Below are 54,404 nucleotides of genomic sequence, written 5' to 3' on the forward strand. Positions count from 1 at the left end.
TCTTGACTCTTCTTCATCTCTTCAAAGTTGCCTTGAGTCATCTTCATGAAGTTCATCATAGTTTCCTCAAGAGCTGATGGCTTCCTTTGTTGTTGTTGAGGAGGAGTGAGCATCTGAGAGTTCAAAGCATTGTTATTTGAGTAGCTTAGATTGGGATGCTTGTTGATGCCTGAATTGTAGTATTGATTCTGCCTTTGATAACCTCCCATGAAGTTAGCTTCTTCATTTGATCCTTCCGGAACACATTCACCGTTGGGATGTTCTTCACCACATAAGTCACATTTGATTGCAGCCACTTGTTGTTGCTTTTGAGCCAAAGTGAAGCCTTGAAACTCCTTAGTTAGAGCTTCGATTTGTTTATTCATAGCTGCTTGGTTAGCAAGGATAGCAGTTTGTTCACTCACCCCAAACACTCCTCTTTCTTTCTTTTTAGCTTGATCACGATACTCATTGCCAGCCATGTTTTCAATTAGAGCTTGAACTTCATGATCAGTTTTGCTCTTGAGACTACCTCCCGCGGAAGCATCTAAGAACATTCGAGTGTTTGGTGTTACCCCCTCAGTGAAGATTTGGAGGTATTGCTTCTCGGTGAACTCATGATTAGGGCATCTCTTGAGAAGCAAATTGAATCGCTCCCAAGCATCATACAATGATTCACCTTCTCCTTGCTTGAAGTTAGAGATCTCCATCTTCTTTTCCCAATATTTAGACATAGGAAAATATTTCTCCAAAAACTTCAGCTCTAACTCTTCCCATGTTTGGACAGTCCCGTTCGGTATTGTTAGCAACCAATCTTTTGCTCTTCCCGTCAAGGTGAAAGGAAATAGCCTTAGCTTCTTTTGTGCTTCAGTAACGGTGGCAGGTTGCACACAAAACTCGCAGGTTTCAGCAAAGCGGCTCAAGTGTTCATGAGGACTCATAGCTTCAGTCCCATCGAATTGCTTGTCCCTCAAACCGTTGAGGACAGTTGTCTTGATGTCGAAGGCTACGGGGTTAGCTGGTTGAAAAGTGTGGGTCAGTTGACCGCGATGAGTGGCTAACCCGTAGTCTCCTAGCTTAGGTCTCGGTGGTACAACTCCTTCTCCTTCCATAGTTGCAGATTTAGGAGAAGAGACTGTTTCAGATTCACTTGAGAGTTGTTCCGGTATTTGTTCTCGAACACCCGGTGGAACGGACTGAGCTAACCTTTGCGATCGGACAGCTTTCCGAAGTGCTCTAGCAGTTCTTTCAATTTCCGGATCGTACTCTAGGTCGTCAGAGCTCTGTTTACCTCGCATAAACAGCAAAATACCTTAGTAGCACTGCACAACGCAAAATAATCAAGTGAATATGAAAACAGAAAAATAAAAATAAAAAAAAACAGAAAAGTAAATTGCAAAAACCCTAAATTATAACGTAATTGCCTTGTTGAAATAATTCAACAGTCCCCGGCAGCGGCGCCAAAAACTTGATAGATCTCTGGCAAGTGCACCAAATACTATCGAAGTAGTAAAAATATCGATCCCACGAGGACTGTTTTTAACTTCAATAATTCAATTTCGTTATATAATTAGGATGTGTAAAGTTTATTTTTAGTTTGCCACTAGGCAGAAGATTTGGTTTGATTTTATGAAATCAAATAAAAGAGAATAAAGATTTGATTAAGAAAATATGAGAGAAAGATGAGATCAGATCCGTCGAATCCTCTAAGTTCCCCTAATTGGTCTACTGCACCTATTTGTTATGAACCCTCTTCTAGTTTACGATGATTAACAAATTAGCCCTAATCAATCCCTTGAGTTAGGACCCTCTTCTTAAACTACAGCCCCTAATTCCTTAGGTGGTCTAATAATTCTTGAAGGTTTTACCGAACGTTAACCTATTATCACTAACAAACGATTATCTATTCCTAGACTAACCCTGTTTATTAGAACAATTCAATTAGGTCTAAGTCGAAAGCCATGGTCAGTGGTCATTCGTTCTCACAAAATCAAGTTATATGTGATCAAGATATAAAAAGCATTAAGAACAATTGAATTGAATAAACTAGAATTGAATTCATAAACAAAATAGAGTTTCACAGCAACATGTGTCAATTAGGGTTACAAAGATTCATCTCGGATCTAATCTCTAAGAGATTTAGCTACTCATAATCGAGTTTACAAATAGCATAATCAATGAAATAATTAAAACATACATGAATTGGTAAAAGGTTGAAGAAATCGCCCTTCTAGCCGTCTCCGATGTCTCAAAATCGCACTTTGCTCTCCAAAATCGTAACCCCCTTGTTCTTCAGCTTGAGTGCAGTATTTATAGAAGTCATGGGCCTGACCCATCAAAATCGCGCCGCGCCTTGTTAATTGGCGTGCCGCGATTTCCTCTTTACAGGAAGTGTGTATTTTTGCTTCAAAAATCGCAGCACGGCTTGAAATTGGCGTGGCGCGATTTCCTTCGAACAGACTTCAACATTTAAGCTTTTTGCACTCCAGAACAGTAGAAATTGCATAAGAACTCTATCAAAATGTCACAATAAGTCCCTAATATTACGTAATGACAGAATGTCATCAACTACTAGCTGAGATGAGATATAAATTGAAATTCAAAAAGATTGGAACAAGGTGGTGAGTGCTAAGCTCTTACATGAAGACAATGGCTCTCTGGATTTAATTGACATTCTCCTGCCAAGTCACCACTCATCACTCTTTGCCTTACTCAAATGTGGGACTGGGAAGTTTTGGCAGAAATTAAGACAAGAAAGTATTATGTACACAAAAAAAAGTTTAGAGAAAAAGATTTCTCTAATTCTTCATCTTAATACTTTTTTATTTTTGACAAGGATATTACCTAGGAGTTCTGAATTCAAGACTGACTTAAAACACAGAAGCATTTCTACTCCTAGTTTATACCAATTCAATTAATGATATCGCAATTTCGAATCGAAGACTGGATTTGAACACATAAGTAAGTCTTTATACCTTTTTTTTTCTTTCTTAGAAAGCAAGCAAAATTTTATTAATCACAGCTCATTGCACAGGAAGCAAAGTCTTTCTACCCTTATTGTTTGTTGTGTAAAATCAATTACCTGAAATAAATCTTAGTTTTCAAGAAATGAAAGACAGAAACTGAACATGCAGAATGCTTTATAAGAATTTTGAATAAATCTTCTTGATCGAGCATTCATTTCCAGCCCATCTTTCTTCTTCCGCCGCTTAGCAGAACCTTTCAATGATTTCACGCGTCCAGAGTCACTAGAATCCTATGAGAAGGAAACAACCATCTAAAACTCTCATGCTTACACGACAGACTCGATGATCTATAAACAGAGCACCTCACTGCAAAACCTGGTACATACTCTCAATCTGAGAAAAACCTCAAAGCACCTTGAAAATGAAACCCCACTAGTTTGAATGTTGGAGTGTCTTTGCAGGTACACTACCCGATCCGGTGAAGATCCACCGTGTTCCAGCAAGAAACCACCAGTTCATCGTGTTGTACCTACTCCGACTATCACTTCTAATCTCCCCCAAAACAAGAACCAATAAACCATACATTGCTACTGGCTTTAACAGAATAAAACCCTAAATTAAACCAACACTTAGGAAGAAAAAAAATCTCAAATGAAATTAGTCAAAGGCATAAAATAAGGAACTTTATGCTACATTGATCTCCCTTTTCTTTTTCAGCTTCCCTCTCTCCCCCGTCTTACAATATCTTGTCTAACATCACATAACAATGGACCAGGCACCTCTCTCATTTTCAATTTTCATCGTTTGTCACTTTGATTGACAAATTTTATTTTTCGACTTTTGAGATTCTAATTTATATAAGGTTTCTAGTATGCACAGTTTTGTCGAACGGAAATGAACTCTGGAGTTTGATTTTACAATTGATAAACAAGTAATATGCTAAATCCTAAATTGCATGAATGTCATTGGTCTTCTAAGTTCTAACTTCCAAAGAACTTCTTCTGCAAGTTTCTTCTTTGAATTTGAATCGTTAACATTGAAGAACAAATAAGTGCTTGCTTGAATCATGAAGAACTTGATTGTATTACAATGGAGAATTTTTCAGCAAAAGGATGTTTTGAGATATTTGGAAATTCATATTTTGTGCATTTATTTATACTTGAAAGATTTTTGTTTTTGTGTCTGAACTTGTAAGGTCTCATTTTAAGGTTTGTGGGATTTTTTAAGTGGGATTTGGGATTTTGGTGTATTTTTTACTTATTCTTTAATAAAGTTTTGCTTGGCTTCTTAAAAAAAAAAAGACTAAATTAAGTAAAAAGAAATAGTAGAATTAACATATATATACTTCCTCCGTCTCAAAATAATAGTCGAGGTTTGTATGTGATTTTTAATAGGCTTAAATACAATTTTGATCCCTCTATTTTCAATGTTGTTAACTTTTGATACTCATACTTCTAAAACCAACTTTTTGACCACCTATTTAGAAAGTCAACGAATTTTTTGATCCCCCTCCTCTTTGGATGATGTGGTGCATTCACTAATGACGTGAATCATACATAACATTGCTTACGTGGTATATCATTAGACACCTCATTCTCAAGTCATTAAATTTAACTCAAAAAATTAAATAATTATAATTTAAAATCTTAAAATAAAATATCTATATAATTGAAGAACCCTAATTTTTAAAATCTCCAAATTGATTTTCCTCCCCAATTGAATCAGCCTCTAATCCTTCTTCCTCTCTAAATTAAATCATCACACGCTGGTTCCATCCTTGTTCCATCGCTCCTTCATCATCATTTAAATAGCACTTTCACATATGGAGATGAGGTACACAAACATTTGTTCTTCTCGTTGCGGTACTCCATGCTTGTGGAAGCACGTGTAGGATTTTGAAATTTTGCATCAAGAATCTTATTTTATTTTTTTTGTATTTTGACTATCCTGAATTATTTATTTTGCTTCTTAAGCTTATAGATTTTGCACTTACACCCCTAAAATCCTTCACATCAGCTGACGCAGACAAACTTTCAGCAGAATGACTAATTTTGCGTAGAAAAGCCTCAAGGATCTTACTTAAAATCTCTTGCAGAAATCAATCAATGTATGTATGAAACCTTTTGCTTGTTGGTTTCTTCATTTTTCCTTTATGTTGTTTTTTAGAATAGTTGTTTACATGTATAACCTTTCTCTCATATTTAAGTTAACTTTGAGATCAAATCCTACATTTATAATTTCAAGATATTTTTTATCTCAAAAAAGTAGTGGAGGAGAAAACAAAGAAGTATGGGCCTAAAAAGGGAGGCCATTGTATTACCACTTTAAAAAATGAGGCTTACACTGTGTTTGGTAGAGGTGATTTATGAGAGAGAGAAATAGGCCAGAGAGAGATACAAGAGAAATGCTACATCCACCGCGTTTGGTTGAGGAGAGAAATAGAGAAGAGAGAGACCAAATAGGTGGGTCCCACCACTTTTAGCTCTCTTCTCTCATATGCGAAGAAAGAGTGAAGAAAGTGATTTTTTTTCTTGCTTTTCCATTTTTACCCTTGTCACTCTCGGTGGTTTCCTTTCTCATAGCTTCTGTTTTTGTTCCATAACTGGCTTTCACCTCTAGATCTATCATCTCTACTTCCCCTAAGAAACCATTTTTTTACCCATTGTAAGTGTCTTTTATACTTGTGGAGTGGGTCAAAACATAGAAATGTGGTGACTTGAGATTTGAGAAGAATTGGGAAAGTAGTGAGATAGAGAGTTATGGGAAAACAAGCTCTCAGTCTGGAAAGGATTTGGGTCTGTGTGTTTGTATTTGTTTCATTTTATTTTGTTAAGATCTAATCAATTTGGTTGAATTGAGATCGTGTTTTACCGATTGATTTTTTTATAAAATTCGAATAATGTTATGAAATTTACGTACATTTTAGTTGAGAAAATTAAGTGCATTTAGCTAATTAAAAATAAAAGATTAAATCAAATTTGATAGAAAAAATGGGAAATTTTTTACGGTAATAAAAAGGGAACATAAACAGTATAAAATCATATAATAATATTCTTAAAAGATTGTACTTTGTGTAAATATATTAATTTTTAACAAAAGGATATTTTTGTCTTTTTACAAATTAAACACACTTCTCTCTCTTCTATTTCTCTTCTCTTTATATTAATCTAAACAATACCTCAAATCTACTCTATTTCTCTCTTCTTATACTCTCTCACACCTATTTCTCTCTTTTCACTTTCTTTTCGCAACCAAACACACCCTTATAGAAATTATGGGAGTTGAAGGTTGTCATTCATGGGATGAATTAGGCCATTGTAGCCCGGATACGATAATAATGTGGATATGCAAGAAAAATTACAATTTAGAATATGATACAGTTAAGATACATTAACAATGGAAGAAGTGAATTATGGATTTAAACATTATTTCAGGATCAAATTGAACATTCACTCCTTTTTACAAGGATCGTCAATTATGGATTTCTTGAAGGTTCTTTAAAAACCAGCTCGTAATTTTTGTTAGGGTTAGGTTGTTGTTACTCGCAAAACCATCTTAAGATTATATTAACAATGGAAGAAGGAATAACGTCAAAAAAAAAACAATGGAAGAAGGAATGAGGAGGATCACTTTTTCTATTTTTCAATATTTTATAATCCATATATTTATTATATATTGAATTTGAAGAAGAAAAAAAAAACATATGAAATATAATTATGAACTTATGAAATATATAGGTAACAAACCGCGTCCCTAATCTTTTTTGAGGATAAAATCAATCCTCCTGATAACAATATAGATTAACTTATGAAGATGAATGTTAACAAGACACATTTTTCAACACAATCTCTTTGATTGGTTACATGGGTTCCACCAAATTTAGATGGGTCCTATGATTAGATGAGACTCTTGTGAATTTAACCGATCAAAAAAAGTGCGTTGAAAAGAGTGTGTTTTCCGACTTACTCCCTCCGTCCCAAATTATAAGAAAAAAAATTCATTTTCTTTGTCCCAAATTATAAGTAAAAAATACCAACTTTTATCAAAAATTAAATGCAAAGAACATTCAATTTGTTCTCTCCTTCATTTTCTCAATAACCAATAACAAATTAAAATTGTAATTCGCGAGCATTTCTTGAGATAATATCTTGGGAGATATAACACTCCTCTTTGATACTAAAAGACATCAAGTTTTATATCCATGTGCCAGGGATATTTAGAACTGGAAAAGTTAGTTTAATATTCAAAATTTGAAATAATCCGATTAATTATTTGGTCAAAAAAATCCAAAACATTCTTCTATTCAAGAAAGACGATCACACCAATCCTATACAAGTACAATTATTGCAAGCAGACAAACACAAACCACACCATTGCGACCATGGTTTCCTTAACCAATAACCATAATTAAAATCAAAACAAACACGATTAACTAACGCGTAAACCATATCCATCCAAATCGTACCATCGTACGGCTAGGATGGCATCTGCGTACTTATCTATCTGCATGCAGTCCAAAATAACTCCCATGTAGACCCCACATTAGCCTCTTAAAATTGGAAGATGCTTTCGAATATTCCCTTTAACCGCGCAACCGCAAAATCATTTCTTTTTCATTTATTTTTTCCTCCAATTACTTTCCCTCTTTCTTCCTTTTTCGTTATCTTAATCTCAAATTAATTTTCTGTTTTATTTAATTAACCCATTCATTACGTTAATTCTATATCCCCTTATAAATTATAATCCCTATCCATCCAAATTCACCATCACAATCATAATCATCACGATTCGATTTACAATCACACCTTTTTCTTCTATCACTACGCAAAAAAAAAAAAAAAATGAGCACCACCATAACTGAGCTTGAACAAGAAGAACTGCTTGAGAAATTGGAAGTCTTCAAAATCAAAGGCAAAGATAAGCATGGCCGCAAGATTCTCCGCATTATCGGAAAATTCTTCCCTGGTAAAAATTATTTCAGTTTTTTTCTTCCGTTATATATGTGATTTTTGTTATTTGTTATTGATTTCGATTTTGTTGATTTTTTGATTCAGCGCGATTGGTTAGCGTTGAGGTTCTGAAGAAGTTTTTGGAGGAGAGGATTTTCCCGAAGCTAGGGAAGAAGAAATTCGCGGTGTTGTATATTCACACCGGCGTTCAGAGGAGCGAGAATTTTGCCGGAATTTCTTCTCTCCGATCGGTTTACGATGCGATTCCGGCGAACGTGAAGGAGAATCTAGAAGCTGTTTATTTTATTCATCCTGGTTTACAAGCTCGCCTTTTTCTCGCTACGTTTGGCCGTTTTCTCTTCAACGCTGGGTAAGAAACGATGAATTTTTTCACGTTAATTTTTTTTTAATTATATTAAATTTAATCCTAAATCAGCTTTAAATTAATCTTAGTTACAATAGTTTGAATTCAATTTAACGTCACTTGAGAATTAGTCTTATATTTGACGCGTTAGAAAAATTAAAAGCAGCGTTAAAAATCATTAATATAAATTAATGAAGTTGTTTGTAGGTTTCGTTATTAATCGGAAGTTTTAATTGGCTAATGTTGGGTTTTGATTGGGTGTGATAGGTTGTACAGGAAGCTGAGGTACATCAGCAGAGTTGGTTATCTATGGGAGAATGTTAGGAGGAACGAAGTGGAGATTCCGGAGTTCGTATACGATCATGATGAAGATTTGGAGTATCGTCCAATGATGGATTATGGATTAGAGAGTGATCATGCTAGGGTTTATGGTACTGCTCCTGCACTAGATTCGCCTGTGACTACTTACTCCATGAGGTGTATCTCATAGGGTTTAGGATTTGGGTTCACTGTAGTCGTTGGATTGGAATCATTAGATTAAGATGAAATGATTTGTATCTTAAAGTTCAGCAATTTGAACTACAGTGAAATCATATCTTTGTGTTTAATTCAAAATCTTAGTGTTTAGTAAAACAGAGCTTTCAAATAGTTATGGAGGGCATAGTTATTGAGATATAATGTGCAGAAAGAAAAAGATGAAATCAATTGTTGCCTTTTGTTTTCTTTAGGTCTTGTCATGTTTTTTGTTTTCTTTTTTTATGTGCTGTCAACATCTTGATATTAATAGTTATGGAAGGATATTTTCATTTTTTTTGTTGGATAATTCAATGGTATAGAGTAATTTTATCGATAATTTTTGCATCCATTTTTGGTCCAACAAGAGCTTTTTCTTACATAAACCATTTCAACCACAACCACACACTAACAATAGATCTATAAGAAATACATCTAGTTTAGAAAAAATTATAAGTTGAGATTCTCAACACAACAATTAAGTTTTGTCTTACATTGTCCACATGTCTTAGTTTAATTAGTAAAAGTATATTAAAAATGTTAGATTGAATGTTATGACCAAAATTTAAACTCGGACTCTTTCACTTATGTAAATGAGTTTTCAATAATTATTGATATATCATTTAACTAAAGTTGTCTCGGATTTAATCCCCTAATGTTAGATTCTCACCATAATCCATTCAGAGAACTTGATGTAGCACCAAGCTACAAAAGACGAAAGAGTATAGAGGATAACACATTACAAAATCAACATTTAATCCCCTACAAAAGACATTAGGGAATCTCAAGCAAGGAGAGAGGCCCCTACTTATAGCACACCAAACTCAACTAAAAATTGAGAGCAACATTTAGTTCCCAAAAACTCTTCAATTGGAACGAATCAATATTTTGGTTAACAAGTTCCAAAACGTAAACATTCAAAGATTCTTCAACAAGCTGAACTGCATGCAGGAATTCAATAAGCAAATAACACGTTGGATGGCCAAAGACCAACCGAAGAGCATGCCCCAAAAAGCAAGAATTAGGCATAGGTGATATAAAGAATAGTGTTGGCAAAAACCCATGAAGAAAAGACTCATTATGGTCTCTAATGACGCCATGAAAGCCAACATAATTGAAATCAATAAACACGCTTACATCCACATTCAAAACAAATAGAGCCAAACGGAAAAAAAAATGCTTCAACAATGCATGAACAAATCCAAATGCAAAAAGAACATGCTTCACCAAGGTATTACTTGTTCTATTTAAAACAATTAGTTGATAAGTTCATTATGTATCTTGGTTGTTAAGAAACAAGTTACTTTGCTAATCAGGTTACTTGTAAAACAAGTAAGGGTTAGTTTTGAAGTTAGCCGTAAACTCCATTTGTATAAGTAACAAGTATACACAGTGTAACAATATGTGATCATAATCAAAAGAAAATTTTGATTTCTTATCATTCACTCTCTCAATTCTCTACAATCCCTAAACCCAATTTCTCAAAGTAACAAAGTGTTCTATCAAACTGGCGTTGAGAGCCTGGTTCAATTGATCAAACCTATAACAAAGGCGTGTGCATCTGTGAAAGACGACGTCTTCAAGCACAAACAATGGAGGGTTTCCGACATATTTACCAGTTCTCGACGTGAGTGACTTCAATTAGTGGATCGTAAAGATGAAAGTGATCTTTCAATGAAGACATTCTTGATATGGTTAAAGATGATGTTCCCGTGTTTGAAAGAGGCGCAACTGATGCGCGAACCATTACACATGAAGATACAAAGAAGAAATACGGGAAAACCCTATTCTTGATACATTAATGTGCTTATGTCGATATCATTGAGAATATAATGCATGGTGAAAGTGTAAAAGAGGCATGGGATGTTTTAGAGAAGTGTATGCTGGAGATGAAAAGTTGAAAAAGGTGAAGCTACATGCATTAATTAAGAAGGCAATATGAAAAGAATATGCGAGTCAATACTTAAATAAATTGTTTACCCTGACACACCAGATGCAAAGAAATGGTAACTAAGTTTTGAGGACATTAACTTTACTATTTGATCTTATGCAACAGTCATTGTGGAATCCAAAAATCTTAATGAGTTAAAGGTTAAAGAATTACAGACCTCACTCGAAGCTCATTAACTGAGGTTGACATAAAGAGGTAAAAATAAGGAGGAATTAAGTGATAATGCAGTAGGCTCTGCAAAAGTTAATGTAGACTTTATAACACATCACATATAGCTTTGTCAATCATTAAACACATAATTATTTCCCGCATTTAAAAAAATAAGGTTCTCCTGTCAAAATTGCAAAAATGAAAGTACCACGATGGAGAGAATAAGGGTGCCACCGAGAATAAGTACCACAATGGAGCTATGGATATCAAAGAAAAACAGAACCAAAATTTAGAACAAACACTATAAAAAGTAAAAAAGTACACATATCTAAAAACATACTATAGCTAACCCATAAAGTTGTTCAAATACTGTCATGACCATTAAGCGTCAAATCTGCTCATGCTTACATGAAACACCTTAGATGTTTGATTGCAACAACATTATTACATTCTCTTGACTTTTTACTTCACAGGAATTGAAAAACATAAATAGGAAAATAACGATTAATATTGATATAGTAAAATGATCCTTGGTGAATGTACTCTACTCTACTACTACTCCCCTTAATGAATTTGGAGACTTTGTGATTCAATGTAAAAATATCTTGTCAAGTAATCACGACTTTGTGGTGTTGTTTGTTAGGAGGCAAGTAAATAAGGTTGTTTATAGTATTGCTAGAGCCGCCTTATCTCATCCTCGCCCCTTTGTTTTCCATGTTGTTCCCACTATTGTGTACTCTTATTACGAATGAAATGCAGTAATTTTGTCTTTGCTCAAAAAAATAATTAATAACATATATAATTTAGGACAAAACGGCTAATGTTATATTCGCTACATTAGGACTCATAACTTTTTTCGGATTTAGATTAATTATGTTTCAATTAACTCCTTGAATAAGACATAAAGTGATAGTTTGAGACAAAAGGAAAATCTAAAACTAAATAATTTTTTTTTTTAAACTTTTGGTCGGAAAGCACAAGATATTCTTTAATCCTTTAATTTATTTTATTGGGTAGGTAAAGAGTAAATTGATATTTTAGTTGTCCATAAGTCATATCTCAACTGATACAAATATTAAAATTGTTAGATTGAACGTGATGATCGAAATTCAAACATCTCTTTCACTTATGTATGAGTTTTCAATGACATTTGCCATGCCATCGTCAACTAAAAAAATTGATATTTTGGCTCTTAAAATTGAAAGGTTCATTGATTTAATTCTTCAAATTTGTGAAATAACAATTTAATTTTGTCAAAAATATTTTAATTTTTTAATTTGTATAATGTCAATCAATTCATTCTCTCGATCAAACTATTTATTTGATAAATTTTCATCAAAACCTATAAAAGACATGCCTAAATTGTTTTTTCTTGCATCACACAAACTTAATTCATACACAATTGTGATGCAAAATTTAAGAAAAATACTAAATTAATCAATGTTCTACATGTTTGGATTTATTTTATAAGACATGTTTTTGAATTTATAACTTATGTCTTACATCCTCATTTGACTAAAATGACTCGTTTGGTTAGTATCACTTTCTTATAAGCTTAGAACTTATTTTTACTAGTTTACAATGTTTTTGATAAGCTCATTCTAATAGCTTATAACTTATCATTATTTTTGCTCAAAAAAAAATAAAACTTATCATTATTTATCTCAATTTTATCTTACAATCTTAAACGAACATAATTAAATATATCATTTTTACGTCATTTCATATTTATTAGTTAATTCAACTGTCAATTTTATCAAACAATATAAACTTAATATACTAACTTATCTGCTATCAGCTATTAGTTGGTCTATCAAATGTACACAATAATGCTATAAACTAGTTTATTAACTATTCACTATTTTTTTCAAAACAAAACCTAAAACTTATTTACTAGTATTCTAATAATATAAGAACTAATTTATCCAAATTTACAATTTAAAAAGTTAAAATACCTATTTTTTAAATACTTTTTAATTAAAAAATGCCTATTTAGTATTTATTGATGGATTGATTAGGCAAATAAAATAAGTTAACAACTAACAGTCCCTCAAAAAAAAAGAAAAAAAACTAACAGTCTTACCAGCTTCATCTTAATCTCATCAATCATCATCATCCTGGAAACAAGACCGATAGCTTAAATCACTCGTTCACGATGCGCACTACGCACCCTTTCCAATAAACAGTTAAATTAACAGATTCATATAAAAAAGAATCACTCTCTATCACCTTCACTCATTCATTTTCCCGAGAAAATTCATTTCAACTCAGAAAATTACATTTTCCCGGGAAATCTCCGATGCGAATCTTTTCCTCCTTCCTTCGATGATGACAATCGTCGATATATGCCGCCCTTCATCAACTCCCTTTCCGAATCAACCGATGGATCTATGCTTCCGTATTTCTCCTTGCCTCGCTGATCCTGGTTCGCCCACGCTTAATTGATTTATTGTTTTTAAGCTTAATTATTATTCTGTTTAATTCGATTTCGCATGCTGAATTGTGAATGTTGTGTGTGATTACTGTGAGTTTCGATTTTCTGCAATTTTTTTGGTGTAATTGTTTATTTGTTTGATGAATTTTAGCTCGAAGGTCTTCGTCGTGCTTGAAGCTGCTCTTGCTGGTGGTTCATCTGATTTACGCCGGTGTTCTTTTCTTATTTGATGGAGATTTAATTGAGAAGACTAAGAAAGAACCGTGGTACGTTTTTTCTTGCCTCATTGTGTGTTCTGGAAATGCTTGTGAAAAAGGAGATGAGAAATAATAACTATAGTTTTTTTAGTATCAGTTTAGGAAATTTTTCTTCAGAAACACATTTAGGCTCTGTTTGATATAAAATATTCCTTATTGTATAGCGGATAGTTGATAAGCTAGCTTATAGTGGATAGCTGATAAGCTAAAAATCAGCTGATTGAATATCGATAAGCTTACAAGTCATAAATTAACTTAAAAGTTCTTGTACACAAGAAATCCAAAACTGTCCTCTTAGTTTAGCTGACTAGTACTTGTGCTAGTTCAAAACACACCTTAAACTGACATGCAGTGAATTCTTAAATAAGATCAAATTATATATATACTACACAAGGGATTAAATGAAGATTATTTGTATAATGGGTCTGTCAGTTGTTTTATTGCGTCGCCAGAAGAAATTAGCAACAATTGATTCTTACCAGAAGGACATATTGCAACCTATTCTTTCCTTGCTTCTGTCAAGTAATATGAGGAATGTGCTGAAGTTTGAATAAAATCTATCATTTGAGGATCAATGTGTGGAAACTAAGGAAAATTCTAGTTTAAATATTATGAATGTGTGATTTAGTGTTTCCAATCAGTTTTAGATAATTGCTTAATTTTCTTACTTTCTTTTTTTAACTTGATTTTGTTTCAGGTACACTGCTTTATACTTGCTGCTGTTTGTTGTTACTTTAGTACAATACTTTGCTACATCTGTTTCTAATCCAGGGTAATAAAACAATTTATTTACTTTCAGTAAAAGCAATACTGATTGCAATGAGGAACAATGTTTTTTAAAATCCCTACTGTGAAATAAATTTATATTTTCTCTTCCCGGCGTGATTTATTTTCCTTTGCTGTTTTCTAATGTACAGTTATGTCCTTGATGCGATGATGGAGGTTAATAAGAAAAATGTAGCACACACAAAGACACCAGAAACATCAAAGTAAGAAACCATCCTTTCCCCATTTTAAAATTTATCATTAAAAATAAGAATCTGATAACACGTGAAGTAAAGGGTTTCATCTAACTATTTATATTCAATTTCTGAATGCTTAAGCAAAGTCAACCAGCTTTAGGCAAAAATGGGAGCTTTGTAATTTCGATGGAGGGAAATCAGACTGGAAAATGTGTTGCCGGAAGTAATACAACATATTGGTCAAAGTTGGTGGCAGAATTGTATCCTCCTGCATCAACAATCAGGTAGATATCCATCCATAAGATCTTTGATTCCATACACCTCGATCGATTTCATACGAATTATTATTTCCTTGCAGAACATGGACGTGCACCTACTGCAATGTGGAGCAGGTATTACGAACAGCGATATGTAATTTAATTGGTATTATGTCATGATATCGACAAGTCATGTATTTTTTATTGATTCTTCAATGCATATTTCAGTGATAGTGCGGCATTTGTTTGATGGTTTCAGTACTCAATTTCATTATGTACAGCATTGTATTAAATGCAGTACCATAAATCAATTATATAACACATGCTTAATAAGTAAGTAGCAGTTACTAAAAATTAGGGATTTGGTGGATTCTTATGAAATTGTGATTGATCCCTGTATACCCTAGTATGTGATTATAAATAAGAGCCATACATGCACTTGTACTCAGTGAAACCATTGTTTATGTATTGGTCGTTTGATTTAAATTTATCATGCCTTGTAAGAGAAAGAATGCAGCTTGATGTCAATACTTAGTTTTGTGTTATTAGTTTCGACTTTTGACCTAAAGTGATTGTTTAATTTCAGTAAAAATTCTAGAATGAATTTGTCATGCTGGATTGTGTGCTTGTAACATAAGCATTATAAAACAATATTTCCATCGAATTCTAAGTGATGTATTGTGCTTCACTTTACGAATTACCTTTACCTTATGTTCTAATATTACTTTCAGCACATTAGGAGTTCTTTCTTTGTACCACAAATACTCGACACATCCCCTTTCGCTGCTATATTTTGTGCTCTAGTAATTTATCCTCTTGATTTTGTTCTCATTTATTTTGTTGATGACCATTGTGCAGCCTCCACGGGCAAAGCATTGTCATGATTGTGACAAATGTGTTCTTCAGTTTGATCACCACTGTGTTTGGCTGGGAAATTGCATTGGCCAGGGTAATCATTGTCAATTTTGGTGAGTTGATAATGTTGAAATATGGAGTTTCATTTTTACCAAATATGTAATATTAGCTTGATGCTATTATTTTAACGACTACTATCGATATTTAGCTGAAGTATAAGTGGCCTGGAAATGCAATTGTTCACCACAAATATCAGTAATGCCTTTGTTTGTTTGTTGCATGATTCATAATTTTCTTGTTGCAATATGCATCATGGTAGTCAAATCGGGATACGTATCGTGTATCGTTCGACCATTTTTTTGAATCGTGTATTGTGTATCATAAGATACATGAACAAAAAAAAAGACTTAAAATATCATATATAAACTCCAAAATACTTCACAAATATCATATATAAACTTCAAGATACTTCAAAACTCAAGTCATAAACAAAAGTAAATAACATAAAGCACCTTTAATTCAATCAAAATCAAACATATTGAGCGTAGAGAAACAGAGAGTGTATGTGTTGGAAGCCATAAAGGAAGAGAAGATGAGTGGCTTTTGGGAATAGCTCCAAATTAATTGGTAGGTTACAAAACAGAACTCTTGAATACAAAATGGTTCACCTGCAATATCTGATGGGTCACATAAACCTGGCCCAAGAAAACCTGGTAAATTTGGGATTTTTTGACGTGTGCAAAACCCACCCTGTTCCAGAACTGATCCATAAAAAAAAGGAAAAATTTAGAATTTTTTTCCAGGTCGTGCAACCCGATCTGGTTTCTGCAACTGAAACACAAATGTCACAGTATCGTAGGATACTAGATTGAATCGGGATACATGGGATACACCCGGGATACACGACGCATGGGATACAATGTCGTTTGGGATGAGGACCCCGATACGTATCACCCATGGCTGTTTTCGTATCATATCTGGATACATATTGTGGGATACTAACTACACTGATATGCATCACTATTCATTTTCTTAAAAATAGAAATGAGTTTGATTAACTTAGAAACGTACTTAGAAACATGACTTAAGCATGTTATCCTTGCACTAATTTATTTATTTTTACAGCATATGTGCTTTTATTTTCCTATTGAGTCATATGTCCTACTAAGTACTATTTGGATTAATAATTATAGACGGTTCTAAGCTACATTTATATGTATGTGTATGAAAGCACCTTAATGTATTACTTTACAGCTTTACTTGAACACTTGTAGAAATGATGAATGGAAATATTAGCTATGTTCTCCATCTAACAATAATTTGCCAGATTTGGGCAATGATGTTACTAATTTTATCAGTTCCTTTGTATCTTCATATAAATATATTTTTGTCACTAAATATTTTCCTCCTTTCTGTCAAAATACTTTAGGTGGTACCTCTGTGAAGAGACGGCAGTGTGCATCTGGACTGGCTTCATGTATATTTCACACCTGAAGGCTCACATTACAAGTGTTTGGTATGATTTCTTTTGAATGATTTGGGATGAATGTTGAAACTCGTAGACTCGCTTAAGATTAAAATGCTGGAAAATCATTATTAGTCAAATCCCCCCTTCGTAAATTGACATGTACATCAGGGGTTTGGGTGGGGGGCATCTATAGTCATATCCTCATGAGTGTAGAGGATGATTCTGTGTTTAGAACCTGGTAAGTCAATAACCTTACCTTTTTGCCTAGGCTTACCTTCTCTTGACACCAATGTAATGTTACTGGCTGCAGATGGTGGTAATTAGGTATAAAAATCAGATAAATTAATATTGTTGATGATTGTATCCCTTTTTTGTTCAAATAGGATCTTGCTCTTTGTATCATCTTTTTTACTATCATATTTGTTGTTATTGGTTGGTTTATAATGGAACATTATGACATAATGTGATCCATGTAGCAGACCCCACTTAGTGGGATAAGGCTTGGTTGGTGTTGTACTTGTTGTTATTGGTTGAGTTTCGTGTTGGTGTACTAGATATCCGGGGATTTTTATTTAGTGAGACTCACACGGAATTCACCTAATGATATTTTGATGGAGAATATGTTTCTCACACCCCTCTTGTACTTTATATGAATTATGAATTCTGCCATAATCCAAAGGAAAAAAGTCCATTCCTCCTTCTATCTGTATATTTTGTAATCTGAAGTTGGATGCTCAATTTTTTGGCTGTCAGGTGGCAGGATGCGATCATGATACTACTGTTGATCACTCTGTCAATTTGCCTTATATTTCTGCTTCTCCTACTGATATTTCATAGGTAATACTTGCAATTATTTATGCTATCAGACTGCATTTATGTGTCTGCTTCTGTTTCTTACCTGTTAGATGCTTATACAATTTGTGTACAATTCTAATAGAATATGAATGTGAAATTAAAAAGAATGAATAAATATTTTATTGAATTAACCCTAATTCCAATTCACGGCAGTGGGGTCAGAACCATCTTTCGTCAGAATTTTAATGAATGAAAGAATGCCAGCATTTTTCAGGAGACCTGGACTATTCCCAAACTAAAATCAATAATCTGATTATCTGAGTACTCTATCTATCACCTTACTTGTCTTATAATTCCTTCTATTTCTGTTTCGCGTTTTTATTGGGGGAGGATTCTATGTCGGAGAGTATTACCATTATTTGATTTTGATCCTTGCAAGTGAAATTTTATCTGACAGCTGTAAGATCGGTGATGTTATGCGGAACAGAGTGTTGGATGGTAAAAAACTAACACGAGAATAAAATAAGCTGAGCAGAGATGAGGATGTTGCATTGGATGTGTGGTAAGACTAGATGGGATATGATTATAAATGACAACATTAGAGAGTTGGAGAAGCATCTATAGTAGAAAAGATGATGAGAACTCGACTTAGGTGTTTTGAGCATGTAGAGAGAAGACTTATAGATTCCGTAGTAACGAGAGTAGATCAGATGGAGGGAAGTCAGATCAAGAGGCAGAGGAAGACCTAGAAAAACTAAGAGAAACTATTAAGAAAGATATAGAGATTAATGAGCTGGATCAAAATATGGTTTATAATAGAACATTATGGCATAATTTGATCCATGTAGCTGACCTACTTAGTGGGATAAGACTTAGTTTCTACATATTATGGCGTAATTTTACCCTTGCATGTGAAATGGAATGTGCTCCTTCTGTTCCTGCTTTTGTGTTCTACACATTTTAGTTTATATATTTGAATGTTTTCATTCCATCATCTTGATGCTGCACGATCAATAAACCGTGTATTTTATCTAATGAAGACTAAATGGATCCATCTTGATCCATCTAATGAAGACTATTTGTTTCAAGGAGTTTAACTTAAATTCAGTTATCCTGATTTTCAGAATCCAATTTATGATACTTGGGAGGTTTTGAGAGTCGAAGTTTAGAAGAAATGGCTAGAAAAAATGTACCAAGTGTTCGAAAAAAGGATGTATAACAGAATTACCTTTTGGCTTATAAGTTGTTGAATGAGTTTGCTACCATTTGCATTTAATCTAAATATTAGGAGTTTATTCTGTCAATATAACCATATGCGAAATAAAATATCAATGCTGTTCGTCCTCTCTTATACTCTGGCGCTTTATCTCCACCATGTTGACTTTATAGTTGAATATCCTGGTTCAACACAGTAAGAGTATCACTGTTTGTCTTTTTGCAGTTACCTAATTCTGACAAATCAGACTACCTATGAACTTGTAAGGAGAAGACGGATTCCTTATCTAAGGTTAGATAAGTAGTCCCCTGATGTTTTTGTATTTATTTCATATTTTTAACTTAATGATCTAAAGATAACATTTTGGTGGAACGCGGTTCTGTTTTGTTGTTGCACTGCTTTTAATATTTCAGCTATAACTGTATGTTGATGGTAAATGGTTAGATGTCTGTTTTTTCGGGATATCTATGTTAAGCACGTTATATTAATCTGCAGGGCGGTTCCAGAAAGAGTACATCCTTTCAGTAAAGGAGTTTGTAGAAATATATACAACTTCTGCTGCTCATTCGGTTTAGAACGAATACCTACCCCACAAGAGATAGAGGAAAATTCAAGGCCATACACATGCTCGGATGTTGCAACTTGTCGGTGTTGCTGATGGTTTACATTTTGTATAAGTAGAAGTCTTTTCCTCCAACAACAGCATATTTGTGAGTGCATAGAGTATGTCAATGCATCTGTTTGATTAGATAATTAGATGTTCATTTTAGGCCATTAACGATGCGATTTCTCTTCTATCATTCATTCTTTGCTAATTTTTGAAGATGACGTTTCAAGTTTATTTGTATAGGTGCAGTGCCAGTATGTTCTTTTTGCTTTACACTTATTATTTTTTAGACCAAGATATTTAGCTAATATCAAATTGACTGTTGTAATGAAATGCAAGGGATAAAATAATATTTAAGCTGCATATTTGGGAGAAGTTGAAGTGGCAACCTTTGTGATCATGCTAGTGTTAACATGCCGAGTGGCAAAAGAAAGACTTGGCATATATCAGAATACCCTATTTATGTTTCCATAAGTGATTAGCAAATCAAATTTTAGAACTTGCAATATTTGAGATTATACTTCGGCTTAGTTCTTTCCAAGTCTTTGTAGAACACAATGCTGCTAATCACACTCTTACCTTTCCTTTCAAGAAATGGGGAGATTGTAAAATTAGTTAGCCTGCTGGCCTTGCAGCTTTAAATTGTATTTGTCAACTGTCACCTGTGCGGACGTTCTTTTTCGCTTGTAGGCATCACAGTAACCATCCATGACATGGCATCGAAAGTCTTGCAGGCATGGCTTCTACATAACCATGGTAAATGCCAATATATCCAACTTTTTTGGTCCATAAGCACCTCTTCAAGTACTTCAAAATGGGCTAATTTTACAGCATTGCCAATCAATTTGATGAGAATTTATCAACTTTATTTATCAATTTGACTTAAAAGGCAAATTTTTTTCGAACTTATACACAATCGGATTGTTTGACAAATGGGAACCCAGCTATCAAGTTGGTAAAACCGTGTAGAAAATCGTGGCATATCAAAAACTCAGACTATACGACTATCATCACTCAACCATAACAATAACGACTCTAATTGCCACCAACAAGCATGCGAAATAGACAAATAGTAAATATGATGTCATGACTCATGACTGCTTTAGCTAGAGAGATAGAAGAAAATGGATCCCATGCAGAGGACTTTACATTAAAGTTCAACAGTTATCTGCCTTATAATGAAAAAACCAATATGCATGCAAAAAACATCAAGTCTCACACCTGTCTGTTTCTCAACCGTCCAAAAAATAATGAAGTACCTTGGTGCACAAATCCATTCATGCCAAAAGTTCACAGAATGTGGTCGTTTTCTCTACATAGCAATAGCCTCATACAAATATGCCTTAGTTGTTATTCGAATAAAATTTCTTTTTTCTTTTTTAAACTAAACCATCGCTTTCTTGCTATGGCCTGCCCTAGTGATGTTAAGTCACCGAATTGAAAATGATTCGAAGCTTCTTCACTTTTCAAACATCCAAGACAAATGAAAATGTAAGATCATATATTGTTTAGGGTAAACTCTTGATGCACTGACATGTCATGTGATCGGTGTAAATTGTTTTGCTCCGTCCCTATCATAAGTCATTTTAAACGTGACTTTAAGAAACTACCAAGTGAAACATTGATAATGATATGGTGTTTTTTAATTAGATAACTCTGTCAAAAATATTTACACTATGGTATAAATCAATAAAATTCTTTTTATTTAGTCAAAACCTCAATAATAATTCTAACTTGTCAAATCATGCAATGCTAAAAGTAAAATGAAACTTTAGTCAAAAAAGTAAAATGAAACTAAGGAACAAAAGAAAACATCTTGAAAACTAGAATGTGAATCAAAATTTATGAAACATCAATTGATTATGACCAACATTTTCACTTTTCAATAGCAAAGAAAATAAACATGACATTATTGGGAAAAAAATCAAACTTCCACAAAATAATTATAATAAAATCCGTAGAGAAAAAGTAAGCTTAATTTTAACCTACTTAGCAACTCACATGGACACATCTAACCATACTCGCACGCTGAAGTTTAATTTTTTCTTCTTTGTAATGGTTTACTGTTGATATCTTAAATACCACAAATATCATGATTATTTTAGCATAAACATAACTACATATGGGGTAGACAATTTTGGGTACAAAATTAAAGACAACATGATCAATCATCTTCTTAATTTCCCTTGTAGTTCTTTCCTCTTTGTATAATCAAAACTACTTAGGGTCAAAAAAACTCACTTTAACACCCGTACGAACAATAACATATGTGCTAGCACCAATCAATATGCCACTAAGACCAATACCAAATGTTCCCAAGAACCAATTGAGACACCACATAACACTATATTTTTTTGGTTTCTTTATTTCGAGCCACATAAAACATGGGTACGCTAATGTCACTGGCAATGCTACTCCTCCTATTAAACCAGCCAAGCTAGCCAAAAATGGTGTTGCCACTCCTATGAAGAAGGATAAAAACCCTGAGAAGATCCGAATACTTGAGCGGAGCCACCATGGACATGGCTTATTCATTTTTGTTGTGTATTTTGATTCCATGTCATCGAAAATTGGCATCCCGTAGATTTGGAATGAACACAAACAATTCACTACTACAAAGAAGCTGGTTAATCCAAGCACAAATCTTGATATGTCATGGGAATGGAATTTGTATAATGCTGTGAGCATTCCTCCATTTTCAGGAATCTGTACATTTTGAGTCATGTGTATAAATTAATATAAGTCCTAGTCGTTAGTGAGTTAATTTGTTTTAGATTTTAAAAAGGATCATATGTTTATGAGCACTAGTTAGCATCTTCATGTAAAGAAGTTATTTTTGATGTTTTCACTCTACTATAATTTAGTTTCGATCTAATTTATGTAAAGTGATAGTTTTAAAAAAAGTAATATTTGTGAGGGTTAATACATTTTTACCCCCTGTAATATAGGCGAGTTCCGGTTTTCCCCCCTGTAAAAAAGATTCTTTCGATTCCAACCCTGAAATATGAAGATTCCGTCAAAAACACCCCTGGTCAAATCTGGCACACGCCAGGTGCTGATGCGGCGCGCCACGTCATCTTTTTTGATGACGTGGCACGCTGACTGTATAATTATTTTTATTTTTTATTTTTTTAATAAGGACACGTGGCATTTCCTATTTTTTAATAAAAAAATATTTTTTTAATAATTAAAAAAATATTTTTTTTTAAGTTTTTTTTAAAATTTTTTTTAAAAAAATAAAAAACGAAAAAAATTCTTAACAAATAAAAAAAATTCTGGAAAAAAATAAAGAAATACCGAAATTTTTTTAAAAAAATTGGAAAAATTAATAAAAATGAAAACAAAAATCTGGAAAATTTTAAAAATAAAAAGTAAAATCTGGAAAAATTAAAAAAATGATAACATTATGGAAAAAAATTAATAAATTTTGAAAAATTCATATTTCCAGATTTTTTCAATACCGGAAAAATGAAAAAAAAATCATATTTTTTTTCGGAAAGTACTTGTCATTCAACCGTATAACATGATTTATATACCGGTGTCAATCAATATACATTGTATCTTGTTATTCGGACATGATTTTTATAAATATGATTAATCTTCAAATTTTTGAAAATGATGAATCTTGAAATTTTTGAAAAAAGATTAATCATATTTACAAAAACTAAATTTTCGAAAAAAAAAGATAAAAAAATATGAATTTTCGAAAAAAATATTTAAATAGTAGAAGTTCAAATAGTAAAACAAATATAAATTATGTTTGACTCAAATACCATTGAAACTAGTAGACACTAACATAAAAAATGTTTTGAGCAGTTTGTATGTTTTTCGAAAAAAATATGAATTATGTTTGACTCAAATACCATATTTTTTTTATCTTTTTTTTTTCAAAAATTTAGTTTTTGTAAATATGATTAATCTTTTTTCAAAAATTTCAAGATTGGTCATTTTCAAAAATTTGAAGATTATTCATATTTATAAAAACCATGTCCGAATAACAGGATACAATGTATATTGATTGACACCGGTATATAAATCATGTTATACGGTTGAATGACAAGTACTTTCCGAAAAAAAATATGATTTTTTTTTCATTTTTCCGGTATTGAAAAAATCTGAAAATATGAATTTTTCAAAATTTATTAATTTTTTCCATAATGTTTTTATTTTTTTAATTTTTCCAGATTTTACTTTTTATTTTTAAAATTTTCCTGATTTTTGTTTTCATTTTTATTAGTTTTTCCAATTTTTTTAAAAAATTTTCGGTATTTTTTTAAAAAATTTTTTTAAAAAAACTTAAAAAAAATATTTTCTTAATTATTAAAAAAATATTTTTTTTTATTGAAAAATAGGAAATGCCACGTGTCCCTATTAAAAAAATATAAAATAAAAATAATTATACAGTCAGCGTGCCACGTCATCAAAAAAGGTGACGTGGCGCGCCACATCAGCACCTGGCGTGTGCCAGATTTGATCAGGGGTGTTTTCGACGGAATCTTCATATTTCAGGGTTGGAATCGAAAGAATCTTTTTTACAGGGGGGAAAACCGGAACTCGCCTATATTACAGGGGGGTAAAAATGTATTAACCCTATTTGTGATAACAAAATAGTTTGTTTGACAATAAAATAAGCTTCATTTAAATACCAAAATAAGTGATTAAAAGAGTAAAAAAAACACTTGTATTTTAGAAATCATGTGCATAACAAATCATGTGTATATTAGAAAATCAATATTCTATAGTCATGAGACAAATTCTTATAATTTTTGTTTGGTTCTAAATTAGTGAGATGCATTACCAGTTGGCCATAAGCCCAATATCCACCGATGGCTACGGGAAATAAGCAAGCGGCAATTAGTGTGTAAGCAATCTTGACTCCTTTCCACATGGGAACGTGTGATGGATGCTTCTCACTTGAAGGCATAGTAGCCTGCAACAAAGATTTTGATGAGAATCAAAAGATACTTGAATAATATATTAATCAAGTGTTTAGTAATCGATTGTAACTAATAAGATAAGATCCTTAGATTTCACATAAGATACTAGATACCTTCCCAAAATTAATCATTGAATCGACTATAAGACTAATCATCGATTTAGAGTTCAGCTAGTTAAAAGTGACTATAAGACTAATCATCGATTTAGAGTTCAGCTAGTTAAAAGTCTCTGATTCTCTTTAAAGACGCACTCCCTTCACCATAATAAGATTCAAGAAAAAAGAGTATTTGAAAAGTTAAAGTATGTGATCTAAAATTTAATTCATAAACATCAACTTTTTAAATATGTATAGGAGTCAGGGTTTGAATCTCGGACACCCCACTTATTCATGAATTTCTAGCCACTATGCTACTTAAAGAAAAAAAAAGAATCTAAAATGTCCTTATTATAGACGAAATACATAATTTTATAAATAAATCTACAATATTAATTTTTACTTGTAGTAATAACCAAATGGTGTACCCTCTAAACGAGCTTGGGTCATTCTCCTTCTCTCAACTTATCAACTGAACTGCAATTAATCTAAAAGGAAGACTGGGAAAGTCATCCACTAACTTCAATGATGTATACTTCATCCAACCTCTTAAACAACTTTCAACTTTGAAAGCAATACTTCGTATCAATTGTCAACAAAACAATGTACCTATCTCATTACTACAAAGTCAAAAGATAAAAGAAGCAAAGAAACTTCAAATTGACATTTTAGCAAATGATACCATTGACAAGTACCCTATAGAGAAATTTACCAAAATTTGTTCTTTTCATTATTGCTCATGCTAACTAGTACTCTTGAGGTACTAGTTAAAAAAGTTAAAATTAAAACATTTTTATATTTCGACCAAAAAAAAACATTTTTATTGAAAACAACAAATTTTTTACTTTGAAAAATTAAGTATACAATTTTTACGCACTTTCCAATACACTATTTCTTTACTATATATGTATCATGCTAACGAAACTAAAATAAGAAAGTTTTAATTTAAGAATAACATTTTTAAGACTTCTGAGGAGTTGATGTCACAACTTCTACTGCAATATTACTATATTTATTTCCTTAACCAGTGTCCTGAAGGCACCGGTTAACATTTCCCTTTCTATATTAGTTTACTTAACTAGTACCGCTAAACACTTATTAACATTTCCCTTATACTCCTTATGTCTCATGATAAGTGAGTCATTTGCAAAAATAAATTGTCGCTAAATAATTGGCTCATTTCACTTTTCAATACAATATTAATTACTTTTTTCCAATTATAACTCTAATTAATACTACTTTCATCACTCTCAATTCAACATATTTTATTTTACATTTATGATAATGGAGAATGCATTAATACTTGACAAGACACTCAAAAACAATTTTTCTCCCTTTCATTTATACAATATTTCTTAATACTTGTGTGAAACAAACAAAAGACTTATTTATAATGAAAAAGTGGGAGTAATTATTAGTGCCGCATAACACTTTTTAGCATTTCCCTTGTAATTATTTCATTTGTCACCAACTTCAATAAAAGTAAATACTCCCTCCGTCCCATAATACTTGACACAGTTGACCTTATTACGCATGTCAATGCATAACTTTGAGCTTAAATATCTTGAATAATAATATATTAGAAAAAATTATGAAAATTTGATATTATGAAAATACTCATCGAGACGAATCTAACGACATCTTATATGATATTATTTATCTTTGTATATTAGTAGAAAAATACGGTCAAAGTAAGGTAGATCAAAATTGCACATTTTCAAATGAGTCATATATTGCGGGACGGAGGGAATAGTCAATTAAGAGAAAAATAATCTTATATCATCACATACCTGAATTTCAAGGATGAGATTGTGGCCCCTAAAGGCAAAGGCAATGATACCAAATGCATTAAACACACCAAGAATTTTTTCAACACTGTTCCCTCCCCTTACTGGATTATAATTCACACCTGGTAGGGTACCCTGTGCCACAGAAGCCATCCAAATGGAGGTACAATACCCTACAGCAGTGACTGCTCCAATGAGGGAAATTCCAGCAATGGAATTCAAGTTTGGTAACTGAGACAGGACCACAGCAACACATGTAAAGACCAAGTACCATTCCACAGTGGTCATGGGTTTGGAAGTGCATGATTCTCCGCATACAACCTCATAGAATGTCCTAGCTGTTGATCCTCCTATGATGATCAATGTAGTACATGTCCCTGCTGATAGGTATAGTATTGGAAATAAGGCTAGCAACTTCCCCAATTTTTCACCTGTAACATACCATTCCAACACTCCGGTCAATTGATTTTAATTAATTAATTGTTCTGTTGAAAGATAAGTAAAGTCTGACCAAGACCAATAGTTGATGTGTTATTATTCTCATTTAGAGAGTATTACATTTTCTCTGATTTGGTGAAAACTTAAGTAAGTATTACTTGTTGCAACATCTTGCTTAAATCAAATGAAAATATATAGTATACACAAAATGAAAAAGAAATGAATGTACACGTGGATGTATCATACCAAAAGTAGCAAAGCAGAGTTGAAGGTATCGACTGTAACGAACACCTTCCTTGGATTCGTGAAGATGGACGAGCAACCATAAGGTATAAAGCTGCCATATGAATGCTATTGTCAAACTTATTATTCCCCATGTCCTGCAACCATTCACACATTTGTTTCATCAACATTAAGAGCATGTGTGTATGTAAGAAAAGGGTTTGAAAACACTTTTATTTTTTGGTTGACTATATATAGGGTTTGAAATAAACTGTATTTTAGAAGAAAACATAAATACATTTTTGATAGTTATTATAAATTAAAATTATTATTTTTCCACTTAAAAATAAGTTTGATTAAAAGTGATATATTTTATTTTCTTCCTTAAGTCAAAAATTTATGTTGGATGTACTACTAGCTTATTATTACAAATGCCGTCTAATATGAACTTGGTCCACCTACGAACTAAGAGTCCATTTTTAAATTATTTTTGAGAGGTACATATTAAACACATCCATTTTTATATATGAAAATATTAAACATAAAACGCTCTCCTCTGTAAATTTTAACTTAACCTTATAAAATTAAAGTTATTCACAATGTATAATTTTTTAATCCGAACTTGAACCTTGATCTTTTAACTCATTGGCTTCTTTACCCATTAAATCAAACCAGAGTTAAGTTAGAGTCAACCCCACTCACGACTTTTATAATAACGATTTGAAAATATTTGAATTGAATAAAGCAACATAAATTTCTTACTAGTAGATAAATATTTATATATTATTAAATGTTAACCGTTAAATATAAATTGTTTTATGCATTTACTTAAAATTAAATATTAAAATTAATTTTTACCAAAAAAACCCAATCCATCACCGTAACCATCGACCCATCCAATATTGCACCTCCACCACACCCTCTAATATTTCAGCGAAGTAACATGCTAACATTTTTTGTGTTTCTGTTTTCATAAATGAATTTCTAGCTTATAAAAAAAAATCATAAAAAACAAATTATTAATAATAATAACTTGTGAATAAAATAAGTACTAGAGTAAAAGACTTAAATCTATACTATATATAAAGAAAACTATCTCTTTCAATACTTTTAGGTTTGACAATTATACCCTTAATCAAATTTTTCTATAATAAAGATCGTTGTTGGTGTCATTAATAAAAAGAATCTAAATTATATTTTTTTTATTATATTGTTGGTGTCATTGCAATAAATAATGTTTGGTTTGTTATAACTTGAAAGCAACAAACATTTATATTTTTTGTTTTAATCCAAATCAAAATTTCATAAAAAACACCGTTAATAATTTTCAAACGTCAGCGCAATAAAAAAACGGAAAAACGGGCACGTGAGTGCCCGTCTTTTCGCTAGTGATTCTATAAGTTATCAAATGTAAATATTATATAGAGTTAAATAATTTTTTTAATAATATTATGATAATAATTAATCCCCATTTTAAAAATGGTTTTTTATAAAATAATTAAATATGATTTTTTTATATATATAAAAATGGGAAACATGTGGACTGCTTTGAAAATATAGTCTATCATGAATTTATTTATAAATTTTAGTCTAAGTGTGTTGAATAAACTTTATTACATTTGACTATTGTTATTTTATATTAAACATGATTAAAATGCATAGATAACATGAAGAATCTGTAAAAAAGTAATTTTTTAATCAAATCAGTCAATCATCTTTGATTATTTTATTACATTCAATGATTAGAAAAATTTAAAATTCTAATTAAATTTTTAAATATTTAATTGATGATAATATACAATATCTTTAAAAATAATTTACCCATATAAATAAATTTGTCATCATAAAAAAATTAATAATTATTTACCCATAGTTTAAAAATATTTTATAGAGTCATTGAATTATATTGGAGTATGATATCACAGACATATCATTTTGTAAATTATTTCAAAATAATAGCTAGTATTGTAGTTCTCGTGAGCTTAGCTCATTTGGTAGGGACAATGCATAATATATACAAGGTTCGTGGTTCAAACTCCGACCACCACAAAAAAAAAAAAAACTAGTATTGTAAAAAAGTCTTCATTTATATTTTATTTCAATACCAGTAGTAAACTAGTAGCATGAAGGGGAAAAATAATGACAAAATGAATCTGAAAAATGGATAAATTAATAGTGAGGATATATAACTAACATGAGACTGTCCACTAAACAATTATTGAAAAGAGAAACAAGATGAGGAAATGAGAGGCATGAAATGAGAGGCACACATGCATGACTCAATTTTATAAATAAAATATAAAATATTCACACTTGAATCAATTAAAAATATGAATGAAGAACTTACCAACCAAGAATAGTGAAGGCAACAGGAAGAACAAGAGCTTGAATACCAATCCCAGAACAAAGAGTATGAAAAGCAGCATAATATTTGTTACCATTTCTTGACTCAGTGATTGGAAGCCAAGCATCTTGAGGGTCAAGTTTGGTTAGTCTCAAAGCATTCCTAACAGGTGTTCCTAAAGGGGTAATAAACCTAGGTGGGGTAAAAGACATTCTTGGTGTTCTAGGGGTCTTGTTCTTTGGATTTGGTGTATCCTCATTCTCTGAATGAAGAAGGGGTGATCTTGTGAGAGATGGTGAGTATTGAAGTTGAGAGGGGGGACATGATACTGGTGATGGTGATTTGATTTCCTTAGCTTCAGCCATGTGTTTGCTTCTCTTGTTTTTCCACCTACTGTGTGTGTTGCACTTTGGATGTTTATATAGATGGGTGTGGAAGAATTGATGTATATAATAAGAATTGTTATGTATAGGTGAGTAGAATATTTTTACATATGTTAATGTTATATCAATGCAATATAATTATTTTAAAATTTGGGGTAAGTCTAAGTCAACCTTTACGAAGCACATCAATAAGGTAAAAAATATTTTTCACATATAAAATTATTTTAAAATTATTTTTCATTCGATGTGGATTCTCATCACATCTCTCACATGTTTAAGACCAGACATCTATTGTGAGACTTAAATGGCATGATATAGCCGGTGGTTCAATATATCATATACAGACTTTTTGAAACTATTTTAAAATTTAAGTTGTGTTTAATTTAACATTTACAAATTTGACTTGTGACGTGAAATATGTCTTCCACTACTAAAATCAATTTTCATGTCAAATCTCATTTGAGGTGAGACTCATAACAAATCATATTATTATGCTGTTACTTGAAGACTGATGCAACCTATTTGAGTGAGTTCCATTGAACTCTTTGAGCTTAAAAAAATGCGCATATATCGATAGTTTACAGTATTTGATACTCCCTCCTTAACAAAACTAAATAAATAAAGTATTTTTTTTTTTGAAATTTTAGCCTAAATATATATGATTTTGTAGATCTTTTATATATATTTTGTTCAAAATGTAGTATCAATTAATATTGCTCACGTGACTCGACAAGGGTTGAGAATAGGTTAGGTTGATCTACAGGGGTCTACAGCCTGACCTGTTTAAGTCTGACCTAGTCTGGCCTGATTATGAAAGGTTAGATTTAGGCTTTTGAAAAAGGCTTTTTAAGTAAATAGGTCAGACTTGAGCTATAAAAAAGCCTACGAAATCTAATAGGTTGGCCTATTTATGCATATTATTAAATTTATTTTTTATTTATATTAAAATATATGCATATTATTAAAATTTATTTTTTATTTATATTAAAATATAATTTCTATTAAACATAAAAATCAAGAAAAAAACTCAAATAATGGACTTTTTAAGTAGACTTTAAGGCCTTGTAGTGAAATAGGCTTTTAAGGCCTTATAGTGTAGACAAGTCTTACAGTGAAATAGGCTTTAAGGCCAATTTAGCCAATTTAGAAGTAGATAAAATTGAATATTGAATGGATTTAATATGAAGTACGCCTGTAAATAGGCTTCCAGGCCAGACCAAAAAAATAAGTCTATGAAAGGCCATAGGTCAGGCTTGTAAAAAAATTTGTAGGCTAAACTCAGGCCTTTCAAAGTCTGGCCTAGCCTGACCTATTCCCACCCCTATGACGACAATGTAATGGGTAAGAAACAACATAAAAACTTCAATCATATCCTTCATTTTTTTAGTAAAAAAATCTTCAAATTCTATCCTTCAATAAATCAATAGAAATCTATAACCATAAAAATACAATAGAAATATTTTGGTTCCAACCATACTACTATAGACTATATAAAGACAATGATACTATTTTTTTATTTACTATTCAATAAACATTCTCTCTCCAATAAAATCCTCTCTCTATATATAGTATATGATACAACTTGTTTGTATATGTTTTATTTAATATGATTTATTTATAAAATAAAATATTATATTATATGTACTATTATATATGTCATATATATAGTATTTATGTTTTTACAAGAAAAAGTATATATGTCATATAGTATTTATTTTTTTCAAGAAAAAGAAGAAATATGTCATATACTATATTGCAAGGGTATTCATATAAATGTCTTTTTTGTTTGTGTTGGTATTGTTCTTCTAATAATATCCGTACAATATAAAAAAGACCACATGTGTGTCCACAAGTCTTAACTCAATTGATACAAATATGAAAATTGATAAGTTAGACGTCGTGATTAGGGTTTAAATCTGGACTCTTTTACTTATGTGTGTTTCTAGTAACTATTGTCACTTCTTTTACAAACACAAAAAAAAGATTACATGAGTTGTGTTGTAACCAAAATTTATGTGTTGTAAATAAAAGTTTATGATCCGTTGTTTTCCATGTTCTTTACAGCAATATATATCAGCCACATCCTTAGATAAATTGTTTGTCACATTTAAAACTCTCACTTCATTATCTTCCTGACTCAAAATATATAAACAGAAAATGAATGCATGCATATCAATCAATTAAAGACATGTAGCCGTCTTAGCTCAGCTGGTAGAGCGCGTGGCTTTTAACCACGTGGTTGTGGGTTCGATTCCCACAGACGGCGACAGCGACAAAATAACAACTTCTTTTACGGCGACAGCGACAAAATAACAACTTCTTTTATGAAATATGAATTTAACTTTTTATTTTTTTCTTCCCACAGACGGCGACAGCGACAAAATAACAACTTCTTTTATGAAATATGAATTTAACTTTTTATTTTTTTCTTTGGTTTTTTTTTTAAAAAAAAAAACTTTTTCTTTGTTAACTGAAACTTTTTTCTTTGTTAATTGAAACTATATGTAAAGAACTTGATCTAAGTTTTATCCTAAAAAATAAGTATAATGAAATGAATTAAACTTTCTTTATTTTCTTAGCCATTACTAAAATAATTTTATTTTATATTTGAGTACGGACGGAATACTCATGTACTACTACAAATAAACTAATATGTATCCATGATTTTATTATTAAAAATAATTTAATTGATAATGAAATGATGGAGAAAAATCGTTTTCAAAAGATATATGGTAGATCCAATAAGCATGCAATTGCAAAATTATGCCTCGAGCTAGGTGTGTAGAGACGTAGGAACAATCCATGCGAACATTGTTTGATACATTTAATTATTTAGAAGACTTTGTGTGACCGGCCAAATAAAAGTATCTACCATGGTGGTTGGTAGATAATTAATTTCTTTATGGTTTTAGTAAAAAAAAGTCATGGAAAAATTAACAGATTGTGTCAACGCATCAATTTGTTCTAATTAGATGAGTTAATTTTAACTTCATGCTATTTGTGGTATGATTTCTGTTAATCATTCTTTGCCTAATTTTTGAATGGTTAATGTTTCAAGTTTGATGTATAGTTTCAGACATAGACATCTAGATATTATCGACCTAACTTTGCACAATTCAACTTTACACCCATTCTATTTGTCAAAATACTTTACATCCATTCTCTGCATATATTTCATTTTTTTTTTAAGGATGCAGATATTTCATTTCTTCTCTTATCATATACCAGTCATCTATAATATCATATTTCTCTCTTCTCTTTCCAACTGCACTCCCCATTTTATTCTTCCAGATTGTCTTTTATTCTATTTTAACATAACTAAATTGTTCATAATGAACATGCCCGGTCCAATCAAATTAAAGGCACTATTCAAACATAAAAAATGAACCTCTAATAAAAAAAAAAATAGAAAAAGTCATCATCAATTTAAATTTTAAATAAAATCAGACAACACAAATTTTTTTGATTTTTTTTTTATAAAAAGTTATCAGTTTCTTGTTTAACTTTTATCTACAGACAAAATCATAGATAAATTTAAAATCAAACAGTTAGTCTAAATATTAATGAACATTTACCTACAGACTAAAAGTCAATTTACTTGTTTTTGAAAAAATGAGCCCCAAAATTTTGAAGCCATGTTCTATAAAACTTGTTGCACCCTCTAAGGGTCAGCCTTGATAATGCATAAGATGGATTGGTGATCCCATGAAAATTGCACACAACTTCATAAATGAATTGAAATTTCGGATTAGTAGAGTTCTTCATCTAAGAACCCAATGATTAACAAAAATATATAGAAAATTACTCTTCTTCCATCCAAAATTATTCAGTGCCATACAAACTGACAAAAATATCCCCCAGTGACCTAAGTCACGTAGACATTATACCCAGCGTGACTTAACTCACGTAGGTTGTAGGCCAGCGCGAGTTAAGTCACGCTCTGCCTGTGTTCAGTAGCAGAACAACATATTTGGTTTTTTTTTCTTCCCGATTTTCCTTCATTCATTCATTCTTCCATACACCCATACAATCCATGTGCGCTTTGTAAGGATCTATGATAGCAAGACCCTTAATCGATACAAAAAGCATAGCATGGGGAGGGGGGGGGGGGGGGGGGTGATCCTCCCTGTAAAAATTTGAATAATCCATGGGTAGGACTCCGTTGAAGTGCTGAAATACTCATGCATGCATTAACACATACTAATCAATAAACAACACATAATATTGCATGTTCGACATTTAGGTAAATACACATGGTTTAGATTCCAGGCAAATGAATTCTGATAAATTGACTAACTTCACTTCTTGAATGGCACAATGTTCAGTGATTTTGATTTTGATTTTGGGTGTTTTGGTGATTTTTTTAGGGCAAAAATAGTAATTGTTGAAATGGAATGGGTTTTCTAATAGTACATAGGCATGATTTGAATTATATAATCCGAAGGGAGGTAAAATAGAAAGTTTGGAGGACCTGCGAGAAAGGCAAAGGGTGAGAAAAGAAATTCTCCAATACAAAGCATCCACATGGGGTTGTTTATCAGTGAGTCTAGAATATGAAAATGACTCTTCTCACTTCTTAAATTGTTATTTTTAAGCTGTCATCGAGCACTTTTAAAATCAATTATACCCATTTAAAAAGTTATTGAACCACTCTTAAAAATGCACAATGACAGTTAACTGCCATTGAAAAAGCCAAACTACTGTTGTTGGGGTATGTTTTTGAGCAATTTAAGAAGTGAGAAGAGTAATTTTCCTAGAATGTTGTCACATCATAATCATTTTAACTTCTCAAAAGTTTCTCTTTAGACGCCTAACAATTGCTCACATGCAACTCAACCTCAAATTACCCAAAATAATTTCAACGACAATTTACCATCGTGCATGGATCTTTATGAACTGATTTTATAAAGTGATTTAACCAATTTAAAAAGTTATGAACGACAATTAACTACTATTTTACAGTAAACATTAGTTTATTACCGTTTAGTAGGTGTCTCTAAGCAATTGCTAGGTTGGTAAAGAGCAATCCTCTAAGCACTTCTCTCAGCAAGCCAAAGTAATCCATTAAATTATCCCTTAGAAAAATGTAGTTATAAAATTTTAAAAAGCAGTTAGAATTTGTAAATTTGTGGATATGTGTGTTTTATGTTGTATGCCTAAACTATTTCAAGTATTTCATCCTTAACTCTGTGTTTTCTTACTGCTTACTCTCTGTGGTTTTTGGCGGTTTAATTGAGGATGGTTTCTTCTTCCACAATTTTTTTCTCAAATTGTAAAAGATTATTAGTAGTGGAGAAATTCCATTGAAATCTCGCGAGTGCCATTGGTGTACGCCTCCAATGATGGCTCCAAATTGTTTCCTAGCAAGCATGGTACCCTATTTTTGCTTGTTAGCACAAATCAAGCATGGTAGGCTATTTTTCCACCTCTAATGGGATAATCGTGCATATGCTTCCTTATTGGTCATAGTTTCAATTAGTGGCCGTTTCTCCTTTGTTGCTAACTTTAATACTTTATATGAGAATATTTTCTTTATGGAGGAGGGGTGCAGGAGTGGAGTTGTGAGGCCAATCATGTCTACGGCAAGGGTAATTGGGGTGCAGATAATTAAGTTGACAAATCTTCATGTCATCCAGCTGTGAGAAGCCCAGGCCAAGTAATATTATGCTAAATATAAGGATTGATTTATTGGAATGAATGTCATATAAGTCAAGTGTTAGTAGCATATATCGTCGGTCTAGGCCAAGTAAGAGTTATTTATTAAATAAATAAATTTGGTCAATTTTTTTTAACAAGTTTATTTAGTTTTAAAAAAATTAAATTTTATCGTATCTAAATTTGGTCAAGAAATTTTAGAATCTATTTAATACAAGAGAAATGCTAAAAACACTTTCTTTTTAACAATCACTTTTTTATTGGATGAAACTAGGCATGACAGCGAAACCTGTAGCCGTTGATATCCACCTGAGCCCGTCCCAATTTGACGGATTTTCTCCGCTTTGACTGAGTTTATGTTTTCTTCGATTTCAAAACAAGAGTATGGGGCGGATAACAAAGATTTATGTACCCATCCCAAACTTATACTTAAACCCCTCCCTAAATATGGAAAATACTTTATTACCCCTTTAATACTCCATTTTTATGTAAATTAAAACCCAAACCGTAAACTATTTCACTCAGGCACTTAGAGTGTTAGTCTTTTTAAACGACACTCACTCGAGTTCACTCTCTTCTCCTTCCAAATCTCACACTCTCGGTCTCTAATCTCTATCACCATAACCATCGATTACCATCATCTCTTCTCAATTGGTACCACCCTCACAAATTTTCAATTTTAAAGAGTGAAGTTGAAGACGTCACTGACATTTAGAGAAAGAAAAATGACAACATTTATGAGGCTAATTATTTTAGTAATTTTAAATTTTCAACGAACAATGATGTGGTTTGTAGTTGATTATATTGTTTTCTTAATTTGGTTTATTAGTTAATTTAGAACATTTATATTTTAGCTATATGTTGATATGACATATTATTTGGTATAATAATCTTCATGCTATAAAAACTGTCATTGATATTTAATGGAGCAACCAAATCATTCGGTTAAGAAAATGTTAAAATGAACATATTGCTGGATAATGTATCACAACATTGTCTCCGGGATTAGAAAAAACATCTTTCTTTTTTTTTGCTTTTCACTACGGGTACAAGGATGAGGTGGGGTACTCGAACTCGCTGAAGACGGGGATCTGATTCAATTTATCATCTCCGTTGGGTATAGGTCCAAGTATATAAAAATCGAGAACGGGAAAGGTAAAATCCGTCCCCACCCCACCCTTTACCATGTGTAGGTGAAGCTCAAGTGTCTCACACATTGAAAATAAAACCCACATAATGAGAAGTGGTCACTGGGTCAAGTGGTTGTAAGCATAGAATTGTACTTCATTAGACTGATTTGGAGAGAAGGATATGAAATAAATGGTAATAGTTTTAACGGTCTACTGTGTTTTTCAACCTATCAGAATGTATCTCTTAATAGGATTTTTTTTTTTTTTTGCTTATAGAACCTTCAGATAGGGGTATGCGAAGCAATTCCCAAAACAAAAAGGTGAAAATACATAAAGGGGTGGAAGTATTATTTTTTGAGTCCTGCTCTTTACCCAAATGATTTTGCTCACTCCCAAAGTAAAAGTCCATACTGCCCCTACGCATGTTAACTCACGTAGCGTAAGTTAACTTACGTCAGTTATAAGGTGAACGTGACTTTAGTCACGCTACATGATTTAAGTCACGCTAGTTATAAGTTGGCCGTAATTTTATAAGTTGGATGTTATAACTTACGCAAGTTAACTCACGCCCAGGATTTACACTAGCGTGAGTTAACTCAAGAACTCAATTATTTTATTGGACTTTGGTCGGTTAGGCCGGTGGTCACAACTCAAGAACACGTTTTTTGGACTTTGGTCGGTTATTTAACCATGATTTTATTGTGTTTTACACGTTTTTTTTACTGTTTTTGACTGAATTTAGTGCATATAAAACCTATGCACTAAATAATTTTCAATTATGCCTTGGTTTTTTTTTGTTACATTTAAGGCCTATATTCTAAATTAATTTATTATTCTAAATTGTTTTGTTTACATTAATCTAAATTATTTTCTTAACTTTATACTAAATTATTTTATTAACATTATTCTGAAATATTTTCTTAACATTATTGTAAATTAGTTTGTGCACATTAATCTAAATTAATTTATTAACTTTATTCTAAATTATTTTGTTTACATTACTCTAAATTATTTTCTTAACTTTATTCTAAATTATTTTATTAACATTATTCCGAAATTATTTTGTTAACATTATTCTAAATTATTGATAAAAGCAAATGGACTAAATATAAATAAAAGTAAATGGACTAAATTAATAAAAATAAAAGCAAATGGACTAAATATAAATAAAAGTAAATATAACAATATCTTATTTTATTAATAATTCTCACATTACAACAATTGTCATACAATAATGTTGAAGTTATTCACTAAATCTACTTATTTTCTCCTTTTTGGGGTAAAAAGTGAACAATCTTCGTGGGGTAAAATAGTGAGCAGCCTTCTTGGGGAAAATACATCATCAACCCTTGGGCTAAATTTAAATCTGTTTTTTTTACCACAAGAAGTTCTTTTTACCCACGGTAAAAAGTTTCTGCGGTTAAAAAAACAGGTTTAAAATTATCCCAAGGGTCGATCACTTCCCCAAGTCGGCTACTCACTATTTTACCCCGACGAAGTTTGATCACCTTTTACCCCAAAAGAGAATATTGAAAAAAAGAAAAGAAAGAAGAGAAATAGAGGGAGAGAGTGAGGAGGGGGAGAAAGTGATATGGTGTGAGGAATTAGGTAAGTATGGAGGGGTATTTATAGGTAGAAATGTGAACCTAGGTTATATCTAACATAAATGTGGTCAAAAAAAACGTGTGAAGTGGTAAAAAAAACGTGTACATTGAATGTTGAAAAGCTGACCAAAGTTGGAAAAACGTTTGTTCTTCATCGGCCAACTAACGCAAGTTAACTTGCGCTAGTGCTGTAGTTTGGCGTGACTTAAGTCACGTTCATATAACACTTACGCATGTTGAGTCACGTAACGTGACTTAACATACGTAACAAATGCACTAGCGCAAGTTAAGTTGCGTAGGGGCATTTTCGACTTTTACTTTAGGAATAAGCGAAACTGTTTGGGTAAAGAGCAGGATTCATATTTTTTGTAGATGAAGAAGAAATACGTGGTTTGTTAGTTGTTATTCATTGGGTCCATTGACTTTAGTTGAAAAATATTGATGTGGTGATGGTTCCAAACGAGCAGCAGATGCTTTTAGTAATATTCTGGAAAATGTATCTAACTTTGGATTCATCATTAAGGATAGTAAGAATTGTTTTTGCTTTATTTAATAATTCTATGGTCTAGTTAATTATGAGAAATGCTAATGAGGTAGTTCACTCTTTAGCGTGGGTAACCAAATTATTTTGCGATGAAAGTGTCTTAAAATCATGTTTTTTGCTTTTGGAACAAGGTGTTTAGGATGAGAGGAATGCTAGCAACACTCTCTTTTGAGCACTCTCTCTGGCACTCACTCTTTTATTGGGTAAATCAATGTATGACTCACCACTTTATGTGGGTTCCATTTCCAAAGTGTAGGTCCCACATTGATTTCACTCAATAAAAGAGTGAGTGCTAGAGAGAGAGTGTTCAAAAGAGTGTTATTAAGCTTGTCCCAAGGATCACTTTTAGAATAGGGTGACTAGAATCACATTTTTCCCGATTGGAATCATGCGCCTTTCTCACTATATAAGAGCATCCACAATGGTAGTTCCCTAACAAGAACTCCTTAAATGGACCCCACGTGACATATCACTTATTTATAATTTTTTAATAAAAGTACCTATTAAGGACTCAATGACTCCAATGGTAATACACTAATAAGGACTCCAATGAAAAGTACTTAAATATGTCCAACTATCTTTATATCATTAAACAAAAATAATTTATCTATTACTCCTTTTGACAAGTGGGACCAAGTAGTACACATTTTATTACTCCTTTATGCAAGTGGGACCAAGTAGTACACATTTTATTACTCCTTTATGCAAGTGGGACCAAGTAGTACACATTTTATTACTTTTTTAAACGTGGGACCTGTTAGTTACCCAGGAGAGAGATGGTCCTTATATAGTTGCTCGTTCCTTAATAGGGACTCATTTTTTCTTCCTCCAATGGAGGGTCCTTAACGGGGAGTGATCCTTGTTAAGTAAGGACCCCCCATTGGAGATGCTCTAAATAGAAACTGATCACGCAACAGATAAAAGACCAAAAGGAGGGAACGCGTAGGTCTTGTTAGGATTTGAGTGTTGAGTATCTTTTGACCGTCTTGACAGTGAATTGGAGAGCTGCCCTCTCTCCCTCCCTCTCTGATGTATGTCAATTTGGACTAACTTGTAAACAATCTCGTGTTAATTCTCTACTTTCTGTATACGTTGTTCTATGGATTGATTGTTTGTCTGCTCATAGACTCTAGATTATTTCTTGCATTGAATCATTATCTACTTAGAATTTAGTTTTATCGTCATTGTTATATTGTTTTATGTTCATTTTGCTTGTTGAAATCACAACAAATTGCCTCACTTCCATTTATCTATCGACATTCTTGGTTGTACCAAAAAAACTTAGATGAATCATTTTAAATCTTTCAAGGTTAAGTCTTCCAAGCTTCAATCACCGGATTATTTTTTCTGTTTAATGCACAAGCGTTTTGATAATAACTCTCTTCAAGAGATTTGTTCTAAGGAATTCTATATTGAAGTGGTGCAATACCTTTTACTTAATATCAAAAGACGGTGCATGAAACGAAAAAGAGACTTAAAATATGTAAATTTCTAAAACTTGTTCTTTTTAGAGAAACGATACTTCTATAATTATTTTTGGATAACTTTTTTTTTTTATTGCGTTCCTCCCTTTTATTTCTCTATTGTTTTTGTCGTGGAATTGAGAGAAGAAGAATATTATCCTAAAAATTGTTAAAAGATAGCCGTACAAATTTCATTAGTCTTTTGTTTAATGAAATAGGGTTGTAAAATGTAACCAAGTCTTCTTGTGATCATAACTATACAATCAGTTGTATTTCTTAGACTTAGATAAGACTGGGATAATAATATATGAGTTTGAGCTTAATTGTTTTTAATAAAATTTTAATTTAAGCACATAAAACCAAATCCATCGAATTTCTTTAGACTCATACACTTGTTGGTTTAAATATATAATATTTGTTACCATCAAAATTCAGTGACATGACATATCAATTGTATTGGTTCCAAAAAGACAGACATTAAAAAACAAAACATAAAAATCAAAAGAGGGTATAATAATACATAAATGATAAATTACATTAATAGTCATGGTCTCACATTAAGACAGTCAACCACTTAACTATTTTCTATTCTACATATATGGCACATTGTATAGGTAAAATTTAACTACATAAACATCATCATAAATAAAAAATCTAGTATATCAACTTCAATTATGCAATCATGCTAGATATACTTAAAAAAAAAAGTTACAACTACAAACTTGAGTATACAATTTTGAATTTCTAAGATATAATTTAAAAAATACAACTTCAACTGTAATCTTCCTAAGAAATCCACATATATTTTCCCTAGTAATTTTTTTTCCCTCTTTGGTTGAGACTACTGAGGGTTGAAAAAGCTCACATTAACACCAGTATCAATAATAACATATATACTAGCTGTAACTAATATGACACTTAGAGCAACTCCAAATGTTCCCAAGAACCAATTGAGATACCACATGAAACTATACTTCTTTGGTTTCTTTACTTTGAGCCACATAAAACATGGGTATGCCAATGTCACTGGTAATGCTATTCCTCCAATCAAACCAGCTAAGCTAGACAAAAATGGAATAGCAACTCCTATGAAGAAGCACAAAAACCCGAAGAAGACTCGAAAAATTACTCGGAGCCACCACGGGCACGGCTTCTTCCATCTAGTGGTGTATACTGATTCCATGTCATCGAAAGCCGGCATGCCATATATTTGAAATGAACACAAACCATTTACTACTACGAAAAAGCTGGTCATCCCAAGTACAAATTTTGATACGTCTTGAGAATGAAATTGGTATAGGGCCGTGAGCATTCCTCCGTTTGCAGGAATCTGTATATTTCAAGTCAATGGTTTGTGATTAGTTGACGGTGTAAATTTATACTAAAAATGCATCAAAACTAAATTCAAATTAAAGAAATATGGTACTAGCTAGTATACCATAAGACAAGTCATAATATAATTAATTAGTTGGCTAATTTTGCTCTCTTTAGTTCTAAGTAATTAGATTAGGTGTACATACCAATTGTCCATAAGCCCAATAGCCACCAATAGCCAAGGGAAACAAGCAGGCAGCAATGAGTGTGTAAGAAGCCTTCACTCCTTTCCACATGGGCACATGTGATGGATGCTTCTCACTTGAAGGCATAGTAGCCTGCAACAAAATTAGAAAATCATAAGATGACAAATTATACTTGAAGAATACGTTGATTGATTATTTAACAAGAAATAAGTTACATCTAATCAAATATCTAAAATTTAGCTCAGTTTATTGAAAAAATAGAGATTTAGATTGTACTACAAATCTTTTTGGTCACCATAAATTTATGTAAGTTGGAATAATAAAGTTACTATTTCTCAATCAAAATCTACTTATTGAATGAAGTTGACTATACTTAATATTCAATACTTATCCTTTTTTTTTTCCTCCTATTATGAACTTAACATGGTGGACTAATCAATTAAATATGAAAGGAGAAAGTCGTCCAATAACTCCAAATTGTGTGCTTGACCCAGCACATCTATTGAAGTTTTCAACAACTTTGAAAGTAGTATTTTTTGTCAATTGTCAACAAAACAAAGTAGTAACTATATCATATTCTCATTACTTCAAAGTCAAAAGAGGAAACTGCAAAAAAAAAAAACTTCAAATTGGCTCGCTAACGAAACAATGACCACTTATGACAAGTACCCAATAAATATATCAACAAAAAATTGTTGCGTCAAATAATTTCATTTCTCATTAATTTCAAAAAATTTAATTAGGTAAGAGGGATAAAAAATTATGTCACATACCTGAATTTCAAGAATGAGATTGTGACCCCTAAAGGCAAAAGCAATGATACCTAGGGCATTAAGCACACTAAAAGCATTTTCAACCTTGTTTTCACCAGTCACAGGATTATAGTTCACCCCTGGTAGGGCACCCTGTGCCACAGAGGTAACCCAAATGGAGGTACAATACCCTACAGCAGTGACTGCTCCAATGAGAGAAATTCCAGCAATGGAATTCAAGTTTGGTAACTGAGATAGGACCACAGCTGCACATGTAAAGACCAAGTACCATTCCACAGTGGTCATAGGTTTGGGATTGCAATGGTCTCCACATACAACTTGATAGAATGTTCTTGCTGTTGATCCTCCTATGATGATCAATGTAGTACATGTTCCTGCTGATAGGTACAATATTGGAAACAATGCTAGTAATTTCCCAAGTTTCTCACCTGCAATATACCATTCCAATACTTCATCAATTGGGCAATAATTTTTTTCACATCATTATCTTACATCTTTGGTCCATTAAGATTAACATCTTAAACTTTTTTTTTTTGTTAAACTATGATGACATATAAAATGTTATTTCGATTTACTTCAAAATTTATAGAGATGATGCATGTGTCAAATAAAAAGTTATTGAGCGATGTAACATTATCTATGAGGCAAGTAAAATAAAGTGGAGAAAGAAATTATACCGAAAGTAGCGAAGCAGAGTTGAAGGTATCGACTGTAGCGAATACCGTTCTCGACGGATTCGTGAAGATGGACGAGCAACCATAAGGTGTAAAGTTGCCATATGAATGCTATTGTCAAGCTTAATATTCCCCAAGTCCTGCAACCATCAATCACAAATTTGATTGTTAACTAAAGTTTGTTATAGGTACAACAAAGTTAATCAGGGGTAAATTACACTTGACACTTTTGAGATAATATAAAGTTAATCTCTCTATGTATTTTCATAAGTTTGGTATATTTTGAAATATATTGTATCAAAAGTATTATTTTGTCACTACGTGTATTCAATGTTAGCGTAGTGATAAAATTAAAAGGGTAAATATATAAAATTGGGACCAACTTATTATCTATCTATTAAATAACTCCAAGGAGTTGCCTACTAAACTATGGCATATCTTGAATCTAATATAAGAACTAGTCCCATCCCATCCCATCCCATCCCATCCCATCGTCTAAAGCCTCCACTAGTCTCATCCACTTACCCTATATTTCATTTCACAAAAATATAAAACTATTATACATGTATATTAACCTAATCTCCTTCTCAAGAACAAAAATAAAACTTACTAACATATAGAACTATGAATCACTCTTTTACAATTACAATAGAGCAATGAATCTTCAACATCCAAGTAACATAATTTATGACTTTAAAATACTTTTTGATTGATAAAAAGTATACTTTATGAACTTTTTTTTTTCCATTTGAAAGGAAAAAACCATACAAGATTAAATAAAAAATTGGAGTTGGAGTGATAAAAGTTCGTGAGTTCAACTCTTCATACTAACAAATATAACACCTAACAATTAATATTTGCCTATTAAAACATAAAAAATAAGATGAAAAAAGGATTGAATGGAGAAATGAAACTATATGAAACTTACCAACCAAGAATAGTGAATGCAACAGGAAGAACAAGAGCTTGAATACCAATCCCAGAACAAAGAGTATGAAAAGCAGCATAATATTTGTTACCATTCCTAGACTCAGTGATTGGAAGCCAAGCATCTTGAGGATCAAGCTTAGTTAGTCTCAAAGCTTTCCTCATAGGACTTCCTAAAGGGGTAATAAACCTTGGTGTCAAAGACATTCTTGGTGTTCTAGGAGTCTTTGGAGTCTTACTCTTAGGATGTGGTGCATCTCCATTCTCTGATTGAAGTAGTGGTGATCTTGTGAGAGATGGTGAATGAAGCTGTGAAGGTGGACATGACACTGGTGGTGATGCAACCCTAGGTGTTCCCATCAATGAATTTCCTGTTCTAGGTGTTATTGGTGCTGACCATATTTCCTTAGCTTCACCCATGTTTCACTAATTGTTTGTTAGACAATTTTTGCACCTTAATATTGTGCTGTGTTGTTTCCTCCTTTGTTGTATTTTGTTTCAAATATTTGATGTGTATATATAGATAGGTGTGTGTGAAATAATAATGCACAATATTAAAAGAAAGGGACTCATGAAATTTCTACATTACTTTTTTGACAAATTGTTGAATATAAAACTCTTATTACATGTATAAAAGCCATCATGCATGTATATAAAACTAATATTTTTGATTTTAATGAAAATTAATTTTAATAATGAAATGATGGTCAATCCGGTAAATGTGCATATTCCAAACTTTGGTTGTACTGTGTAGAGACGTATAGGAGACTTTATGTGACCGGGGCTTAATGAAAAATATCAATCTATCTAGGTTGGTGGATGATTTTTCTGTATTATTAAATTAATTAGGCATAGTTGGTGGTTAACTGTTAACTTATTTATTAAATTATTGTGACCACTGAGTTGGACCGTTATCATATCAATTTTTTTTTTTGAAGGAACCGTTATCATATCAATTGGCAGCCAATCTGTGCTAATTTGTGAGAAATAATAATTTCTCCTATTTTAAGACTTCAAGCATATATATAGTCATAGTTTAAGAATTCACAAGTATATAGTGTATGATGTGATAAGGAATTTAAGAATTAAAGCATTATCAGCATACCATTTTTAGAATAATATTTTGCAAAGTCATAGTTTAAGAATTTTGGTACGGCATATATAGTCATTAACATTACTGCATATTGTTATTTTCTTTGGTCATAGAAATGGGTGGGTCCTCCTTCCTATATGCAACTTTATACTTTATTGTATATTTCATACATGACGAAGCAGTACTTGTTGCCGGTCAACAAAATGCACCTCATGGGAAATGTGAGTTTCAAGTCTCAACAACCAATATATGTAACATGGTTTGGTGGCTAGTTTTGTTTTTATATGAAATACTAGTATAAGCAAAACTGGAAAAATAATGAACAAAAAAACATGGGAAAGTAATAATCAAAATCCAAATTCAAAATATATGTCTATATGTTAATTCTGTCAAGTGCTTTGCATCATTAATTTGTTACACCACCTCAAAAAATATATTATATTTTGACACATGCCTTACATCAATTTTTTTGTGTCGATCATAGATTACATGTAAATTGTCATTTAACTTATTACTAGGTGCCATTGTGTTGGTCGTGAAATACATGTAACATTTTTGCATGGTGTGTGGTGAAATTTAGTCAAAGAAAGAAGAATATGCTTTAGACAACAAGTACATGCAGGACAATGAACAAATTAGAGGTCTCCTAAAAAAAAGACAACGAACATATTAGAGGTGTTATCTTTAGCATGAAAACAAAGAATAATTAAGGGATGAAACATGTGTCGATATATAATAGTAATTGCACGGATGCTGGAAATCCAACGTGACAGAACTTTTATATTTTTGGTGGCATAACGTGACAGACTATATAGATACCATGAATAATTCACAAAATTAATTTTTGTTAATGAACATATTGTTGTTGTGAAACCAAATATTGTTGTTGTTTCCATTGATGTGAAGTCAAACAATGTAGATGTTTCCGTTGATGTGAAATTAAATGTTGATTCTAAAGAGTACATATTTAAGCATTATGTTAATAAACTTGCTTACAATGAAGTTAAGACAAATGAATTACTTTTTCACTAATGTAAAATATAAAGTTAGAGATGATTTGATTAATTGGGTTCGTCGTTGAACATAAACGATGAAATTTACCTTAATTATTGACAAATACCATCCTAGGGGTGGACGGTGCCAAAGTTAGTCTTGAGTTGTGAAATGAGTGATGTGTTAAGGAACCAAAAAGAAAGTGAAGTGAGAGGGCACATGGTCAAGGATAAGGAATGTCCATTTAGGTTGTGTGGTTATTTGTTGAAACCAAATGAATGGTCATTGATTATGGTTAATGGAGTGCACAACTATCAGATAGAGTCAGAAAGTTCACCTTCTTGCTGGTAGATTAAATGAGAAGAGAAGAAGTTTGTTGTTGACATGACAAGGAATATGGTCAAACCAAAGAATACCCTAGTGACATTGAAAGATAAAAGAAAAGATAATGTAATCGTTGTAAAGCAAGTTTACAATGCAAGACAAAAGTACAAAAAGTCCATAAGTGATGAAGTTCATAAATGCAATATTTGTTGAAATGTTTGGATGATCGCAAGTATGTGTACAAAGTTTAGAACTGTTGGTGAATCTGCAACTGTTTAGGATATTTTTTGGACTCATCCAGAATCTGTTAACTTGTTTAACACTTTTCAATATGTTTTGTTAATGAATTCCACCTATAAAACCAATCACTATAAAATTCTGTTGTTTAGGATAGTTGGGGTCACTTATGTTGGTTTTACTTTTCCGACGTCTCAAAAAGAGGATAATTTCACTTAGACATTACAAATGTGCCTTGATCTTTTGAACTCTATAGATAATATGCAAAAGGTGATTGTGACTGAGAGACATACCACATTGATTAATGTTGTTGCAAAATATTCCCTAAATCTACCAATTTAGCGTGTCGATTTAATATTTCAAAAAACATGAGAGCAAGATGCAAGATGAGCTGCAAAATCAAATCTAAGGATGCCAAAATTGTGAATGTCAAAGAGAAAGATTCCTAAGACGTGGATGGCGAAGAGAAGGATACCAAAGAGGTGAAGTCCATGAAGTTAGTTCAGAACATCATGAAAGTGTGGGAAAATATGGTTGAATCCTCTTCGAAGGAATCATTTGTTGAATCCATTGTGCAATTCCGAGAGGTGTGTATGAACTTCTCAAAGTTCCTCATCTATGTTGAAAATAACATATTAAATCCCTTAAAGGAAAAGACCGTAAGGACATGGAAAAACCATGTCGTACATCTTGACAAAACAACCACTAACACAGTTGAATCTGCTCATGGAAGGTTGAAAAGAATATTTGAAGGATAGTAAGGGAGATTTGGTCAAAGTTTGGGTGGCAATGAACAATATGTTATAATTGCAGTTTATTGAGATACATGCATCTTTTGGGAGGAGTGGTACTGTTTGGGAACATAGATACTAAGACAAATTATTGTACTCGAGTTTGGTCTTTAAAGTTTCTAGAGTTGTGGTATGGACATCTTTTGCTTATTATCAAGAGATTGTTAAGGATGATTATGACGTAGGTCCATGTTTTCCACAATGGTTATTGAAGTTGGAGTGTTATATTTGTGGTTTTTTTTTCTTTCAAATTTCAAGTGTCCAAAATGTCAATAGAGTTTTATTTAAGTTTTTTTTAAATTGTGTTGTCCTTTTTGTTTATGTTGTCAATTTACATCACTTTTGTTTAATCGTTATTTCTCTAATTATGTTGAATTACTAGTGACGGATGTCAATTGTTGTTGAAAATATGAGTGGTTGTTAAATTATATTGTTGTTGAAATTTTGAGTTATGTCTGTTATTGAAAATGCTCTCTGATTCTGATGTAGTAATGGATCGAGTCCTAACTAATGGTCTATTCGGAGTGTTACTAATCCAATTGTACCTAAACTCGAGGGTTGTTCGAGTCCTAACTATCAGAATCAGGGCCGTTCCTGTAAAATTCGAGGACCGGCTCTCTTTGGAAAATTAGGCCCCTAAAAAAAATTCGAGCCAAACACATATTAATAGTTCTAGGTTGCACTACCTTTCTTTTTTTTTTTTCAAAAAAAACTTTAGAATGCGCCCTTGAGAATTTATTTTCTCATCCTCCTTGCTTTTTGATAAGTGCCAAGAAGTGTTAATTTCATGTTATATTTCATGCACTTTTTGTTACTTGTTTTACAAGTTATTGAAGGAAAAGCCGAGAAAATAGTGTTAAATGCCTTATTACGCTTTATATATCTTACTCTATCCTTTTATGCAGGAATTTACCCCAAGACACTGATCAAAGACCAAAAATCTTGAAAAAGTACTATTTGGGCAGAAGCTGATCCAGGAGGCTTAGCAACTCGCACTCAACTCGCAATTGCGAGTGCCAATGCGAGCTCCCTTACTCGCAACTGCAAGTTAGGGCGGTTTGACCTCCTCATTTATGACGTGGCAGCAGCTCATTGGTTCAAAGAAGCAACTCGCAAATGCGAGTGATGTAGCTCGCAGCTGCGAGCTCAAGCATGGCAGAATTTTATAAATAGCCACTTGCTATTCTTGGACAAGGGGCTGGTTACTTTTCTTAGTTTTTCTCTTAAGTTTTAGTTTTAGATATTTTATAGAGAGAAATAGGGTAGATCATATAGAGTGAGAGTGATTCTGGAAGTTGGATCTTTCTTCCTTTGTTGAGACATCACAAGGTGTAATGAATCCTTCCTTTTCAATCCATCCTTGCAAGGCTTCCATGATGATGTGTAGCTCAATACCCTTTGTTGGGATGAGAGGTACTTGATCCTTGCTAAACATGTAATCTTTTGATCTTGCAAAATATGGTTCTAGCAACTTATATTCAATATTGTTATTATTCTTGTGTTAATGCTTTCAATGAGATTCAAGATGCTTTGGACACAAACTCTTGAATCTAGACCTAGAGTAGCAATATATCTTAGGTTAACTTACTTGACATCTTTGTTAATCTTTGATAATCACCATAATCAAGAGTTTAATGCTTTCGGATACTTAATCAGGCTGGACACGGTCGATTAAGTTATCCGATCGACTTTGTTATCGTTTAAGGGATTTGGACACGAATGTTTAAACGATACCTTAGAATTAATTATATCGCTTTGGACAGGAAGGATAGTTTAGAATTGATTGTGATAATATTGTTTATAAAGCTAGAATTCGTATGGATCATTAGGTTATGTGTGATGCTTGGTTAAGAAACTCTACTCCTAACAAGTTTCAAGCCTTATTAATCTCATCTTTTACTTTGTGCATTTAGTTTAGTTAGTTACAATTCAAACAAACAAGTACTCTTAATACTTGGAATGATAATTGATGTTAAACTGTCATTGATAGCGCACTATTCCCTGTGGAGACGATACACAAATACTTATCTTGTTTGATGCAAAAAGTATAACATCACTTTTCATGCGCCATATTTTTAAAGTGCAAACAATCATAAGCATAGAAGGTGTTTGGATTATAAACTCGTTCTGAATTATAAAATTTGATGGCATTTTTGATAATTTGAAGGGTGGATGAGAAGCAAAGAGGATGAGAAAAAGAATGGGTCATGTTAACCAGTGCCCCCGGGGCACTGGTTAAGGAAGCAAATGTAGTAATATTTGCATTGATAGTCGTGTAATCAATGCATTAAAAGCTTAAAAAGTATATTTTTTGACTTGAAATTTCTTCTTTTAGCATCCTTAACTAGTGCCCCGAGGGCACTGGTTAACATTTCCCGAAAAGAATTTATCACATTATACTTATGTTATCAAAAACACAATTTTATTTTTCAAATTCGTCATTTTTGGAGACTTGTTTCATTGAAAAAAAGTCTTGTTGAAAAATAAAACTATTCTAATCGAAGATAATTCAGGAATCACAATATTAAATAGGGTGAAGTAGAAAGACTTGGTTTGAGCTACCTAACATGAGTTTTTATGTTACTAACCGTACCGGAGAAAGTAAAAAGTTGAATTACATATTTTTAAAAACATCAAAACAATATTCATTGAAATTGTTAGAGCACATCGAATACCATCACATATTCAATATCGTTCGAAAGTAAAAGATAAAATTTGCAAGCAAACACAAATCACCCAAGCTGATAGAATACATCGATAAAATATCTACAAATACTATCATAAATGTTGGAACACTAGTTAAAGTCTAGTGAGAAAATAAGAAAAACACTATGAGAAACTAGTGTGTGGGTATGTGACATAAAAATGTCCCACATTGGAGAGTCACCCCAACTAGTAAGTGTTTATATAAGGGTGGGGTGACCTCCAAGGGTGTGCCCTTGGGGTACCCATTTTTGTGAACGGGTGAACGCTTACAAAAATGTATATATCACACGCGCGGCGGCGTCCGACCGGCCGGGCCGGGCTTGGGCTTGGGTCGTGGGTTGGAAAATTGATATATATATTTTTTGTCACTTGAAAATGTTAAATTAATTAATTAATTTTTCATTATACGAAAGTGTTCGCATAACAAATTAATGTGTTACATTTCGACCCGATCCAAACCAGTATCCAGAAACTTCCGGATATTTCCAATTAAGGAAACGCGTTTGCTTGAGGATTAAGCAAACTTAATCCCCAAGTCACGCGTTTGCTTAAGGATTAAGCAAACTTAATCCCTAAGTAATTCTCACGAACTCTGCCTAATAAAGGAGAGCTCGCCCCACTCATTCTTCACACCAAAATCTCACAGTTGATGCTTCCTGTGCGATTTTCTCTCTTCTCCCTTCGATTTTAAATCGTTCTTCTTCTTCTACTCCTTTCTGTCCCATCGGTTTCGAATAGAGCGGTTACGTACCGTATCGAGTGGCTTCGATCAAACGATTGAACCATACTTTGAGGTGTAATTCTCGAGCGACTATATACTGTGCAGTATATACTCGTAACAGTGATCTGGGCTGTTTTATCCTGGAGACGGCGTGGTTGTTAGTCTACCTTGCACAAACTAGGGTAGTGCCGCGAAACGTCTTAAAGAAAGCGACCTGGTCGTGACTCACCCAGTAATTTCGTTCGGTATAATTTTTAAAATCGAAAAACAACAATTTTAAGACGTTTCTGAAACCATGAATACCAACAACGAAATTAATGTATCTAGAACAGCTGTCGATTTCAACAAACCGTTTAAGTTTCACGGTAGTAACTTCAAGCGTTGGCAAACAAAGATGATGTTTTTTCTAACTACTAAAAAGGTTGCCCACGTCTTGAAGAACAACGTACCTGTGATACCATTGATGTCGGTTCCTATGGAAACGACTAGTAACGGTAAGACAGCAGTGGCTACAGATGCTTCTGTACCTGCGACAAATGTTGTGTTGGAAAGGCTTACTGCCGAACATGCTGAAAAGGTGAAACAGGCTGAAAAGGATATACTCCTCTGGCAACATGATGATTGCATGTGCAAGAATTATATTTTGAACTGTCTTGCGGATCATCTATATGATCTGCATCTTATTCATAAGACAGCTAAGGATGTTTGGGATTCTCTTCAGAATAAGTATAACACTGAAGAGGCTGGCTCAAAGAAATTTGTTGTGAGCCGGTACCTAAACTATAAGATGAACGACGAGAAATCTGTCGAAAAACAATCTCAGGAGCTTCAGAATATAGCTCATGAGATCTTTGTTGAAGGGATTCAATTACCTGAGCAGTTTCAGATTGCTGTGATAATTGATAAACTGCCCCCTGCTTGGAAGGACTTCAAGAATGCCCTTAGGCATAAGACTAAGGAATTGTCGCTTGAAAGTCTGATTACTCGACTTCATATTGAAGAAAAGGCAAGAAAACAAAAATTGAATGAAGAGGTGTTGGCTGTCTCGTACAACAACACTAAAAAGAAATTTGTGGGTGCTGTTCTGAAGCCTACTGGCAAACAATTTAAGAATCAGAACCTCCCTGCAAATAAGAATTCCAATCGGAATATGAATGGGAACCCACCAAAGGTCCCAAAAGCTCAACCACCAAAGAATGACCCTGCTCAACCGGTTAATTGCTACAATTGCGGACAACCAGGTCATATGGCACGAAAGTGTAGAAACCCATCCAATAGACCGGCTCAAGCTCAGACTCACTTTACAACAAATGAGGAGCAGCCGTATACTGCAATGACAACTGAAGTCAACATGGTGGGTGGATCTGATGATTGGTGGATCAACATGGTGTGTGAATCTGATGGTTGGTTCTTATTTGGCATGCACGACTCTGTCACGTTAATAAACGAATCATTTCTAATATGAGCAATATCGGTTTAATTCCTAAGTTATCTTTGAATGAATGTTAGTTTTTCTTTGAATGAATTTGAAAAATGTCAGTTTTGTAGTCAAGCAAAAATAACAAAAGGATTTCATAAATTTGTAATAAGAGAAACCGAACCATTTGAATTAGTACATTCTAATATATGTGAACTTGATGGTAATCTGACTAAAAACGGGCAAAGATACTTTATAACTTTTATTTATGATTGCTCTGATTACACTTTTGTGTATTTAATGAAAAACAAAAGTGATGCGCTTGATATGTTTAAATTTTTGTAAAAGAAATTGAAAATCAATTCAATAATAGAATCAAGCGCTATCGTAGTGACAGAGGCACCAAATATTTATCACACACATCCAATGAGTATTATAAAGAGCACGGAATCATTCATGAAACAACTGCACTTTACTCTCCTGAGATGAACGGTAAAGCGGAAAAGGAAAAAATAGAACCTTTACCGAATTAGTAGTTGCTATCATGCTTAATTCTGGTGCAGCGCCTCATTGGTGGGAAGAAATTTTACTGACTGTTAGCTGCGTGCTAAATAGAGTACCTAAAACTAAGAACAAAATTTCTCCTTATGAAATTTTGAAGAAAAGACAACCAAATTTGTCTTACATTCGAACATGGGGCTGTCTAGCCTATGTAAGGATTCCTAATCCCAAGAGAGTAAAACTAGCCAGTAGAGCCTATGAATGTGTATTCATTGGGTATGCCTTAAACAGTAAAGCATATAGGTTTTATGACCTAAAGGCTAAAGTGATCATAGAATCAAATGACGCCGATTTCTATGAAACGAAATTTCCCTTTCTATCAAGAGATAGTGGGGGCAATAGTGGGGGCATAAATATGAACTCTACACCTGATCACAATCCAGTGATTAGGGATAGTGATAAGAGCATCATAACTGATGTAACAGAACTTCGAAGAAGTAAGAGAGCAAGAACTGCTAAAGAGTATGGACCTAAATATGTGGTCAATACATTAGAAGAGGATCCATCAAATCTCAAAGAAGCTTTGTCTTCCTTGGATGCAGACTTATGGCAAGAAGCCATAAATGATGAAATGGATTCTCTACTGTCTAATGAAACATGGCACTTGGCTGAACTGCCTCCAGGCTGCAAACCAATAGGTTGTAAATGGATTTTGAAAAAGAAACTGAAACTTGGTGGAAATGTTGAAAAATACAAGGCACGCCTTGTAGCCAAAGGTTTCAGACAAAGAGAAAATATAGATTCTTTCGATACCTACTCACCAGTTACTCGAATCACATCCATAAGGGTACTAATTTCCTTGGCTGCTGTTTATAACTTGATAGTACACCAAATGGATGTGAAAACTGCTTTTTTGAATGGTGAGTTGGAAGAAGAAATCTATATGGAACAACCTGAAGGTTTTGTAGTCCATGGACAGGAAAGCAAAGTATGTAAGTTAGACAAATCTCTGTATGGTCTAAAACAAGCCCCTAAGCAATGGCATGAAAAGTTTGACAACTTAATGATTTCGAATGAGTTCAAAGTGAATGAAAGTGACAAATGTATCTACTACAAGTATGATAAAAACATTTGCACTATCATATGTCTATATGTAGACGACCTACTCATATTTGGGTCAAACATTCCTGCCATAAATTCTGTGAAATCACTGTTGAGTAACAACTTTGATATGAAGGACCTAGGAGAAGCTGATGTAATTCTTGGCATCAAAATTACTAGATCAGATAAAGGAATTTCCTTGGATCAGTCTCATTATGTTGAGAAGATATTAAGGAAATACAACTACATTGATTGTAAACCTGGAAGCACACCCTATGACCCAAGTGTAAAACTTTTTAAG

The 54,404-nt window shown here is 32.6% G+C and overlaps 4 protein-coding genes and 2 non-coding genes across 7 annotated transcripts; 4 read left to right on the forward strand and 2 right to left on the reverse strand.

Moving 5' to 3' along the window:
- Positions 1–591: 591 nt before the first annotated feature.
- On the forward strand, positions 592–697 carry LOC146920233 (small nucleolar RNA R71). The gene has a single exon (XR_015013057.1). It is a non-coding gene; the product is annotated as a small nucleolar RNA R71 (small nucleolar RNA).
- Positions 698–7,707: 7,010 nt separating this feature from the next.
- Positions 7,708–8,985, forward strand: LOC146920234 (SEC14 cytosolic factor family protein / phosphoglyceride transfer family protein). The gene is made up of 3 exons (XM_085713661.1): positions 7,708–7,910; positions 8,000–8,264; positions 8,526–8,985. The coding sequence occupies exons 1-3, from the start codon at positions 7,787–7,789 to the stop codon at positions 8,746–8,748; spliced, it is 612 nt and encodes a 203-aa protein (XP_085569787.1). The 5' UTR covers positions 7,708–7,786; the 3' UTR covers positions 8,749–8,985.
- Positions 8,986–12,997: 4,012 nt separating this feature from the next.
- On the forward strand, positions 12,998–20,098 carry LOC146920235 (DHHC-type zinc finger family protein). 2 transcript variants are annotated; one of them, XR_015011712.1, is made up of 11 exons: positions 12,998–13,297; positions 13,458–13,572; positions 14,261–14,335; positions 14,481–14,552; positions 14,672–14,809; positions 14,884–14,917; positions 15,641–15,750; positions 17,067–17,153; positions 17,859–17,942; positions 18,114–19,407; positions 19,612–20,098. XR_015011712.1 is itself a non-coding variant. In XM_085713656.1 (11 exons), exons 1-11 carry the CDS (start codon positions 13,198–13,200, stop codon positions 19,772–19,774), a joined length of 1,044 nt encoding a protein of 347 aa, XP_085569782.1. In that variant the 5' UTR covers positions 12,998–13,197; the 3' UTR covers positions 19,775–20,098. The 2 variants fall into 2 exon arrangements, 1 of the variants encoding a protein (XP_085569782.1); XM_085713656.1 differs by having other exon boundaries at positions 19,342–19,407.
- A 1,654-nt stretch (positions 20,099–21,752) lies between these two features.
- Positions 21,753–29,936, reverse strand: LOC146920236 (lysine histidine transporter-like 8). The gene is made up of 5 exons (XM_085713657.1): positions 29,550–29,936; positions 27,227–27,360; positions 26,546–26,973; positions 24,522–24,653; positions 21,753–22,429 (listed from the first exon to the last, which is right to left on the reverse strand). The coding sequence occupies exons 1-5, from the start codon at positions 29,909–29,911 to the stop codon at positions 21,941–21,943; spliced, it is 1,545 nt and encodes a 514-aa protein (XP_085569783.1). The 5' UTR covers positions 29,912–29,936; the 3' UTR covers positions 21,753–21,940.
- A 2,186-nt stretch (positions 29,937–32,122) lies between these two features.
- On the forward strand, positions 32,123–32,195 carry TRNAK-UUU (transfer RNA lysine (anticodon UUU)). Its single transcript has one exon. It is a non-coding gene; the product is annotated as a tRNA-Lys (tRNA).
- An 8,772-nt stretch (positions 32,196–40,967) lies between these two features.
- Positions 40,968–44,709, reverse strand: LOC146920238 (lysine histidine transporter-like 8). Its single transcript, XM_085713659.1, has 5 exons — positions 44,221–44,709; positions 43,296–43,432; positions 42,619–43,046; positions 41,846–41,977; positions 40,968–41,655 (listed from the first exon to the last, which is right to left on the reverse strand). Exons 1-5 carry the CDS (start codon positions 44,637–44,639, stop codon positions 41,167–41,169), a joined length of 1,605 nt encoding a protein of 534 aa, XP_085569785.1. The 5' UTR covers positions 44,640–44,709; the 3' UTR covers positions 40,968–41,166.
- Positions 44,710–54,404: the final 9,695 nt, after the last annotated feature.

This window comes from Medicago sativa, chromosome 5, assembly GCF_051527215.1.
Source record: "Medicago sativa cultivar Bolivia chromosome 5, Bolivia_mono, whole genome shotgun sequence".
NCBI classification, from domain to species: domain Eukaryota; kingdom Viridiplantae; phylum Streptophyta; class Magnoliopsida; order Fabales; family Fabaceae; genus Medicago; species Medicago sativa.

Excerpts from the sequence above, each read along its gene's own strand:
- LOC146920236 (XM_085713657.1), bottom strand. The coding sequence starts at position 29,911 with ATGGCTGAAGCTAAGGAAATCAAATCACCATCACCAGTATCATGTCCC. Across the intron at positions 24,654-26,545 it reads ATCTCATCCTTGAAATTCAG|GCTACTATGCCTTCAAGTGA; the intron begins GTATGTGATGAT and ends TCTTTGTTGCAG. Across the intron at positions 22,430-24,521 it reads ATTGGGCTTATGGCCAACTG|ATTCCTGAAAATGGAGGAAT; the intron begins GTAATGCATCTC and ends CAAAATGTACAG.
- LOC146920238 (XM_085713659.1), bottom strand. The coding sequence starts at position 44,639 with ATGGGTGAAGCTAAGGAAATATGGTCAGCACCAATAACACCTAGAACA. Across the intron at positions 43,433-44,220 it reads GCATTCACTATTCTTGGTTG|GACTTGGGGAATATTAAGCT; the intron begins GTAAGTTTCATA and ends TGATGGTTGCAG. Across the intron at positions 41,656-41,845 it reads ATTGGGCTTATGGACAATTG|ATTCCTGCAAACGGAGGAAT; the intron begins GTATGTACACCT and ends TGAAATATACAG.
- LOC146920235 (XM_085713656.1), top strand. The coding sequence starts at position 13,198 with ATGATGACAATCGTCGATATATGCCGCCCTTCATCAACTCCCTTTCCG. Across the intron at positions 13,298-13,457 it reads TCCTTGCCTCGCTGATCCTG|CTCGAAGGTCTTCGTCGTGC; the intron begins GTTCGCCCACGC and ends GATGAATTTTAG. Across the intron at positions 19,408-19,611 it reads AGACGGATTCCTTATCTAAG|GGCGGTTCCAGAAAGAGTAC; the intron begins GTTAGATAAGTA and ends ATTAATCTGCAG.
- LOC146920234 (XM_085713661.1), top strand. The coding sequence starts at position 7,787 with ATGAGCACCACCATAACTGAGCTTGAACAAGAAGAACTGCTTGAGAAA. Across the intron at positions 7,911-7,999 it reads TATCGGAAAATTCTTCCCTG|CGCGATTGGTTAGCGTTGAG; the intron begins GTAAAAATTATT and ends TTTTTGATTCAG. Across the intron at positions 8,265-8,525 it reads CGTTTTCTCTTCAACGCTGG|GTTGTACAGGAAGCTGAGGT; the intron begins GTAAGAAACGAT and ends TGGGTGTGATAG.